Here is a 72,089-nt window from a genome sequence, read left to right as displayed (position 1 = left end):
ACCCACGCCGAGTTTCAGCATTGTAGGATGACCACACCAACTTGCTAGACATCACCTCGGTGCCATCCGAATCTTGGCATCTCAACGCCTAGTGGTATCTTCCATACAGAAAATATTGTTACGCTGCCTTTGGCCCCATTCGCACATCAGTCCGCAACTTAGACATCACCTCGATGCCATCCGGATCTTGGCATCTCAGCGCCTTGTGGTGTCAGTCAGAAAATATTGTTGCGCTGCCTTTGGCCCCATTCGCACATCAGTCCGCTACTGACACCATCTCACAGGCCAATAGGGCGCCCCACGCCGACTTTTACCATTGTACGATGGCCACACCAGTGGCACAACTTGCTAGACATCACCTCGGTGCCATCCGAATCTTGGCATCTCAACGCCTAGTGGTATCTTCCATACAGAAAATCTTGTTACGCTACCTTTGGCCCCATTCGCACATCGGTCCGCAACTTAGACATCACCTCGGTGCCATCCGGATCTTGGCATCTCAGCGCCTTGTGGTGTCTTCTACTCCGAAAATATAGTAGAAAATATTGTTGCGCTGCCTTTGGCCCCATTCACACATCAGTCCGCTACTGACACCATCTCACAGGCCAACAGGGCGCCCCAAGCCGACTTTTACCATTGTACGATGACCACACCAGTGCCACAACTTGCTAGACACCACCTCGGTACCATCCGGATCTTGGCATCTCAGCGCCTTGTGGTGTCTTCAAATCAGAAAATATTGTTGCGCTGCCTTTGGCCCCATTCGCACATCGGTCCGCTACTGACGCCATCTCACAGGCCAACGGGGCGCCCCACGCCGACTTTCAGCATTGTAGGATGGCCACACCAGTGCGGCAACTTACTAGACACCACCTCGGTGCCATCCGGATCTTGGCGCGTTGTGCTGCCTTCGGCCTATTCGCACATCGGTCCGCTACTGACGCAAACTCACAGTCCAACGGGGCGCCCCACGCCGACTTTCAGCATTGTTGGATGGCCACACCAGTGCGGCAACTTACTAGACACCACCTCGGTGCCATCCGGATCTTGGCGCGTTGAGCTGCCTTCGGCCTATTCGCACATCGGTCCGCTACTGACGCCATCTCACAGGCCAACGGGGCGCCCCACGCCGACTTTCAGCATTGTAGGATGGCCACACCAGTGCGGCAACTTACTAGACACCACCTCGGTGCCATCCGGATCTTGGCGCGTTGTGCTGCCTTCGGCCTATTCGCACATCGGTCCGCTACTGACGCAAACTCACAGGCCAACGGGGCGCCCCACGCCGACTTTCAGCATTGTTGGATGGCCACACCAGTGCGGCAACTTACTAGACACCACCTCGGTGCCATCCGGATCTTGGCGCGTTGTGCTGCCTTCGGCCTATTCGCACATCGGTCCGCTACTGACGCAAACTCACAGGCCAACGGGGCGCCCCACGCCGACTTTCAGCATTGTTAGATAGCCACACCAGTGCGGCAACTTACTAGACACCACCTCGGTGCCATCCGGATCTTGGCGCGTTGTGCTGCCTTCGGCCTATTCGCACATCGGTCCGCTACTGACGCAAACTCACAGGCCAACGGGGCGCCCCACGCCGACTTTCAGCATTGTAGGATGGCCACACCAGTGCTGCAACTTGCTGGACACCACCTCGGTGCCATCCGGATCTTGGCGCGTTGTGTTGCCTTCGGCCTATTCGCACATCGGTCCGCTACTGACGCCGCCTCACGTGCCAACGTATTTTCTCCGCATTTTACACCCTATGCCGCATAACAGGTCATGTGACTTGTTTATAAAACTTTTCATTGGTTCATTTTACTTTTGGTTTCCTAATGATGGAAGGCTTGATCATGTGACCTAAAAACAACACTTTTCATAGGATGAAAACTTTTTTTTTTCCCAAACGATGAAAGCCCCACCTTGTTTCTGGATGTTTCAGACTGAAGCTGGCGTCAGCATGAAAGCACCACCATCTCGTAGCTCAGTCGTGGTCATTCCGCGAGCAATCATGGCAGCCGCTCCCCACCAGAAGCCTGCAGGAGTCGGAGCCCCCAAAACTTTTGATGAATTCTCAAGGCGGAGGGGACGCTTTCGAGAATGGGGTCCAAGACCTAGCAGACAAGCGTCCGATTTCCAAGGTGTCCCAGGGCCATTTCAGTGGACCAGGCCCAAAAAGTAAACAGCCTGCCGCCATTTTGAGAGTCCTGTGACAGCCGCCTATCGCTGCACCGCAAGAGTGGGCGCAACTCAGCTGAATTGCGGCTTTTGACACAGTGGACCAAAAACGGACGGAATGGCAACTGAAACGGTAAAGGGGCGCCCCACTACAACAGATGACACTCCACCTGGAGAGGCCCGTTCACGCCGCCTCCCCCGGGGCGCTCCACGCCGTTATTCGGAGCAGCATTGTAGGATACCAAAACCAGTGCGGCAACTTACTGGACATCACCTTGGTGCCATCGTTCTGCTGCCTTGGAACTATTCGCGCAACAGTTTGCTACTGATGACCCACCCCCCGCGACGCCCCATGCCGTTATTTGCTGGGTGGCAACTTACTAGACATCACTTTCGTGTCATCTAGATTTCGGCGCGTTCTGCTGCCTTGGAACTATTCGCACAACAGTTTGCTACTGATGACCCACCCCCCGCGACGCCCCACGCCGGAAATCTGGACGTTGTGCTGCGTTGGGACTATTCGCACAGCCGACCGCTACTTCGTTGTTTTTCCCTAAAAATGTTTATATGTTATTACTATTTTTGTTTTCTTGTATATATTTATAAATTATTAAAGTTTTATAATCTTACTACTTTGTCGGAGTGCTATATATTTTTAATGTGACACATAATTGTAAAAACTTTGATGTACAAACAGTCATCCCTGGAATCTTCCGCTTCAGGCTCGGTCCCCTCCCCAATCACAATACAGGATGGTTTTCAGATAATAGCAACGCTTCTGCTGTGACGGATCTCATCGAGTGTGGGCCTTGATCTACTATAACTCCTTTGAAGAGGGGTGATTCTTTACAGCTGTGGCCATAAACTACATCTGCAGGGCTAGCTGATACCCTAGGACCAGCCTGGACAATCGGACACAGAGGAAAAGGAGTGTCAGAGGGTGCGGTAGTGAATAGGGCGAAAGGGAGGTGTCGGGCGGGCACAGGGTGTGATTCTCAGGGAACAGCAGCGCAGATGGGGGAGGTTTATTACCCATGCATAAGACAGAGAGCGGGGGTGACCACTGCCTGGGGGAGATGCTTGCGAGGGTGGGGAGCCATGCTAAGGATCGACAGCGTGCACAGAGTGGGTCTGGTCAAGGCATCTAAAATGGTTGCCGTGCACGACAAAAGTGTGGCATTTGAAAAAAGACAAGATGGCGCAGACAATGTTTTTCAACACTTCCTGATTTCCTTCGAATCGAACGTTAACAGACGTTGGGGCATATTACCAAAGTTAAGCGATATTTATCCCTAACGATGCTTAGCAACGATTTTTTTACCGTCAGAAATTATCGCAGATAAACCTTGCTATTATCAAGGTTTATCGGAAATACGATAAAAAACGACCGCAATGCATTAATATCGCTGAAAACTCAGCGATATTCATGCATTACCGAGCTAATGCTCTTAGCCATGTTATCCACCTCCCATTGGATAACATGGCTAAGAACTGCTCAGGGCAGGTGGTAGCTTTTGGAGATATTCGCCCTTATCTCGAATATTTCCAAAAGTTGATAATAGGAGATAGCGATGTTAGCGACTGTTTCCAGTCGCTAACATCTTGGCATGCCCACTTTGCATGTCATTAGTGATAAATATCACTCACATGCAAAGTGGGGCCCAAGATGGTCGCTATCTTCTACTAGCCGTCGCTAACTGGTGTTAGCAACAGCTAGGTAATACACATATAATTTTATCTCCGCGAAGCGGAGCGCTGTTACAGATATATATCTTGTTTCTGAACGTTAATTTCTCAAAATGCACTGAAGCACATATATTGAGACCTAGCAAAGGCACATCGGGCTACCAGTCCCTACAATTTTGCCAAGTTTCGTGCAAATCCATTCAGCTGTTCGATCCTACCGAGAGACAAGATGGCGGCCGCTACGGACTGTTTGGAATGTTTACAGACACCGGAGAGCCAATCAGCTTCGCTTCGCAAAGCTCCGTAACGCGAAAAGTACGCGAAGCGGTGCGCTGTTACAGATATATACCTTTTTTTGAACGTTAATTTCTCAAAATCCACTGGAGCACATATATTGAGATCTAGCAAAGGCACATCGGGCTACCAGTCCCTACAATTTTGCCAAGTTTCGTGCAAATCCATTCAGCTGTTCGATTATTATTATTTTTTATTTTTTTTGCCCCGCGGGGCCCTTTTAAAACCTCCACATCAAACCTAGGGGGTGAGCGACAATGTACTATGCCCCCTTATGGTCATTTGCCCCTTCGCTTTGGCCTCCTCTTGTCTCTCGATCCTACCGAGAGACAAGATGGCGGCCGCTACGGACTGTTTGGAATGTTGACAGACGCCGGAGAACCAATCAGCTTCGCTTCACAAAGCTCCGTTGCGCGAAAAGTACGCGTAGCGGAGCGCTGCCCGGTCCGCTGTTACAGATATATATCTTTTTTTAAACGTTAATTTCTCAAAATCCACTGTAGCACATATATTGAGACCTACAAAAGGCACATCGGGCTACCAGTCCCTACAATTTTGCCAAGTTTCGTGCAAATCCATTCAGCCGTTCGGGCTAAAAGTGAGGCCAACCGCCCTATGGAAAACTCAATGTTAAAAACACGTTTTGGGACCCCCCTTTTTTCTCGGCCCCCCCTTGACGAACCCCCCCCAAATTTTCAAGGGCTACTCAGAAACAAAATGTGCCATTTTCCTGAAAATTTCAGCCAATTCCGTCCACAAACGCCAAAGTTATTAGACATAGAATTTTCAAAAATCCCATAGAGAAAAAATCCTAACTATATATACCTACTGGCGACCGCCAGTAGGTAATATATATATATATATATATATATTTATATATATATATATATATATATATATATATATTGAATTACCACCCCAATGTGCATTCATGCTCTGAAAGAGATACGGACAACTTTATGAGCTTGTTGCAAGTGAAGCGCTTTATTTTTCAGTTTTTGGTGCAGTCGATCATGACGCGTTTCGGCCAACGCAGTGGCCTTGGTCACATGATCGTGTTACGTGTTGATGAATCCTTTATTGGATACTATTCTATCATGTGACACCATGACTGCAACTTTAATAGAAATGGACGACAAACTGTGGCACGGGTGATTAAAACTAAAAAAAATATATACATCGTACTAATAGAGAATAGTAGTTGCTGTATCACTTGTAAACAATTATGCATCAAACATGTCAATAAATTCATAAATAACATAAAATATATCACCATCATAAAAGCATATAATACACAAAATGCACAAATGCAGTTATTTCATAGGCTACAATGGTGGATAAAAGCAGTACTAAAATGCATGAAACTATCATACAAAATAGTAAGCAATTGTGTAAGCAATCACCTATTTGCCACTTAAAATTTTCAATAATTAAGTCAATTGAGTAACCCGTGCAAATACTGTGATGTAAACATAGTTATATAAATTTACAAATGATCTCATTGACTTCGAAAAATTAGGATCATTTCTATAGATGTCACATCTAAAGTGCAGTGCTTTAGTGCAAAGTGCAAAAAATAGTGCAAATGTGTTGGGTGTCTAAAGTGTACATATAAAAGGTAAAGGTAAAAAAAGAATACAACTGGCTGCTGAAGGAACTAAGTAAGAAACAATGTATATATACAAATGTTAGATAAATATTGGGGCCATCCTGATGGAAAATGGAACGGCCCGCCAAATGTGCGGCGGTCCCGTGCGGGAGATTAGAATGCACCCGCCACACTGGCGGGTGCATCACGCATTTTTTACATTGCGGCGGGCAGTGCTTTCAGCAGCACCCGCCGCAATGGTAAAAATGCATGTTTTGCATGCACAAAGTGGCAAAGCCGCCATCGAAAGGCTCATTAACACACTCATCATAATATGGATGGTGGTGTCTCACAGACACTGCCACCATCTTGTGATTTTTTTCTGCCCGGTCGACAAGTCGACTGGCGGAAAACCGGCGGACAGTCTTTCCGTCCGCCAGGGTCCCCCCACCATACTAATATGGTGGGGGAAATGGGTGTTAACGCAGCTCCGTGGCACTTACTAGAGGTACCTGTTGGACTAGTTGGCCCCTAGGGGACCTCTGGATTGAAGAGGAATATATTCACCAACCTAAAACGCGCCACAGGGCGTGTTTGCACACATGTCACCTCAAGCCCCGCCCCCTACCTTCACCACTCTGCAAACATGCCCCGTAACATGTTCTAAATTAGGGGATTACGTCCCCTTCCATATTGGCGGTCCCTGGGGGCCAACTAGCACATCAGGAACCTCCAGTATGCACCAGGGGGCTGCGTTGCAGAGGGGTGTAAAAAGAGGCATGGCCTCATTACACCTCTCTGCAACACAGCCCCCTGGTGCGTTTGCAGAGGGGGAACTAATTCTCCTTGCATACTGGGGGGTCCCTGGGGGCCAACTAGCCCACCAGGAACCTCGAGTGTGCGCCAGGGGGCTGCGTTGCAGGGACGTGTAAAGAGGCCACACCCCCTTTTACCCCTCTCTGCAACGCAGCCCCCTGGCGCGTTTGCAGAGGGGGAACTAATTCCCCTTGCATACTGGGGGTCACTGGGGGCCACATAGCCCACCAGGAACCTCCAGTGTGCGCCAGGGGGCTGCGTTGCATAGCGGTGTAAAGAGGCCATGCCCCTTTTTACCCCTCTCTGCAAATGCAGCCCACTGGCGCTTTTTCAGAGGGGGAACTAATTCCCCTTGCATACTGAGGGTCCATGGGGGCCAACTATCCCACCAGGAACCTCCAGTATGCACCAGGGTGCTGCGTTGCAGAGAGGTGTAAAAAGGGGCGTGGCCTCATTAAACCCCTAGTATGCAAGTGGAAGTACTACCACCTCTGCAAACGCGCCAGGGGTTGCATTTGCAGAGAGGTACAGGGAGGGGGTGTGGCCTCCTCCCGATCCCGTTTAAAAAAAATACTTTTAAGAAGGGGGGCCCCCCTTCTTTTTCTTTTTTTTGGGCCCTGGGGAACCCCATCCCCCAGGTCCTGAATCCAATTCTTTTTTTTTTTTACGGGGAAGGGGGCCGCGTGGCCCCCCTCCCCAGGCCAATTCCAGCCCCTGGGACTCCATCCCCCGGGGCATGGCCAACTTTTCTTTTATTTTTAACATGGAGCAAGGCTGCCCCTCCTATGCCCCCTTAAGGCCCCGGGGACCCCCTCCCCCGGGGCTTTTCTTTTATAAAAAGTTTTTGGGAGGAGGGCCGCGTGGCCCCCCTCCCGGGCCACTTCTGGCCCCGGGGACCCCATCCCCCGGGGCCTGGCCTTCCTCGTTGGAGGCCGTGGGGGGGTCCCCAAGCCCCCCACGGTCCCTGCCGGCTCCCCGCATTCTGCGGGAGCCGGCATTTCTTTTCTGCATGGTTAGCAGCTAACATGCTGCTCCCCTTGCAGAAAAGCAATCTGCTTTGATTTTTGAAAGAGAGAGCAGGTTTCCTGCTCTCTCTTTCAAAAATCAAAGCAGTTTGCTACGGTAGGGCGGGAGCCGCGAGGCTCCCACCCTACCATAGCAAACAGCAGTATCCCGGGGGTGGGCACCCTGACACACAGCAGGAGCCGGCCCTGGGGGCCGACGGTCACCAGGGCCATTGAGGGCTCCAGGAGGGGGCCCTGTGGCCTCAGTCCCAACATCTACAAAGCCCTTGGGGGTGGTGGCCCCCGGGGCTGGGGGTCCGTTACGGACCCCCTATTTTACATATTAGTTCCCCGGGGAGCTGGCAGTCCCTGGGGCATGTGGGGGGGCTTGAGTCCCCCCACACAGGTTTATTTTATTTTTATTAAAAAAACGAAGCCCCGGGGTGGCGGTCCCTGGGGCTGCGGGGGGCCATGAGCCGCCCCGCATACTTAGTAACAAAGCCCCGGGGCTCCCACCCTACCATAGCAAACAGCAGTATCCCGGGGGTGGGCACCCCGGGACACTGCAGGAGCCGACCCTGGGGGCCGGCGGTCACCATGGCCATCGAGGGCTCCAGGAGGGGGCCGCATGGCCCCCCTCCCTGTGAACTGAGTTGGTGGGTGCGGTGGTTGGCCTCCACAGTGCTGGTGGGCACACTTGCATTTGTGGTGCCTTCCAATTGACTTATTTCCTTCTCCTTATCCTTATTAACGGTTTCTCCTGCTTCCCTTGCTAACAGCTGGCTGTTTTGTGAATCTGAAGCTATAACTTACAGTAACAATCCCTAAGGTGCATTAAGTAACTAGCTCCATGCAAACCTTATGGCACTGGTCAATTGCCAGACATGCCTTCTAAGTCCTCTAAATAGCTGAATGGGTCCAGGACCCTCATTGAAGGGAATGAGGAATTGCCCAGAACTACAGTGGCAAGTAAAGGTAGCAATGATGACAGTACAAACACCTCCTCAAATTGTCTAACGGGAAACATTGCTGGTGGGTATATAGGTACTTAAAAACACCTTGATTGGTTCTGATGCTATGCAGAGTAATATAAAGGCACTTAACCCCTTCGCTGCAGGGGTAATTCCCCCGCTGTGCTGGGGAAGGGGGACGCGCAGAGCGCCCGCATGCTCATGACGAGCTTGGCTCGTCACTGGTGCACCGGCTCCTGTGGAACGCTCAGCACAGCAGGGGAATTCTCCCCGCACCTGAGCGTTCCACGGCTCATAAGCACCGGAGCACCGGAGCACCGTGCCTCATGATGAGCTCAGCTCATCATGAGCATGGTAAAGGTTAAAGACAAGGTAAAGGAGACTGAACCGACCTCCTTCTTCAGGTCGCATTCTGCTGCTTAAAGGTCTATTTCATCTGAAGAAATCATACCATCTACATCCATGCAACCTCAGATGGGGACGATACCTCCCCTCAAAGCAGTCACCAATAAGCTAATCAAAGTCTTTCGATGTTTCGGCAGATGCAAAATTTGGAACCCACCCGTGAAACAGGCCTGTAAAATAAAATGGCCACTGATGGGCAGTCAGGGAGTCTTACTTGCCTGTGTTCCTACAATAGTGACCCTCTTCAATCCACTCCCATCTCAGGAGCAGGAACAGGAAGAACATAATGAGTGCAATGGGGTATCAGGGGCATTTTATCAAGCAGAGCGTTGAAATTATTGCAGTTTAAGCGGCAGAAAACTGCTGCTAAAGCGGCGATAATGGGCTTGATATTATGCCCTGGAGAATTAAAATAGAAGCCCGTGTTCACACCAGAACATGGGTTTCTATTGGAATTCACAAGGCCATATTATCAAGCCCATTATTGCCGTTTAGCGGCAGTTTTCTGCTGCTAAAACAGCGATAATTTTTAACCCCCTGCTTGATAATATGCCCCTCAGGCTCTAACCAGGATTTTGTTTTCTCAACCACAGACCTACACCGACAGTTCTTATTCCAGATTAATGGTTTGTCTGATGCAGCTATTAAAAAAGATTCTGCGTGAGACAAAATTAGTCAAGCAACAACAGTGGCGAATTAAATCAAAGATTGCTTGGTTAAAATCGAGGCTCAAATGTCACACTTAACAGGTAGGATGGAGGAGATGGGAAAATGGGGTTCCAGCTGCAAGGATAACCTGCCTGAGACCACGGAGCAACCAGTGCAGCTCGAGAAAGAAAGTGCGGCCTTCTGCAATATGCATGATCATACCCGAGACTCTCTGACAACCTGAGAATTACAAGATTGCCTGAAAGTGAAGGGCACAATGTGGGCTCCATTTCCTACACTGAATCATTGTTTAAGATTCATGTTCTTCCAGAATATTTTCAATATTTAACCATGACACGTGCTCACAAAGTTCCCTAGCAAGTGCCTCATAATGCAAAATATCCAAGCACAATATTGATTAATTTTGAACTTTAGAGTCAAGGGGTTAGTGCTAACCAAAGCCATTAGAGAAAAAAACCTTCTCTGTGCAACAAAAATGTTCGTTTTGCTTATTTTCATAACTGTAGCGACTGCCAGCAGGTGCAACACATATCATCACAGTTTTGCTCTGCAGGGACTCAGGCTAGTGTGGTATAGTAGTCTAAAAGTAAAGCTTTTTCCAGCGGTCAATATCATGTATTTGCAAAGATCCAGGAGGCACATATTTTCTTGAATGATTCAAAAACGTTTTGATATGAGTGTTTATGGTAGGTTCATGGTGAGTTCTGCTTTTTGATTAATTTTGATTAAAAGAATCAAATACTGGAATTTTGATATTTACCTAAAAGGTTTCTCCGGGCAATTTTGATTAAAAGAATCAAATACTGGAATGTTGATTTTTACCTAGAATGTTTCTCCAGGGCCAATTTCAGGGTAATAGTCAAATGTGAACTTTGATTATGGTCGATAAGATTAGGATCATCATCTCATAGGTTAAAAGGGCTATGGCTTGAACCATCTGCATGGGCTGGAGAGACCTGGCACTTTGTCTTGGTGCCAGTAGCCTTGCAGTAATGGGTGGGAGCTGAGGGAGGATACCTGGGTGGGTTAACTGCTATAGCACAAGAGTGCGGTGGAGGTTGGGGTGGAGGGTGCAAAGGTTTGTTGGAATATAATAAAGAATGCTCATTAGGAGCAGAATACAAAAATCCAATGCTGGAGATAGTTGTGCAATACTCACTATTGTCATTTCATTATAATGCGCATTTATTTTAGATTATTGGGTGGAAAACACTATAGACACTTGGGAAATATTTAACAGTACAAAACTTTGTACATTTTATAGCCTTCCTTTTTATTCTGAGGTATTTTACGTGCTCTACCATTGTCAATGTGCAAGGGGGTGTTTCAACGAAATATTTTGAAGTATGCTTGATTAATGTTAGCTGATGCTGTTGTTGCTGTTATGAGTGATGAATTTAATTTGTTTTATTTTAATGCTAATGGTATAGCATGGGCAACTGAATCATGAATACTGACTAATCACCTCTAAGTAATACTGCTACAGGAAACACATAATCCCACATCAATTTTTTTTAATTTAAAAGGTGAATGGATTTTAAATGTTTCTCATCTGCCACAGCAGCACATAGAGGAGTGGTGATTGTAATAGCCAAAAGCGTATCTACCAGAGGCGACTCCTCCGCTAAGGAGCATTTCCCCACTGCTCTTTGAGCAGGAAAAGTAAAATGATGATAATGTTGTTATTTTATCATTTTATTTTTCGCCGGTTCAGTTATGGGTTAGGGCAGGCTGGGACTGGAGAGACAGGGGGAAGAGTAGTTTGAACATTATAAGTGCGCATGACTGCTTGGCCAGCCATCTAGGCCTACCAAAGCAGTCATGAGCACTTTGCAAGTCCACCACCAGGCTGCATTACACAGCCTGGTGGGGAACATGCCAGGTCCACAGTTCCCATCTGAGCGCCGATCCATGGCGCTCAGACTAATCACCTTGCATCAGCATTGTGATTGGCTATGGGTAGCCTAGGTGCTTTTCTTGTTTCCAGGACTCCGGGTCAGCGGAAGAGGTAGGTGGCATTTTTAAAAAATTTGTTTTGTATTCCCTCCACCACCCCCTGCCACCTTCACCATCCCCCATTCTCCACTCTCCACCTTCATTCCCTGCCAGCCGCTACTGGTATTTACACAGATATACTTGAGGCAAAATGAAAAGAGGGCAGGTGGTGCCTGGTTAACTGCACTATTGCTTCCACCTGCCTTACCTTAATAAGTCTGTATGACCCGACTGAAGACAATCCAGACACTCTTCATGTTTTTTAATCCACTTATTTGGTATAGAGGGAGATAATCATACATGGATATTTAATTTTTTTACAGAATCTCACCAAAACACAAGACAAAAAACAACTTAAATTCCATGTTGCCAAAGCAATAAGTCAATTCAAGGCAAGATTAAGGCTTGTGGAGCCATGAAAGAGCCAGTTCCCGGATTTGCAGAAATACACCTGTGTCTCTGCTAGATTCCCCTCAGCTACCTGTAGTGTTTTTTCCTGACCACCATCTAAGATAGTTTCTTATCTATTATAATACTATCAAATGGTAATTCAGATCACTCAGCTGTGGAAATGTGAGTTAGGGCATCAACAATGATAGAACTCCTAAAAGTTGGTCGTTTATTAAAACATATTAAGAAAATTAAAGTTGGGTTAACAAATAAAGGCAGAGATTTTTCTTTTTACCAGAACGTCTGACTCTGCCTCCCAGGAAGTGGTCTACCATGCTTTTAAAACTTTTTTATGGATGCTGTTGCTAAGTAAAGACATTGCTATAAGGAAGACCCAGGCTGCATAAAAATTCAATCTCAAAGCAAATGTTGGAAGTGCTTATGAAATAGTTGTACGATGAGACACAAAGGAAAACAGAATGCTTTCTTAACAGACCAGAACCAATTTGTGCAATATTATCATGCTATAAACTATGTAAATAACTCCACATACCAGCAAAAAGTACATGAGAGAAGTAATTATACTGGTAGATTCTTAGCTTGGCATTCCTGTGACGAGGCTGACCAAAACACTATGGGGCTTATTTACAAGCTCCTTGCACTGCCACGGGGTGTCATGTTGCATGACGTGAAGCGATGCAAACTGCTGCATGATATTTTAAAGCACATGTAAAGCCAACCAGGGGTGGCGTAGCAAGGCGCAACGAGGAGAAAAGATTTGATTTTTCCTCGTTTTTTTTCCTCTTTCAATGCGTGCTGCATTGTACAGCACACATTTGAAGAGGAAATCTCCTCAATTCCCTGTTTCTGTGCAGGGTGGTGCCCCTTCCTGGACAAAAAAATCTCCCTATGACACAGGTATCCTTGCACCATGGTGCATATGTACCTGCGCCCGCACATGGCTGCAGTTTGTGCGCCAGAGCAAGGAAAGCGTAGAGATGCGACATGTTGTAAATATGTTACATCCCTATGCTTCAAAACTAAAGCAGCACTGTGAAGCGCAGCAAAATGACTTGCAGCACTGCACTGTGTTAGTTTCTTGTAAATAAGGCCCTATAAGTTTGTTCCGATGCCTGAAATCTGGATCCTTTTTTTTCAACCCAGCACAAATAAATATGAATATTTTGGAACATGTTAAGCAAATGTATAGCCATAATCAACTGGTAGAGTTAAGTCAACTAAATTTGTTTTTGAGACATTATACATTTCTAGGCTAACTCAAGAAGAAGAAGCACTGTTAATAAAACCTTTGACAATGCAAGAATTACATCAAGGGTAGCCAGTCTGCCTGCTGGAAATGCCTTTTGACCTGATTGGTAGTCTGTTCAGTTTTTTAAAATTATATTATAAGAAAATATGTAGACATCTGCTCAGTTTGTTTAATTTTATGTTATCTGGAGGACCTCTTCCCTCATCTTTTAATAGTGGGGTTATTGTACCATTTTTGAAGAAAGGCAAAGACTCCCAGAACCATAAATAATTTCACCCAATTTCTCTTTTAAATACTGACTACAAGATTTTAATGAAATTAATTGTGACTCGATTTAAACCGGTAGTCAGTAAGTTAATAAATAGAGATCGGAATGGGTTCATGGCCGGGCGACAGCACTGTTCAAATACAAATTAATGAATGGAGGCATTGGACATTCTTTCTGTAAAACAGGTACCAGCAATGATTTTTTTTTTACTGACGTCGAAAATGCTTTTAACGTGGTGGCATGGTATACTCTTTTTATATATTAGGGGCATTTGGGTTGCACCCACAAACATATTTATAGAATGTAATAACTACATTGATTGCTAATTCTATTAGAGTTAAAAGAGGGACTAGGCAGGGCTTCCTTTGATCCCTGATTCTATTTACTCTATTGAAAAAGATGCTTGCAATTGTGATTACAAAACATAGTATTATTTGTTCCCCCATGTAAAATACGGCACAAATTAAAGTATATGTGGATGATAAAATGTTGCTTTTAAAACCTGATAAACAATGTGAGGAGAAAGTGCGCAAAATGTATACCTTGTGTCAGGCCCTGGGAGGATACAAGAGTAACAAGTTCAAGACTGAATTATTATTAACTAGCTGTTCTCCCGAAAGCTTGCTGACTGAGCTGTGGAATTGTTACAATCAACATCCAAAGCGCTATGTTGGCATTAAATTCACTAATCAAGTAGAAGATCTTTATGGATTAAATTGTAAACTGTTATTAGCATAAACAGCGGCAGCCGCCATAAAAAAAGGGTGGTGAGGGCCGCGTGGGAGGCTTTGCACGGGGGGATTGAATATAAAAATTAAATTGAAAAATTGACCCTTTGTTGCCCGCCCCTCCATCATCACATCTCCTTGCGCAGCCGCTCCTCTTCCACCTGCTGGTCCCAGCAACCCCTGGGACAGACTTCCTGTCCAAAGATAACCTGCTCAGATCAGGGAGTCTGTGGGGTTTCTCCAGCCCAGCTGATCAATGCAGCTGGGCTGGAGAAAACATAAGTGTGCAAGTTTGTTTTGGTTGGCCTAAAACAGCCGGCCACAACACATATGTACACTTACGAAGTGGAGTGCACGCCGCACTCTTCCTTTCTCCTCCCATACCTGGGCCCACCCCTCCCGACAGCGCTGGGTTAGTGCTGGCAAATGTAAATTAAAACGATGCAAGAACATTGTTCTAATTTACATTTGCTGGCTCTGAGCCAGGAAGTGGGGTGAATTGCTCCTCTGCAATTGCAGAGGAGCCGCCACTGAGCACAAATCAAAGCCCTAACTTTCAAATGGAAGACATTAGCTCTCACGATTCTTGGTAGAGTAGCTCTGATTGAAAGGACAGTTTTTAGGATATTAGATTCATCAAAAATTGAGGGGGGAAGTAGAATAGAGAATAATGCAATCCTCTGGAGGTTTAATGCTCATCCTTAAAGTATTTTCTCCATTAACTATATTTGACCAAGAGGAATTGTTTTTAATCTGCTTCAGAATACTGATTCACATAGCAATGTTAGTGGCTCATTCATTAATATTAAAGAGGTGGAAGACACCATTAATTCCATCTTTCAAGATTTGTACATTAAAATGTTTTGTGTCGGCAAACGTGAAGAATTATATGTGAAATCTGTTGCCGCTAGTTCAAAATGTGTTAAGTTATAGGGCACACATTCAGCTAGGGACAATGATAAACAGCAGACCGTTATAGATGAATTTTGATTTACTTATTTTTATCCTACATATTATTGGGAACTACAGGGTTATAAAAATACTGTTTCACTTGTTTCACTTGGCGCTTTATTAACGGGAGGATTTTAGATTTACTGTAATTACTTCTGCCCTAGTGATGTTGTGTGGTGTGTACCCTTTAATTGATATAGAAAAAGTGCTCTTAATCTTTGCATTTTAGATCTATCACAATAAAAAAGGAAGGATAAAAAATATTCGCCACATTGTCCAATAAATGTAAAAAAAAATATTTGTGCCGAAAAATTAACAAAATGATTATTTCTTGTGTAATGAACCAGCACCTAAAGAAAATACCTGCTAGAGAGTTTTGGTGGTAATTCTGCACCTGAAGAAACTACTATATATGGAGTAGAATCCACAGCTTCATTTCCTTCACAACACTATTTCTGGAATTCTTCATTGTATGTAGTATTCACTTCATACATTTAACATTTCAGTTACCATCGAAGTCTAAAAAAGTCATTTTGTTATTTGGTTCAGCAAATCTATGTAAACAATATAATTAAAAACATGCCTACAAAAGCTTTGTAGTTGGATCCAGCTGGGGATCTTGCAACCACTGCGCAGTGACCATTATGTGACTCTTCAATACCTCAAGGATAACCTAACGTGTGACCTCGAATACTATTTTTCCTGCTAAGACTGCCAGAACTATCAAGATCTTTTGTCAATGCTGGATTATTTTTTCCAGTATTTGGGTTTGCATCCAGCAACTCTGAGAGGTTATAGAGCATTAGAGTGCTGATAAGTGATATACTCCGACTTAAGAAAACACTTAGGGCCAGATTCTGATCTCGTTAGGAAGGCCTCCTGACGTGTGCCAGAACGTGCAAATCCGATTCGGCGCCTATGTTTCCAACCGAGTCCTCACCTGCTCCGAACGAACTAGTTCGATGCGAAGATCTTGTCCGCTTTGACCAAATTGTTTCCAGAACCCAATCCTGTCCGGCCGACACATTCGCAGACAAATCATGCAGCGGAATGGAGCTGGATTCCAACCGAGTGAGTACAATGCACGATTTGGTCAGCTGTATCGCCTCGGTCTCAGCGAGACAAAACAGCTGTTAGAATCGGACTATGAGGGGCTGTAGCAGGTCATGGGGGTGCCCATGGGTGCCCTCGATCCATACATGCAGAGTGTGGTGGTCAACATGGGATGCCGGCCACAGGATGTACGCTTTTCCCCACCCACCCCTTTTGCTATGGTAGCCTGTGTACGTCTCGGTACACTGTCTTCCATAGAGTTCAATGGGAGTCCGAGCAAACCGAGTCCATCAGCATACGGCTGCATCGTACTCCTTTGGTCAGACTGGGGAAAGCCCTCCAGATCAGCATCGTGCAGAGGGATTTCCTAGCGAGGTCGTAATCTGGCCCTAAGTACTGACTTGGTGAATAAAGAGCATCACATTCTGACCTCACCTCTACTAGTATCTGCTCCAAACTGAAGCTTTTGTTCAACTTAAAAATTCTTCCAGGCAGACTGCTGTCCAGTGGATCTGGGGACGTTGACACTTTATTGGATACCACTTGCAACCCTTTTATCACTTCACGGACTTGAGCTGTAGAGGGGCTTCTAAATGGCAATTAAACTTTATTCAGAGGACCTAACCTCGGCCACAGGTCCCAAGTTTGATCCAGCCAAAACTTTGCTACTAAGTGCTATGACTGAGATGTATTTGCACATCTATAAACTTTATAGTGGCACTGAAATTATCAATTTTTCTAGAGCCTTAGCCCTGTTTCTTAACTACTGGTATTGCATATGTTTTTACTATTACGCGATTTTCCAGGTTTGACTTTTTGGTGGCAACTTGTTGCCATATGCTATTTATAAAACACATTTTATAAGTATATTTTTCTATTTCTTGTTTATTCTTCTTGAAATTCCCTCTTCTAAAGTCTTACCCCGAATTCTCATTTACTGGAATTTATGGTGTTTTTGCTATTGCTCCTTTTTCCTGAATGAGGTTTTGGTGGTAACTATTTGATATATTCTCTCTATTTATAAAACATTTTATCAGTACATTTTTCTATTTCATTTCCATTCTCCATGAACTTCCTTTAAGTCCCAAACAGACCTGCCAAATCACATGGTGCCACTATTTGGCACATTATATTGGCTCCTTCAAACCGTCACCAGGTGAGGAGTCAATTAGGAGCCAAAATCACACAGTAGCAGGGGAACAAGAGCAGAGTTAATTTTCCACTCATATTTGAGGCTTTGATCAGCTAATGTCCACTAAGTGGTTTGAAAGCAACCCACCGGCACTAGCCTTAGCCATTTTTTATGGGGGGCGGTGGATGTTTGGTGGGGGAAGGCACAGGTGTCTCTGAGGTATCTCTCGGCATGAGGACCTGCCTCTTCAAGGCCCTTCCCCTCTTCACACAGGGAAATATGTTTTTTAAGTTGGGACTTCTGCCCAAAGCAGAATTATCCCTTAATCTTGTTGTGTCTACTAAGGAGATAGCGACTACTAACACATAGTGTGGGAACTCTGCCTGTGTAAGGTTGAATTTAGTTGTTTTTGAAGCTAGAGTACAGTGCATGGAAACCGTTAATCGTTCTTTCTCTTTATTCTTCATTTCTAGAGTGCTACACTCTAGATTCCTGATCAGGTTGATCAGTGGTGGCCGGTGAGATTTGAAATTGATGGGGTGTAAATGTTCGGGATGAGTTGCACACGGCGAATGAGCACGAGTGAGCCTGACAGTGATAAGCGGGTTCAGGAGGGTTCTTCCCCTGAAAAGTTTTGAAAAAAGAGTGGGCAAATGGTGCATTTTCAAACAAATCGTGACTGACTCCTCCTCATGGTAGCAGGGACACAAATATCATCAGTGCAGCAGGTACAGTGGCATCAGGGCCCTCGGCACATCAAATGTGTTTTTGAACCAAGAAGACAGCTGATGGGAGCCTATTTTTCTGATATGCATTTTGGCACCGTGGGAGGGAGCCGCTACCAAAGACTGTTAAAACTTTGGCACCCTTGATTCAAGGCGCTAACTAGCGGCACCTTCTTTGCACTCAGTGCCAGTCGAGATTTAAAGATTGTTTCAGCCAACTGTCACAGGGTTTTGGACATATTTCCCTTGTGAAATTGGAAGTTTAGGCTGGGGCATAAAAGCTAAACTAGGGAAGAAAATAAAAGTGGGAAATCCTACTCAGAAGTTACCCATAGAGGGGGAAGTGCACTGTTCAGGCCTCTGACCCCTCACCTTACTCCAGAGGGCCGAAGTTCGGACCAAGGAGAGCAGGGCGAATGTGAGGTAATGGACAGAGAGCTGCCGCCAGGGGAACTAGGGCACCAGGTTTGAGTCTGGGTAAATCACTTAATCTCCTCAAACCTAAAAAACACCAATGTGTCCTTGTGTAATGTCACTGGTGTGTTGCAAAGCACTACAATGTCTTCTGGTCAAATTCATGCTACACATTAAGGGCCAGATGTACGACCATTTTTTCATGCGCACACGGGTTTGCGAACCAATTTGCGCACGCAAAAATGGCATGGGGTATGTACAAACCCTATTTTGTGACTCACAATTTTTAGCGACTCGCAAAATATGGTTTTGCGACTCGCTATTAGGAAGGGACGTTCCCTTCCTAATAGCGAGTGCAACCCTATGTACAAATGTTTTGTGAACGCAATTGCGGTTGCAAAACTCACGCAAATTACCACCCTCTACAAGAGGGTGGTAATGGGGTCGCAAAAGGGAAAAGGTCCCCAGGCGACCCCTTCCCATTTGCAAACGCAGGGGAAAATATTTTTTAAGGGCAGGCCCAGGGACCACTGCCTGCCCTTCAAAAAATGAAACAAAAAAGTTTCATTTTCTTTTTTATTTAAATGCTACCCGTTTTCCTTTAAGGGCTGCGTTTTTAAGAAAAACTGCTTTATTTAAAAGCAGTCCCAGACATGGTGGTCTGCTGTGCCCAGCAGGCCACCATACTTGGGAGGGCTTGCCATTCCTAATGAGGTCGCAAATTAAGAGATGCTCATTAATATTAATGAGCCTCTCAATTTGCGACCCCCCATTGGGAATCACTAACAGTGGGAAAAACACTGTTACACACACTAAATTGCGCTTCGCAAATTGCGACTCGCAAAAGAGTTGCAATTTGCGATGCGCAATTTACTTGGTTGAACATCTGTCCCAAAAACTGCAATTTTGCAAATAAAAAGAGAGCTTTTGTGGAGAAGAGCACGAGCGCCTACAAGTGAAACATGGAGCTCTTGGGGTTAGAGCATATCACGGCTGTTGGGTTGTAATATTTCCCCTTCTGGGCCAACTTTGGTTCTTCCTTGGTTACATGTATTAACTGCTTCAGGCTGCATTCATTTTGCACAGACACACATAAACCATTAATTTTTGTGACATGATATTATTTTAGCACACTATGCATATTATTTGTTATTCACTGACTTTTCCTGAGATTTAATATGAACATTTTGCACAAGGTCAAACAACATAATGTATTCTTTTTCATGCGTCTGGTCAGTAACATTGTCCAACGTTTCTAGACATAACACAGTAGCACATCTGCAGGTTTCCTAACACAACAGTTTTTATAATATAAACGTGGTCTCGACCCCTTGGAGGTTAGAGGGGAGAATTCCAGGAGAAAGACAGGTCTTGGAATGGAGGCAGCAGCCTTGCGTAAACAGAGTTTACAGCTACATACAGACCACCTTACTACATACGCCAAGTATGGGGTTTGGCACTAATCCTAGAGATCACAATAGATCCCTGTGCTCACATAAAGAGGGTAGACTAAGATAGATATATTAATTGCCATGGTGGGGCCATTCACAGTTTACGGTATGTTAGTAATGTTAATTACTTTTCTTAGTTGTATATTTTTACTTATCACAGCAAACCTGCTTCAAGCTAGACTACAATGGTTTCAATAAATACATTGTAAACTTTCTTCATGTATTGATAATCTGTTTCCATGATTTCTTAGGGGACTAGAGGTTCATGTTCTAGGTTTGCTGAAATCACCTGTTATTCTGGAACGTTAGGAGGTAAGGTGTGGTATTGTGACCTTGTCAGATTTTGAGCCAACACGTACTGATGTGGTAGTCATACTCAGTCACAACATCCTGACATCCTGTTCTCCCAAGGCACAGTTCTGTTTACAAACAGAATCCCTGCACCAGGGTCAATACATGTCACCAACAGACTCGTTCCAACTGTGAGACGATTGACTTTTCAAAGCCAAAGATGAATTTCATTTAACTTTCTCCCAAGGCCTGAAATTATTCCCACGTCAATACAAGTTAAGGGGGGAAAGTACATTCTCTTAATTCTCTTTTTTAAAGTCTTAATATACGGCCTCTGCTTTCCAAATGTTGGGATGGATGCAGATGTTATGATGGCAGTAATTAACTAAATCATGCCTGCATACCCACAGTGTTCCTCAAGTCCCCGGACAACTGGCATGGCGGGTGCTGCCTGGCACCTGCATACTGCAGCAACTAAAGCAGGGGCCTGTACCTGTGAGGCTTGTGTCAAGCAGAAGGAGACTATTTTAATGCAGAAAACGACCCTAGTGCCACAATTTCCTAATCTGTTCCTTGCATTTTACAAACAGATGTTCACAGTGGGCTGAAGTGCAAGAGAGTTGCCCATTTCAAATCGATGCATAAAGTGAACAAAATGCTTAAACATGGAGCAGATTCGTGGCACTCAGACATGATTCATTCAGACTCAAAAAAAGGCAAGGGAAACAGGCAGAGACTGAGCATCATCAGTCTAACAATACTGATAAGAGTTTGTGCAGGTTATTTTCAGAAGTAATGCAATTTATTTAAACCTGTTTCCTAAGGAGACTGCTGGATTCTTACTTGAACATTTGCTCAGAACTCATGAGCTGCTTCTGGATGTTCATAATGAGAACCTTGTGGCCATGCTTTGTTGTACAGTTCTGCCCAGTCTCCCCCGCATCCTGTGAGCCAATCAAGATGCTTCCCCCTTGCTTTAATCAGATTGAGAGCAGAACAAGGATTGGCTCAGTCAGGGGGAACATCCATTACGATGTGGTTGTTACACCGCACTACCATTATAACGCGGGCAATACAACGCAATTTGTTACCATGACTTGCGCTGGAGGGCGCTCTAGGCTAAGGAATAGTAGATTTACTATTCCAACACCTTCCCTACTGTATGTAGGCTGGTGTTGGAATAGTAAATCTTACTATTCCTAAGTCCAGCACCCTACAGCGCAAGTCGTGGTAACGACTTGCGTTGTAAAGCGCACGTTGTAATGGTAGTGTGGTGTAACAACCGCGTTGTATTGACATACAACCCTCAGTCAGGCGAACCCATTGCTCCTTAGGAGACTAAGGGGCAGTGTCTGTAATTCGCCCGGCTCCTAACATTGCAGGAAGGAGTGGGTTCAAGTGCGCCTGCGGGCTGGTCACAGCAAGGCACCTGTCCAACCCAACTTGCGTACTTCATTCCAACTTCAAGGCCAGAAGTGAGCTAAAGAATGATGCTGGATTCAACCCAGTGTCTGAAAAGTGTCAGCGCTCCGTCCATCATCTCCTGGTGTTTGCTTTGTTCTCCCTAAGTTGGCAGGGTATGCCTGGACGTGGGTCCCTTGCTCACTTTGCCACTGGATTCAAGCTAGCCTGGCTGATGAAGTGTGTTACCCAGAAAACGGTCCCAGTATGTTTGTTTCCAGTTCAGGGAAGACCTGGCTTGGCTGTTCAGGCTGGACTGTTCCCATGAGGGACAGGGTAAAGATTGATTTGCGTATAGCTAGGTCTGAACTGTGGTGGCGAAGGTGGTGGATTCAACCCAGGTCTGTGACTGTGGGTGAGTGTCTGAAAAGTTTCAGCGCTCCGTCCATCATCTCCTTGTGTTTGCCAGCTGTCACCTGAAACTGTGTCAATTAAGCTGCTCCCACCCTTGTCCGCCCTGACACCTGCAGAAAGGCAATCTCACACATGCAAAAATGCAGTGCTTTCGGGTGGCTAAGAAAAAGATAACAGAATCAAAACATTTAGGGGCCGATTATGATGGCGACTGACCTGAGTCCGTCCGCCACCATAGAGAAGGAGGGACCGTCCGCAGGGGCAGCGGCGGTCCCTCCATGCTAATTAGGATGTGACTGCCACCCTGGCGGTCACATCCTGTATTTTTATCATTGCGGCGGGTGCTGCTTGAAGCAGCACCCGCCGCAATGATAAAAATGTAAGTTGTGCATTTGCATGCACAAAGCGGCAGGCCCCTCGCGGTGCCTGCCGCTTTGTGCAGGCAAACGCAGGGGGGTACCATAGGTACCCCCCATGTGCACCCCCCATCCCCCCTTCACCCCTGGGGGCCCGCAGCGGGCCCCCAAACACAAATCCGTATGCCTTTACACGGCGGAAATGCCGCCGTGTAAAGGCATCTTTCTGCAGACATCCTAATATGGCTGGCGGTGTCTAATAGACACCGCCAGCCATGTTAATGCTTTTCCGCCGCGGGCGGAATCCGCCCGCGGCGGAAAAGCGGAGGACAGATAGTAAGACCCACCAGCCATCCTAATATGGCGGTGGGTCTTTCAAGGCTCCGCGGCGGATTTCCCGCATTCTCCGGGCCGGCGGTGGCTTCCGCCGGCCCGGTGGATGCGGTAAATCCGCAATCGTAATAGGCCCCTTAATATGCAACGTCCCCACACCCCAATAAAGAAACCGCCCTGAGGATGATACAAAGGTCATTAAGAATTTCCAGTAATTTTTTGGAAAGCTTCATTTTTAGCGGCTTTGTTGTATGGCAGGATAAAGCTTCAATACACAAATACAGGCTATGCAAGCTTTAAGAATGATTGCTGCTATGCCAAAATAACGTTCATTGTTTTACAAACTATTATTAAAGCAATCAGTCTTTGAATTGTCTCTTATGTTTGTGTTGAAAGCTTGATGCAATATGATGTTTTAGGCAATAGTTTCTTAAGCTGTGTGCTACAAATTGGCAATTTACAGCTTATCAAATAAATTAAACAGGATTTAAAGAGTATTTTCATCTCTACTCACTGATAACTAAGCCATTTTCAGAGCAGCAAGACTGGATATAATTGACTAATGTTGCCTTCACCTGATTAAATCGGCACATACATTTTATCAAACCGAAAAAAACATGTGCCTGGCCAATTAGCCAATAATTTTTTTAAAAAAGCACCACTAAAAAAAACTAATTCAGGCATAGGCATGGTTTTTCTACTGTGTCATATTTTACCTGTGTACGAGTACGTATGTAGCGACTAAAGATATGCATTCAAACTGCTCAAACACCAGTACCATGTGCATATATTCACGGATGAGCAGTCCCGATTTTTCTCTTCGGCATTAATCACCATACTCTGATTAACTGATTTGTGCATTTTGTGGTTTCACAGATGCGCAGGCAGAATGTAATGGGACTGGTCTCCCTGAGCAGATGTCTTTGCTCTTTCACTGCATTCATGATGCCATCCCGTATACCCGTTGTTAAATCCATTGAGTTTTGTTTACTAATAGCATAGCAATCAGTAGAACCCAGTAGATATTTTAAAAAGCATTGAAAAAAGAAAATGGTAAAAATATGACGAACAACATTCGTGAAATTGTGTCTGCAACTCTACAAACAGGTTATGTAGTTTGGGGGTTTCTATTTAACAAGTTGCAGACTTCAAACATGTCTTGTGAGGGTGCACAGCTCGTAGAACACAGGGCTGGGCATAAATCCAACGCAACACACATTCCTCTGCTGTGTACACTAGAAAGAAACTTGTGAATGCTGGAGAAGGAGAACCCACACCCGACTGTACTGATGCCCAGGCAGCACTGGTACTGGTGTGAGAAAGGGCAGCAGAGTACAGAGTAGCGTAAAGGCCTGTAAGCATGGGGACCGGTACTGGTGAAAACCGTTCCCCAGCAGAGGAGTGAAGGGCAGGGTTTTGTTAAGGAGTGTCACTGTCACCCACAGAGTTTCCCAAGGTCGCATGGTGCCAGTAGTATAGCCATTAGACAGAAAAATCTGTCACCTTGTGATAGAAAACTAAAAGTTGGTACAGACATTCGTCTTTGTAATAGTAAATATATAAGGCGAAGACCCCAAGTGTATCTTACCTTTGACATCTTATAGTCTAATCGAAATTCAAACGGCTGACAACTATCAAAAAATTATTTAAAATCTTTAAATTTGCGTCACATTTGCCATAAAGTTCATATTTATACATCATTGCATGTCATGTGCATATCCACGTTGGATCTAGATTATGACATCATAAATATAAATCCAAAATGGCCACTAATAATGATGCCAGGAATAAGTAACACACACTGTAGCAAACATAAACTTATAATTTGCATCATTTGTATCCTTAGAACACATACTATGAACATGTAGATAATGTTTCCATTGTAATTAAAAAATCCCAAACTATATTAAACCCTCATAACATTTCTATAATATGAAACAAAGATGATTTGACTTTGTATACTATCTTACACTTGACAACAGTTTCTACTGCAAAAGTAAATGTCTGTGCATGGAAGGCTCACCTCTGAGCATTTGCATTGATTTCAACTAAATTTTTGCACCGAAAACAAATAGGTTCTTTGCATGTCATAGATGCCTCAGGAATGGGTGTCCGATGTAGTACCATTACTCCATCAATCTGCTTCCAGCTCCAATCATATACATTTGGCAATTATTGTCTGGGCACTAAAGTCTGACCCATACCAGAGAAAAACATTAATTTCTGGACTTTTAAAATACCTTTAACAACTTGAATTCATTAGTAAAGTCGGATATGCCACAAATGTGTCACAAAATGTACTTTTACAAAATGGCCTTTAGCCTGTCTAAAGCCGCTGGAAGCCCATTTGCCTGCGTTTCCTATTATCAAACAGGACCTGAATAGCTCCTGGATTGCACAGTAGTGGCATACACGAGAGTGGCAGAGATTGGAATAGCATACAGTGTATTGGTGTAGAGTGCAGTGGTATACCGTGGAGTGGCGTACAGTGGAGTGGGGTACAGTGCAGTACTGTACAGTGGAATAGTGTACAGTATAGTGCGTACAACGTAGTGTGGTAAAGTAGAGTGTCATAGAGTTGAACAGTGTAGAGTTGAGTGGTGTAAAGTGGAGTGGCATAGAGTGAAGTGGTGTACAGTAGAATGGCACACATTGGAGTGGCAAAGAGTAGATTTGATAGAATGCGGTGTGATAGAGTGTAATAGCATACAATCGAGTCGCGCAGGGTGCAATGGCATAATATAGAGTGGCGCACAGTTGAGTGAGGTACCTTATAGTGGCAAACAGGTGAATAGCTTAGAGTGGAGCGTCATAGATTGGAGTGGCATAGAGTGAAATAGCGTACAGTTCAATGGTGTACACTGGAGTGGCATAGAGTGGAATAGTGTATAGTGGATTGGTGTAGAGTGGAGTTGCAAAGAGTGGAATAGCATATAGTGGAGTGGCATACAGTGGAGTTGTGTACAGTGGAATAGCATAGAGTGGATTCATGTAGTTTGGAGTACTGTACAGTGTAGTGACATTTAGTGGAGTTGTGTGCCAAGAATTAGCATATTATAGAGTAGCATGCAGTGGAATGGTGTAGAGCGGTGTGGCATCGTATGGGATAGCATAAAGTGGCATACAGTAGATTTGTGTACAGCGGAATTGTGTAGAGTGGATTGGTGTACAGTTTAGTGGCATAGATGGGAGTGTCATTCAATGGAGCGGCATACAGTGGAATAGCATACAGTGCAGTGGTGTAAAATGAAGTGTGGTGGAATAGACTGTTGTAGAGTGGTATACCGTAGAGTGGAGTGGTATAGAGTGGACTGGCATAAAGTGGAATGAGGTACTGTGTATTAGCGTGCAGTGAAATAGCATGCACTGCAGTGGTGTAGAGTTAAGTAGCACAAATTGGAGTGGTGTACAGCGTAATAGCATACACTGGAGTGGGGTAAAGTGGAGTGGCATAGAGTGGAACATCCTAGAGTGGAGTCCAGTACAATTGAATAGTGTAAAGCCATGTGGTGCAGAGTGGAGTGAGGAACAGTGTAGTGGCATAGAGTGACACAGCGCAAAGTTGGGTGTCATAGAAATTGTGACTTTATGAACATATTTAGAAACTCTACCAAAGGCTGCCCTCCTTATATCTTCTATATCCGGAGGGCACGCTTTGGCAATTTCTTTTTTACTTTATACTATGGTACTGTAGACACAGGTGTAAGCCCAGAAAAACATATTTAGGTGAGTGAGCACAAGCACTTTATCAGTGTTAAAGTACACAGTGTCCTAAGGTCAACAAAAGCTAATTCAATAAAAAGTGGAGGGTAAAAAGCAGAAGGTATGGTGTTGACCGTACAAAGAGGGCCATGTGCACAACATTCATAGTTGTGACTTGAGTGATTTCATACATGCTCACATCTCTTATCAACCAAACTCAACTAAACTAAGCGATCTGTTAGTCTGTGTGCAAATAAGAATAGGCACATCATCTGGGCAGCTGGGAAGGCAGGAATGGGCACATTTCTTTTAAAATCTAGGTCTAGCATGGCTCTCCCCGGTTTTTGTAAGTGTTTTAGAACACTTTCCTATCATACAGCAACTACTGGGCATATCCTTATCATATGTACAAAGGCTGCCCCTCAATGTGACAGCTGCTACATTTTATTCTAGGACTCTTGCCTGCCCACAGCAGCATTGTATATTTATATATCCTATTTAATTGCTGGAATATTCTTTTAAATGAGAGAACAAAAGCTCACTGAAATACATACAAGCATCTGCCTTAAGGGAGAGTGGCAATTTCGTCCAAAATTCTACTTGTTGACACATATTTATAATTATCTTGTCTGTGTTCTCTTTGAGAGTTCGATCAGGGTCATGTACTACTATTATTCACAAATATCTTATGTCTGTTGTACTCTAGTCTAATCTTAGATTTGGGTAAATAGTGTCTGCATTGTGTGTCCATCGCCTGGGAAAACAAATTGGACTTGTTCAAGTTTGTATGCAACCAAGACTTCAATATCAATTCCTTTTTTTTGTTCTTTTTCGGCATTGAAGCAATGGGGTCTTTTAAGAATATTACGTGCTATTGATGTATTATGATACATTATACGCAACGTCTCCTATTGTAATTCGACATTCTATCAATTACATTCTACATCTTTGTACCAGTGGCTTCACTGCTAAGGCACACAGTATCGGGTATATGGGGCAGGCCTATCTTTCCGTATTCTCCTGGCTTTTGTTTCACTTGTAAGTTTTGTCTCAACAGAGATAATTGACAGAAGTCAGTATGCTCTATAGTCTAGTGGGTTTACCATGGCCCTGGTATCATAACTATACATTCTTCCATTTGGTCTCTGTTAGGCACCCCGGTCTAGTGCTTCATTACACTCCTCATGGAACCTGCCCATTATATCTCATAGACAACAATTCAGCCGTTAGTCCATCTAGGCTCAACGTTTTCCCTTTTCACATATATTTTAAAGTAGCTATCAATTCTTCTCTGCTAAATGGGAAATCTAAGGTTTCTCGCTGATCAGGCACCAGTTGTGGGAGTCTTGCTTTAGTTAAGTATACATACATGTTTTTGTTGTTAGTTTTTGTTATTAGTCTGATTATACATCCTTGCTAGATGATCATAAAATATTTTATTTATCTTACTTGTGTATCTTACCTGGGTTCTCTTTTTTGCTATCTTGCCAATAGCCAGGACACACATTCTTCCCCACTGTCACCTTCCCTGTACAGATTATGCCACTAGGACACGTATGTGAATGTATCCAGCCCCTCACAATGTGCTCTATGTTCTTGCATTTGTTTTGCAGTTGGGTGCAAAAGTTGGACCGTGGACTACTTCCTGCTGTAGAGTTGCTGTTTCTTGTTCAATCTGTCAGTGGACATTTAGTGACACACTCTGTTTGCCCAATGGAGGCATGCTTTACATCTCGCTGCATTGTATCCCATTCCAGGGATCAGATAGAGGCGGTTTCACAGTTTCTGTCAAAATACTTGCTCAGGATAAATGTTATGTATTCCTTAAAGATCACTTCCATCAAAGCTTCTGCCCTTAATCTCCAAGTAGGCATTTTAGGTCCAATATTTTGCCAGAAAAATACTAACCAGCATGAGGCATGAGCAAGGCAGAATCTAGCTGAATAATTTGTGTCCAAATACTGTTCCTCTGTATCTTGTGATACCAATATGTGGTCAATTCTACTGTAAGAACTGTGTGCTGGTAAATAAAAAAAATAGACTCTATTCATAGGCTGGAGCTCCCTTCAAATGTCCATTAGATAAAGGTTTTCTCAAATCATTACCATTAGTCTCCAAGATGAAAGAAAACTCATTTTTCCTTTACTTAATAAAGAATTGGCGCTTTTGAGCAGGAACCTGAACTGCGACAGGACCCTGCTGGTTCGTCTCTATCAGAAGCAGTGCATTTGTGCATTTCTTATTTCCATTTTAAAAGCTGCCAGGAGTGTTCTTGCCAACACGATTGTGGAGGGAATAGAGAGACTGCCTTCTGTGTTTCATCAATTGTGATTTCAGCAGGAGATTGCAGCTTTGTTTCAATTAGGATTTACCAGCTTTCTCATTCAGTGCTTCGCTTTGTGAACGCCTCTCCCCACATACACGCAGCTGGGAATCCTCATTAGGAAGGGGATGCTAATGACACAGTGAAGGTGAAGCTTACGGGCTGAGCAAAAAAACATCGCAAAATATTTGGATGATAGGAAACCTAAGAAGACTATGAGTGAAATGGATCTGGCAATGAAGGAGGCTTTGACTTCTTGCAGGGTTGCATCTGTGCATTATCATATGTGCCATTGAAGGTTGTCTGATGCATCCTTGCTATTGGCTTCAGATTGTTCAAATGAAGGCACCAAATGTACAAATGCCGAGGAGAGGAAGAAAATATAATTGAATATAAATATATAATCAATGGAATATTATGCCAGAAGAGGGAATTTACAGTCCTTCTGGCATTACCTTGTCCCAGAAACCCTAAGATTCATCTGGTACCAGGATTGCTGTGATACTGTAGCAGGCTAGGGCCATGGTGATCAGTGTTAGGAATTTTTAATGAAGGAGTTCAGGGTGCAATATTTTACTTACAGCGTTTAATATACTAGCTCTAAACCCCAATTAATGGTGTGGATCTGCACATATGTTTTTTTTAATGGATAGAAGATTATTTATTTGACATGTTTAACCAAAGGCGATTTATATCATGTGAAAAATCAACTACAGTATAAAAGAGGGAAAACATTGGGGACCAAATTAATAAATAAACACCTGCAGTAAGACACAAGGCAAACCAATATATTTTTTATTTTAGTTTTTAGTAGTGGTGGTCAGAACTTAAGGAGTTTCACTCCACGGAACTCTATGAAGTTACATAAAAATGGAGTCCCGCATGCGAGTGGAAACTGGTGCATCGCGCTGCTTGTGCTGATGTTTAGTACCAGGAGTTTCCATTGTGCTACAAAATCAGCCCGAACTGCACCATGTGGTGCACAAGAAGGCGCTGCTTCTTTGCTACTCATCAAGAAGATTTTTAACTCAAACAGCAGCTTTATGACCACAAACATGCTTGACTGCCCATGACCGGCCGCATTGATAAAATCTCGCCAGGTGCTGTTCTACCACCTAAAAATCACTCTAGGGAATGAAAATTCTCAGTTACGCTTGCTAATTTAATGTTGACAAGCCACGTGCAAGAAAAAACACTGCCACCAGGAAGTTGGCAGAGTTGTGTCGGAACTCTGCATTACAAGTGTAACACAGAGTGGGCAAAATTCCACGAACTCCACCGGAGGAACGGAATTTATTGCCCACCTCTAGTTTTTAGGATCACTTATTAAAGAAGAATAAAGACTGGCCCAGATGTATGAAGGCATTTAGCATTTCTTAACTTGCCGAATTGCTATTTCGGCCCGTTAAGAAATGCTAAATGGCCTTTTTAGATGTACAAAGGGCCACAACCAGTCGCAATTTGCGATTTCTACACTGTAGAAATCGCAAATTGTGACTTCAATTTAGGAATTGCAAATTAGGATTACCTATTTGCGATCCCTAAAGCACGTGCATTTCCTAAGTGCGAATTGTGCACTTAGGAAATGCAATTACCATTGTGTTCAAATCAATAGTAACCATGTGCAAAATAAAAAAATGCATTCCTTTTTTTCTCTTGTATTGTGATATGAAGCGCACATATGCCCCAAGGGCAAATGTACACTTACATGTGCACTAGGAAATTCAGAGTGCCTCCAGGGGGCCTTAAGCCTAGAGGAATCCTTGGCTTTGCATTTCTTAAATTGTGATTTCCTATTTGGAAATCACAATTTAGGAAATGCAAACTATTTCCTATTTCGGCAATAGATGGGAATGCTATAACATTTCCTATTTGTTATTCCCTAATGTGATTCCTAATCTACAGGAATTTTCTATTTGGGAATTTCCAATTTTGTACATATCCTTTTGCATTTCTTAAATAGCGATTCCTACGGAGTCGCTATTTAAGAAGTGCAAACTGGAACCTTAGTACATCTAGCCTATACAGCCTTAGAAGGACTGATTTAAAAAAAATGTAACAACATACAGTGTTGATCGAATTGTGAGAGTCCCTTAGGCAGTTGATATCCTCCTGAAATTATTACCACCTTTGGCAAATATTTATGTGTTGACATTAGCTCACTAGAATATATTCAAAATATTCCATCCATCCACCAGAAGTGCAGATTGAGTTTATCAATCAATTGTACCTTTATTTAAAAATCTAATATGTTCAGTATGTACTGTTGATAACCTCATAAAGTGAGAATGTTTCCCAGAGCAGAGTAGGTCTCTGTTCTCAGAGGGAAGGACTTAGCATTAGATCGAGCATGACATTTTCAAGTAAATATATATATATAGCCTATTCACAGATAAAGACCTGCCCTTGTGCAAGTGTAGAGTTGCCCATATTACAAATGGTGGCATTACACAAAAGGTTCATGTTGGGGCTTATCTGAAAGTAGCCAGTATGCCACCAGTATACACTATAGCTTATTAACTTTATGTAATTACTTTTGTATTCTCTAGAGTGTAACCATTAACTGACTCATACTGCATCATGAATTTTATTAACCGCTCCCAATCACTTATGTCACTAGACTACAGAGTCCAATAGGGACCATATGGGGTCCTGTGCTATATAATACAAAAGACACGACGTCTCTCCCTTTGTTAAATAAAAAATTCAAATAAAAAATTCAAATAAAACATATACACATGATAGTTTCTCTGTCATCAAGGTGTTCCAATCACTCTTCCAGATCTCGTGGTGTGAGGTGGAGGAGACACAGGAGAAACAACTGCAGCAGGCACTGGTGAGCTGTCCACTGAGGCAGTCTCTCTGATGACAAAATTTGAGGCAAATGCTTGAAATGTGAAGAATCCCTCATAATGGACATTCCGGGACTGTGAGCAGTCAACATGTGTCACTTTCGAGTTACAACTTGCAATGGATTAGCATTGAATGGAGCATCAGATTTGCATTCCCACCTCTGCTTGACATGAACACAATCTCCTTTCTAAAATCGTAATGTCCCAAGCCCATCAACGCTTGTCTTCAGAAGACTTTATTCTAGTCTTGTGAGATGAATCAGTGAGTCAAACTTTCTTGACATCAATTGTTCTTTCACTGATCCACTGGGGCAGCTTGGTGCCCATGGTTTCCCTGAACATCATGGTGGCCAGACTTTCCCCAGTTATAGAAAGAGGGGTAGATCTGTAGACACAAAGAGTAGAATGAAGAACTGACTTGAGCTCAAATCCCTCTAGTGCAGCACGCTGAACAGCCTTCTTAAGTGTGCTCATAAAACGTTCAACAATGCATTTAGCTTGTGGCGATATAGGTGTACTTTTCTGATGGTTTATATTCAAATGAGTAAGAAAGTATTTGAATTCCTGACCATTGAATGGAGGGCCACTGCCAGATTTTAGAATGGATGGAACACCCCAGGTTGCAAATATGCCTTCTAGTCTTTCAATTACTCGATCTGAGTGATTGACCAAAAGTCTTCCACCAGAGGAAACTGAGAGTACTCATCTATTATTACCAGGTGGTAATGACCATTTCAAAGGGTCCAAAGAAGTGAACTGCAATTTTCTCCCAGATGTATTTTGGAAGATCCAACATGTTCAAAAGATGCTGTGTTGTTTTGGTAGATAACCAATTACACAAATGACAAACCTTGATCTCTTTCTCAACTCGCGCATCAAGATGAGGGAACCAAACCCTGTCATGGAGGGCTCACTTTGTGGTGACAATTCCACTATATCACAATGTGCCACTTCAATGACATGATGTTGTAAGCTTTCAGGAATTACAATTTTTGACCTTCAAAAGATAATCACTTCTTAGGTAACTGACAGTTCATCACGCACATTTATACATTTTTGCTATTCACCGTCATTTTCAAGCGGTTGAGAATGTGTTCTTCAAGATTGATGCATAATAATGACTTTGAGGATGAGCATATTCCTATCTGTGTTGGTGGCAGCACTTATTTGCTCCACTGACGCAGCTGCAGGAGTGCTGGATCTTATAATGAAGTTAACGTAGACCTCGGCCACTTTAGGAGAGGTGCCCTAACACTGTTGGGACACTCAAGAAAAGTAGTTGGCAGGGTTACGATCTTTTCCCGGACTGTGCACAATAGTGTAGACATACTTTTGCCGTTGCAGTCTCCACCTCTCAATGCAAGGGGGCATTTTGGCCTTTGGATTACAAAAAATAGTGAGCAGTGCTTGATGATCAGTAAAGTGTTTTCCATATAGGAACAAATGAAAGCGTTCTGAAGCTCACACAGCAGCTAGGCTCTTTTTCTCAGGTTGTGAATAAGCTCATTCAGTCTGTGGCCAACTTTGTCCAGCATAAGCTACAATACTCCTTTGTGCATTAGCATGTCCTCTATGTTGAAGAAGAATCACATCCAAACTCATCAACAACAGTCTCTGTATGTAACTCTGGATCAAGCTAGGACATTTCAGTGGTATTTTCAGTTGCATATTTAATTGTCTTGAAACTGTGATCAGACTCCCACGACCACTGAAATGAAACATTCTGTTTTGTTAACTCTCTCAATGGGGTACTCACAGTGGCAAAGTCACAGATGTACCTTGAACAGTACCTGGCCAAGAAAGAACACTGCATGGTTATATATTGCAGAGCCGAGGAAAATGACAAAGCCTGAAACTTGTCTGGATCTGGAGTCATTCCTCCATCTGAGAAAATACACCCAAAGTATTTTAGGCTAGTTTTGTGAAATCCATTATTTTCAGCATTTAATGTAAGATGTGCATCGGCCAGTAGATGTCACACTTGTGTAAGGGCTCTCTCATGTTCCTTTCTTGTGACCCCCAAATAATAGTATATCATCAATGTAATTGTAAGCATGCGCAAAGGCTTTATAATGGGACAAATTACATCTTGGAAAAGTTTGGAGGTGGAAGACACTCCGAAACTCAATCTTTTTTATCCAAACAAACCAACGTGAAAAAGTAGTAATGTAACTGCAATTTATTTTATTCCAGTTCAAACTTATGAGATCCTTTGTTCAGATCCAGGTGTGACAAGACTTTTGAAAAATTTAACTGGATAATCTTATCAGCAATGCGCCGACCTAGGTGTCGTTCTCTTTTCATAGTCTTGTTTGCTTGACACATGTCTACACACATTTACAAAGACCATCCACTGTCCTTCTTAGGTACCACCAATATTGGTGACACCTACGGTGTAGGACCAGTAGAGCTCTCAATTATATCATGTTTTAACAAAGTCTCAATTTCTTTTTCAACAACCTCTTGGAAAAGAAATGCAATTCGACAATATCATTGAGCAACAGGACAAATGTCCTCATTAAAGTGGAGCTGCACCATCATTTTCTTAGGTTTCCCTAATCCATGTAACAATGACAAAAACTGATTCAATATCATGATGAGCAATAACATTGTAGTTCACAGAAATTAGTCTCATGTCAGCAGCACTGCTAAAGCTGAGCAAACATGCCCTCAGTGAAGCACCTTGAAGGACCTGAATTGAAGCTTGTACCTTTGTCTTTTTGTGTTTCATGGTTGCCATGAAAACAACTTGATTTTGTAATCGCTTCAAGGCTGCTGACGTATATACCTTGGTTTAGTTGGTGTAAGACGGGGAACTGGCGACAGTTCGTGGTACTTTTCGACTGTTATGACATTTATCAACGCACCACTGTCTATGACAAATGGTTTATAGCAACCATTAACCTTCAATTTTATTTTGGGCCAATGTACAAATGAATTTCGTGATTTCACTTGTCGATCCTTTCCTGACTTGTATCCTTCTTTGCTAGAATCCAAACCTACATGCGCATGTCTTTCAGTAGTCAGCATTGATATCGCACACCCATCTTTTTCACTGTTGCTCACAGTGGGCCTCTTTTAGTTTCTACCTGCCTGCCTCAATTGATGTTGCTGTTTACTTCAGTGGGCATGATTGGAATGCTTCTAGAACTATTACAAAATAGTTTTCTTTCCTTCAGCCTTTACATTTCTGTCCAATGGCAGGACATTTAACTTCATGTGGAAAGGAAAATCTACATCGAAAACACAACTTCTCTTTTTTCGGAGACATCATTTTTTGGCCTTCTACCTTGTGCTTTTTTTTGCTTTTTATACTCTACTCCGATTTACTCTGGGCTCCTCAGGCCTCAATTTTAGTGGCTTGTTTGTTAACACATTCTTTGGCTCTGGCCTCCATGTGCTCTTTCTCTCAGCACTGGGTGTCTGAAGTAGTCGGACAGGCAACCAACTATGATTCTGAGACAAATGGCTTCTTCCTCATTGTATTCATTGTACCTACAGTGTGTGATGAGCAATCCAAGTCTTTCAACAAATTCATCCATTTGTTCACTATCTTTCTGTCTCTCCTGATTGAAGATGTGAACTTTCTGCATCAGATTGAATTTGTTGTTCAACACTTCTTGAATTTGACTGTATGAAGTTTCTTCTCCTCTTGGTATTTACTTTATTCACCTGCTACGTTTTTGAGATATTTGATGATATTTTTTTCATCTTCTTCTTCAAGTGCATCAATAAAATCATCGAAAGCTTCAATCCAGACGGTCCATCTAGTGCCAATATTCTGCTTCTTGGAAACATCGAAAACTGACAGCAGTTTTTGGAAGGAGGCAGCACTTCATCAGGGGCTCTCTTCGCAGCTCACTTTAATTGATATTTTATGTGAAAAATACACTTTTTTCAAAGGTCGAGTTGTCGGTCATGGTGGATGAAATCATGAGAGTAGAGCCACAATTGTTTGGAGCCTAAGTCCAATATACTCCTCTCAGTAGGAAAAGGGAAATGTGGGACAGGATAGTCCCAATGAATGCTATAGGTAGCACCCTGTGGGAGAAGTTGCATTCCCTGGCCTCCAAACAACAACTGGGCACCCAGAAGACTTGTGGTGGTCCTCCTAGTGCTTCATTACAAATTTTTCACTGGGAGCCCAGAAGACTTGTGGTGGTCCTCCCAGTGCTTCCTTAAAAATGTTTCACTGAGAAGGGAAGGACTTGTCCATCCTGAATTCCGAGGGTTTGACAGGAATAGCGGGGGGAGTGGAGTCCAGTAAGTTACACCTCACTTACTGTCACAACATTTCAATGTCCTATATGCTCTCGACTCAGCATTTGCTATTGTATTGTCTATCTACTTTCCTAACATGCAATGCGAAAGCATCAGAGATGTTTGATTGTTAGTGCCAATGTTTATTTTTGCATATACAGTCACATGTATCAATTTTCATTACATGCCACATGTTAGAACGTTGTTTGTAAGTGTATTTCTATTAAATTATAATCCCCGGACCAATGATATGTGTCAATATGTAAATGTATGGTCCAGCCCGACTGCATTTTGGCAATAGGTATGTTACACTAACCATTTGTCAAATGTAGAAAAGTAGAGAATATAATTACTTCAATTACCATGAGACCATGTTTCTGTAACAGAAAACAAGATGCAATAGTGGTTTTGCCCATTATCATCTGTCTGACATTTTACGACTGATGTTCCCTTCTCATGAAGTTCACCATTTGTCATGTTTTGGGAAGTAGAGATTGAAATGACTACAACTACTATGAGGCCCTGTTTCTGTAAAAGAAAACAAGATGCTATTGTGATTTTGCCCATTCTCACTTGCCTGACATGTTACATACAACTGATGCTAATTTCTCATGGACTGAGCTATCTATATACAATGCTCTAATCAGAGACATGTTTGCCTATTTAGCTTTATGTTGCCATGGTCTCCTCAACTAAAACTATTGATGGCATGATGGCACATGAGTCACCATACCAAGGGTGCACCTTCAATATTTGTAAGGCATTAAGGTAACCCATCTGATAGGAAGTGGCAGGTGCCCCATTGAATCTGCACTACTCACAATATGATTAATGCTACATATAATGCCAAGTTGTATGTTGGCTTGCATTATACACAACTAGGCCTTTGAATGGTCAAACACACATGTTACTTCACCAATGTGTTGGCTTAAATTTTTGTGACATGTCATATTCATTCCTTAATCCAAAATGAAACATATCAGAACATCTGATAAACAGCTCAAATATAGTACATGTATTGAAAATTTCCTAATGTCTTGTTAACAAGTTCAATACCACGGAAATATATCACAATAGTGATCTCTAGCTATTTTGTTTTTCCTTGGTCTCTACTTAATGTGACACAAAAAAATTGGATGTAGATACCACACTTACATCAATAACAATGGTCTCTATTTCAGGTCGATCTGGCACAGCATCTGGGCAGAGCTTGGCCACCGAACAGACTCACACTCCAGTCTCGGATGAAGCCCTCAGTGACGACAACACTCCTGGACATGTGGATGTCGATGACGGTCCTAGCACATCTGGTCATCCTGGGCAGACGGCAACAGTGAATCTCACTGTGCCCACACCAACAGCTCAACCCCCAGCTGCAACACCTCAGCCAACCCCAGTCCCCCCAACCTGTGTACCTAGCACAGTCACTACCATCTTGTGCCTCCTGCTTCTGGATTCTGAGGTGAGAATCACCAGTGGGAGAGGGCCCATGGGTCATGGGCAGATGCCTATTGGGATAAGGGTCGTGGGAGGGGTACTGTGGACCTGCTGAGTGAGACCACGGGGCCCACTCAAACCCATGCCACCATCGACCAAGTTTTGGGAGTCTACCATGAGCCCTAAGACATGATGGGCCAGGTATTGATTGAAATCTGGGAGATAAATCAGCTGCATAGGGACATACACCAGGAGCTGGCCACCCACAGCACAAACATGGTCCTGCTCATTGGGGTGTGGCAGGGCATCAACACAAGCCTGTGCAGGGCTTTTCCACCACCTCCTACCATTTCCTGTGGTCCAACTACATCCAAGCCATCTACAATCGGTGGCATCCACAGGAAGGGATACCATGCCAGAGGAACACATGCCTGCAGACACCTCTGTCCCTGCAGCAACGGATCCCACCCATGGTGGCAAGCGGGGACATCCATGAAAAAATCCAGGAGGTGCAGATGGCAAGGCACCCATCCCCACCAGAAAAAAAACTTAATTTCTGATGGGAGTAGTATTTTGTACTTTGACTACTTTTTTTTGGTATATTTGTTTTTGTGTAACGCACCTCTTCACCTTTACCACTTTAATAAATAAATAAGTAACAAACTCATTATCTTCTGTAGTAAATATCACATCTAGCAACGTACATGTACTCCCATTTGAAATTTACAATGCCAAAACAAGCCACTTGTGTAAGCAAGGATCTGTTGCATATACGCAATGTTCAGCTCAGGATCACAACCATGTCACATCAACACATTCATTCAAGTGTCTTGTCTCACAATATCTTTATTCCATTGTTCCAACCATTGGCTGGCATGTGAGAAACGTAGAAAATTAAATATGACTCAAATATTCTTTGATTATATTTTCAGATGCAGACCTCAACAACACGGAAGGAGGGGATACATCCGACAAGTTCCTATAGTATAGGCAAAATAAAATGTGTCTATGTCATCAGCTAGAGCCGTATAGCCTTACCTCATAAAAGGAATCCCACATAATTTAAGCAAATAAACAGATCCTTGGAAGTTCCCAAAATGAGTTTTCTGAGCCAATATTAGCCCCTGATTGCTTTTAAATGGACTACATTTGGATTAATGACTTAGGTAACCCCCGGGATTGATACTTCTTTCCATTGATCCACATTGTCAATATGTGACTTTTACTAATGACAGGCCCCTTACTCCCACAGATGTGTTGTCTCGTTTTCCATAAGACATGCTTGCACTGTACAGGCTATTGCACCTGTGAAGCATTAACAGTGCAGATAGTTGGTTACTTCTGAAGTGACTTTGATATGTTAATCACCAGCTTTGTTACATTTAACCAATCAAATAAGACATACAATGGTATGTTGAATGTCATCCCTTTAACAATTTTCCAGTAAAAAACGGGTTATGCGTAAACACGAAAAAATCGAAGGTGATGGCACTAAATCAAAAATCAAAAAAGCAAGTATTCCAATGGTCTCTTCAGAACAACAAAATGGAAATAGTTCAAGAATACAAGTATTTGGGCATAATTTTTTATTCAAACAGCTCCTTTAAGCGACAAGAAACAGCAATAAGGAACAGAGGGATTTCACTGGCCATTGCATTAAAAAGCATCAAAAACAAAATAACGGGCCCAAACTTAACCCCCTTGCTAGACTTACTTCGTGCGAAATTGCTGCCGTCAATAACATATGGTAGTGAATGTATGAGAGGGAAGGATGAGCTCATCTTAGACAACGTGGTCAGCAAAACATTGTGAATACTATTCACGCTCCCTCCATACACCTCCCCAGCACAGCTAAGGCTCGAGTTTGGCCTACAGAAGCAGCAAATTGCACGTAAAGGCGCATACGTAAAATCCTGGTACAAAGTAAAGAACGCTGAAACAGACTCCCTGAATGCTCATCTCTGGAAAGAGATGGAAACAAACAAGGACTCCCCAGCAATGGTGTACCTCCAAGCAGTCATTAACTCCCTTGTGCTAAAAGATCTTTGGGCCTCGAGTTGTACACACAATTGCTTCAAGCGCCTTGTCAACAAATCTGTGAAAACAATATCGTTGGAAGAGGACAAAGCAGCACTAACCAAGAGGTCCCATGGGTGGTTTGTGATTCAAGGCTACACCAGCGCCTCACCACAGCCATATCTCAGCACCGGCTTTTCAAGGAAGGCGAAGGAAGACTTTTTACGGTTGAGGATGGAGGTAATACCATCCAAAGTACATCTCCCCCCTTGGATGCGACTGGACTGTAATCCTAAGTGTAGGCTCTGTGACAACGCAAAGGAGGACGTCCTGCACCTGCTGTGTAGCTGTAAAACTCTAGATAGTGCCCGAAAAAACCTACTAACACAGCTCTGGAATCAAAGACGTGTGCGCACTTGCAGACAAGCTCTGCTGATGAGCTTCAAGGGAGAAGACATTCAACTAGCCTGCAGGCTAGTGCGCTTAATGAAAATAGTCAACACGGCCCTAAACCCAGAGGCCAGTAACTAAACTTGAATTATTGTGATTTGTTTTTGCATTCTAAGACCATTTTCTTCTGATAACTAAATCACTACTGATCGCGAAGGACCTTTTCTATTAACGGACAGTACTGTACTAGCTACACGGCTTCTTTTTTTTATTTTTCTAAAAGTGTTTTTAATTGCTTTGCAAAATCGTTACATTTATATTCCTGCTTCCTTCTTGTTTTTTATTGAGTAATTGCAAAGATTTTAATTAATCATGCAATAAAGATTATTATAATTATTAATATTATTAAGACATGCAATGGTATGTTGAATGTCATCCCTTTAACAATTTTCCAGTAAAAAACATTTCAGTTACATTTTTTTTAGTAACGTTTTGGATTGTATAATTTTCGTAGGTTGAGTTACGAATAAAGTGTCAGTGAAGGATAATCCATGTGACATTGTTTTGACTTCTACCACTTATTTTCTGTTATTTTAGTTATTTGACATACTAACATGACCCCCACCTTTTACGGAGGATTGACACCTTAGGATGACCTTTGTTCTTTTTCTGTTGCTTGTTTCATTGACTTTTAAACAAGTCTCCTGGCTGTCACGGTAGTTTGACACTGTAAAATGACTCAGATTTTGCTGAAAAATACTGTAATTTTAATGTGTTTCATCATCCCTTATACACATTTCAGGTGCATGAACATTATCGGTTTGTCTTCTGCTTTACCATATAAGTAGATTCTAGCAGTTTTTGCATGATGGTTTACACTTTGGGTTTACAAGACGTAGTCACAACCTTTTCAGATGGCCACCACATCAGAACGTCATGTTAGTCCTATCTTTAGGGTTCACACCCGGTAGTTACACTCTTTTAAGATGGACACCACTTCAGAACTTTACGTTAGTCATATGTTCAGGTTTCGTATAGCTAGTAGGATTTAAGTTACACGTTGTTTGGCATGAGAGTCAGGACTGGTTGAAGCGCTTGAACACGTCTTCACAGATCAGATTACGATCGTTATTGTGTTTTTTTAGCGTACTTGACACTACTGAGATTTAAATTTGGAATGATTGGCTTTACGATCACAGCATGTTGCATTGCTTTTTTACATTGCTGCACATGAGTTTAATGGGAGGTTTTTAGTACACAGTATTTCAGTCATGGGACAACAAAAAATACATTGGGTCACAGGTGTCAAACTTCACGCTATAGTACATTACACCACGAATGTTGCATTTGGTCTTTCTTCCACATTTCTGGTTTTCTGGCAAGTGGGGATTGGTAGGTTGGTAGGTTTCACGTCGATCACTCAGATTGTTGATGTCATGGAGAAGAATCTTTCACATGGAGGAGCTGGGTTTAATCGAAGTTTGAAAATTATTTGCTAATACTGCATGACTTATTGTTTTCTGTCTTTTACGTTTCACCTTGAATGTGCGATTTTCCCCCTTTGGTAACATTTGGTGTATATGAATGGTTTTTTATCCTCAGGGATGAGGGCATGAGCGTGACTTCCACCCCTTGGTATGAGGTGGCTATCACATTTTATGATGGTTACAGGAAGACTAACAATGACGCTTGGCCAGTTGGTCAGCATTCGTTTTAGACCTGCATGTACATATTTTACTGCAGATTTGGTATCCTATGACGAAGAGCTACTTTAGCCTGAAATGCATTGGCATAGGATGAATTTGATTTGCCTTTAGAGAGCATGGTTTGGAGATATACTCTATTCAAAGTTTGGAAAGATAGAAGAATATCTAACACAACATTGGATGTTCAATCAATAAAATTATCCATTTTTCTGGGACGTTTGGGCTTTGCAATAAAGGGATACTCCCCAAATGGGAAATGCGGCATCAGATTTTAATTCTTTACACTTCTTGATCAGAGAGCAATACCCTGTTGCAAACCACAACCTGAGGAAGACTATAAGTGTTTTGAATAATTTGGAGTGCGTGATCCATTTAATTTGGAATCCCTGTAACAGTGCCATCTATGGCAAAAGGTGTGTCCTGTGATGGTAGTAAAAACCACAAAAACTCAATCGGAGGTAGTATGATAGCCCATTAAGTAGTCGACATGTCTACACATCCTTAGAGAGGAATCTCTCAGTGACACACATGTCAGTCCTTTTATTGTGACATAAGTCTTAGAATGTAGTCTATACTATGGTACCAACCTGTATGGAATGTATGCATCAAGTCAATGGACCTGACTGTATAGGTGTGTGAACAGTCATAGACAAGTAGTTTCTCCTTCATAAGGTCACAATGGTGTGCTGTGTTTCATAGTAGCTCACATCACAGTACATGTAGGATGGCCTTGGGCTCCACGGTGTTAGTGGGCTGGCTTAGTCAGTGTAGGTCAATACCGGGGTTGAAGATAGTAAGCAGATGATTACAAAAGTGTGTGTTCATGTATTTGTAGTGTTTAGCATGTGAGAATTACACATGGAGTGTGTTAACTATTCATTAATGCCTGTGCTAGGTGTATACAAAATGTGTGCCAACCAAACAGATATCCTAAAACCAGCAGTTATAATCTGTTTCTTCATCTATTACATCCACACAGATCAATGCCTTTCAGAAGCAAGCCATCACCTGGAAGGTGCGGAGCCTGAGAGTCTATCCCCAGCGCAGCATCCATTGCATGAAAAGGTGCGAGGCACTGGACCCAGAATATCACAGAGGATCAGCTAGGGATTCCTCCCAATACTGCCCTGAGTGAGGAGGCTATTGATCTCCCGAGAAACATCTCTGTAGGTAAGACAGCAGTTTTGAATGCCTTTCAGGGGAAAGGCAGCCATCTGCAACATTTGGTGGCCTACCTGGAAGGCATCCACAGTGCTGTGTCTGGCTTACAGAGATCTATTCAGGCTCATGCTACTCCCTCATTGAAGACCAAATTTCCACCCCAGCTCGTGCCTTCCCCATCCAAATTCACTATTTCAATGCTTGACCGAAGCACACTGACAGATTCACACGCACACACTTTAAGAGCTCCAAGCAGCACACAGAAACAGATGCTCCAGAAAACACACAAACACCCTAACCACTCACCCGACACTAACCCGCCACCCACCACCACCCCCAACATAACCCCAGACACCACACAGTCATCCCAAGGCCCATCCCCAACAGCCAGCATTACTCCAGACACCACACCCGCACACACAGATCATTCAACCACACTCAGCATTACCCTAGACACCACACCCACACCCACAGACCATTCAACCACACTCAGCATTACCCTAGACACCACACCCACACCCACACCCACAGACCTAACAACCACTGTCAGCATTACCCCCAAACACCACACCAGCACCACCAGACCCATCCACCACCCCCAGCTTTACCTCAGACACCACAGCCACACCATAAGACCCATCCACCATCCCCAGCATTACCCCAGACACCACCTGCACCACAGGACCCATCCACCACCCCCAGCGATACCTCAGACACCACACCCACACCACCAGACCCACCAACTTCCCCAGCATTTCCCCAGACATCGCATCCGCATTAGACCCATCCACCACCCCCAGCATTGTCCCCAAACACCACACCCACACCACCAGACACATCAATTATCCCCAACATTGCCCCAGACACCGCACCCACAGATGACCTATCCACAACACCCAGCATACCCAGCATGTCCACATCAAACACACACACCCACACAACAGACACCAACAAAACACAAACCTGATACATCTGACACACAGACACCTGCACCAACAACACATCCACTCCCATCTGACACTTCCACTCCTTCTGCCTCCCAACCCCTACTCTGTTCTGAGCATCCTGCCTATGAAAGCATGCTATTTGCCCATGCCCTTACCCCTGTCAAACCAGACCCTCCTCCCAAAGCCAAAAAACCTCTTCCACACCCCAACCCATCCCTTCCACATCCCAATCCACCCCTGAAAAACCTGATCTCCCCACCACTAAACCCAGCTGTACCCCAAAGTAGCCAAAAACCCTCCCAAACCAAAGTCACCTCTTCCAAAGTCAGGACCATTCCTCCTAAAACCAAACTCACCACTTCCAATATAGACCACACACCTCCCAAGTGACACCATTGAGGTGCCTTATCTGTCCATAGATGCCCCTTCCTGCTGAGGTTTCCCCGGTAGAATCATGAAATACAGGTTTAGTGGCACTGCATCGTGTTGGACCACACATTGTGTTAATGGACTTGCCATTGGTCTTTGCTTTACTCCATGTGTTTATTTTTGACAAATAAAAAAGGTTGCTTGTTTCAGTACACATTAGTCCTACCATTACTTGTTTAACTATGTAATGTTAATGGACACCTTGGGATGTCCGACTACAGTTATGCTTGTTTCACCCTGATTGATGATCCATTTGAAGTAGTTAATATGATCTGGAATCAGTGCTGGAGTCACAGAGGACAAAGAAAAATGTTTAATGGATGGCTATGTGGGACAAATTCCAATTGGGGCTGACATTGCATTGTGTGTTATTTCATATGGTAAGTATTTCAACTTGGCTTGGCCAATGTCAACATCATTTAGCTTGCACTTCTGCATATGATGTAGGTTGGTTATTTTTTTTTGATGTGTGCAAGTTAGATAGCTGTTTATTCACACAGGGAGGGTGGTAATTTTTCATACTTTTATAATGCATTTAAATGAACATGTTTCTGTTTTCGTGTGAGTACCTTACACCTACTGTATCTAAATGTTTGACAAATGTTGTTACTTCTGAGTTTGCTTTTATGACCTGCATGTACACATTTCCCACATACGCATGGCACATGGTTATGCTATTGGTTGTCCCTGATATACTTCGATCCACTATGTACATCTGTGTACATAGAGGGTTTGAGGCATGTGCAAAATGGACTGTGCCCAGGCCCACAGCCTTTCAGGGGTCCCCCTGGTAGAGTTATACCTATTCTGCAGAGAGTCTGTACATTGTGACCTTTGAATGCTTCTCTCACTGATTATTTGGAATCCCATTTACATGGCATTACATTTTAATGTGGGACATGTGTGACAGTCCATTACAGAGATTTAGCAGAGAAAGTGTTTTGCAGTCTCATGACACATCCATAAAAAGGTATCTTTGATATCACAACAGGACCTAGCATGTGAGCAATGTAAGGATGTCACAGAGAACAACAGGTGTGATATTGATGAGGACGTGATGTTGTGTGACACAATTTAATGCACACATCACTATCCCTGATTATGAGATGTGAACATGTCGTCTTTTTTAGAGTGTGCTTGTGCAGTTTCAGTGATCAGGCCAAAGAGGTCATCATAGAGCTGTAATTGTATCATATATTGAAAACAATTTTGGACAGGTGCCCACAAAATATGTTTGACCCAGGTACCCCTTGCCAGGTCCATGGAGGGGCATCTATTTGCCGATGAGTTAATGGAAACAGGTAGGAATATAAATTACCATTGGTTGCATCCATGATGGTGTTGGTTTTGGACATCATGAAGCATTAACAGCCACGGCCACATGTATGATCTGCTCCATGGTGACACAAGATGGGTGAAGCTGGGTACATGTGAGTTTCAGTATAATGTCCCTCCCTTTCTGCCGGCTCAGATGTGGTTGTTGGACCACCACAGTCATATTGTTGGGAAGGCACATCGTAATTGGGCCGGCAGTAACACTGGCGGGCCACCCTATAACAGACGCATTGGTCTACTTGACACCACGATCAAGATGTCCTGGCGGCGGGACCATGGCAGTCTTTCATCTATGTAACCGCATGCGTTGTAATAGGGTGATCGGACCACCAAAGGTGCAGTGGCGATTCAGACACTGTTTCTACGTTGGCACCATGACTGCCAAACTAGTAATCCGGCCTTACGTGAGAATGGCTTTTCTAAAACAGTCACAAACACACACATATCAAGTCACCTACCTTTCCCAACTGCTACAGAGCTTCATGTTGACACCAGTCCCAACACATAAGGTTACAGGTGCTTGGGATGGAAGGACGCTATTGCACCTTCTTTGGCAATGGCATCGTCCCTTACAAAATGGGGAGAAATGTAGCTCTGTCCTTCCATTGCAGCAGAAAAAAGCCAGATTAGAGAAACACAGGTACTTTACCCTTGATGTAGTATGTTGATTCGGCCATATTTAATCCCAGCTGTTCCTATTGGATATGTGATTGAGGGATGAGTGCAACCATGTTATGCCATTTACCTACAAAGCCCTATTAAATGTAAAAACAAGAGCAAGTTAATTTGGTATATGAATGTATGAGACAATATGCATCTTTTGAAAAACACCACGGCTGAACCTTTTGTATATATAACACCGGCACCTAATGTGGTCAAATAAATTGAGCCAACAGATACTAGATGCCAGCAATCATTATAATCAGCTTGATAGGTGTTTGAGTGAGTGTGTGATGATGAAATAATGCTGATCACATCCTGATACAGAAGCACAACAAATAATATAAAAAGGTTATAATGCATTTTTAATTAGAGTTCAGGAGGCTGGGTGTGTTTGGGGCTCTCAGTTTAGCCACGGTTCTGGCCTCAGTTGTGAACATACAGTACTGAGCCTGTCATTACCATGGATTGGCAAGATAGAGGCCGGAAAGGACATGTAGACCTGAGTTCTGGCCTCCACCCAGTAAAATCCACAGCTATCCTGTGCTCCCGCAGCCATTCATCTGCATTCCTGGACGCAATTGGGCCACCTTTATTCTGCTGGCTAGCGTGGGAATCTTGCACGCATGTGGAGGGGCAGCAGCCGGGCCGAAGCTGTGGTGTTTTTCCTGGCAGTGTCAGCACATGCAGAAGTCCCCAGAAGGAGTAGGCGAGTGCTGACGTCTATGCGGGTACCGGATTTCCTGCCTGCAGGGTGCTGAGCTGGACAGGGCTTTCTGACCCGATCACCTTGGGGCCTGAGAGCGAGGGATGTTTAATAGGCCTAGCGGGGCCTTGATTACTGGCCTTGGCCCATCCATCCTTTGCAGCCTATGTGGTAGACACCCACCGATCGACTCTACAGTGAAACTCCCAGCAGCTGAGGCTCACGCAGAGGACCCAGAAGCTGTGGAAGAGTCCGGTGGCCACACAAGCCCAGATTGCTTGCTGTTGGGACTTTTCGCGAGGCAAGCCTGCTAGGCCGATCCAGAAGCCCTAAGGCCTAAATTCGGTGTTGGCGCATTGGGCCTTCCAGGCCCTCACTGGGTGCTTGAGCCCAGCGGGTGACCTAATTTCGTGGCACGGATCTGCCTGCCCTGAGCGGCCTCCCCCTTCCCTCAACTGGATCCCAGCACGAGCTCAAGATCAGCCTGGGGAACCAGCATGCCACCCTCACCCCCACCACAGGGCCTTCTACTCCTAAGGCTATATAACCACATCGGGGATTTCTCCAGGTCCCAGACCACCCCAATGAGTGCAGCAGCACCCTGAAGGCCTGGCTGAAGGATGGCAAGAAGATCATGCTCTGTAAATATGTAATATATAACTGTCCAACCCTAATCGCTTCTTAAAATGTAATCTTGGGTAAATTTGCAACTTGTATATATGTAACCACTAGTGTCCGTGGTAATCTTATGTATTTACTACCATTCTTTGGTAAATTTACAGTTTATCTGTTTGTATCTTTTCTTGAGTGAATTTGCAACTTTTTTATATAAACCTCTAATTACTGGTATCTGTAGTAGACTTTTGTACTTACTTCCATTCTTATGTGAATGTAGAGCTTTGTCTGTTTGTAACTTTTATGTAACTCATGTACTCTGAAGTTCCTTATGTAATGTAACTGACCCTTTTGTAAAGCGCTCTGACAGCTTCGGCTAAAGTTTGCGCTATACAAAATCGCATTAAATAAATATAGTCCATGAGCAAAATCATGCTTGTTCGTCGTGCATGCCTGTATTTATAAAGAATCAATAAGGAATGCATTAGAGCATCAACCAGCAACCCTTGAATTGAACCTAACAATACTAAAAAGTATGCAATAATGATGTACCTCAATATGTGTGCGACTACAGGGGGTGACCCCACATGCCGATGTGGTGAAACAAATCCAAATGAGGGCAGGTCAGGATACCCAAGTGTGGTCACCACTCTTTTAGCGTGTTTTCTGTGGTTATTGTGTGCAGGTTACACATGCCATGTTTGGGTTTCTACAGTAGACACAACACAGTGCTGTAAAAATAAATTCAAATGCCATTTTAATAAAAATACGTTTTTATTATTAATGTATTTCTATCATCGTGTCTACTTCACAGGTAATCAACTGTTCCACCAATACAGGTATCAATGCCTTATGTGTCTACTCCGTTGCATTAGAATTTTAGGAGTTTGGGTACTTTCACTAGCCCTAAGGAAGGCCGACAGCCCATTTAGTTATTAGATATGTACGAAACGTAGAACATATTCAAAATGTATGTATGAAGCATTGTTTTAAAGAAACCTCTGACCACTCATGTTTTACTCATGACCAGGCTACCCTAAAAAACATGAAGGCATATTTTGAGTATACCTTTGGATATTTCTATAAAATACCAGGATTCCAGCTCATAGCAAGAATTATTTTTATAACGAACTCCTATCAGCGGATGGGGAGAAAAGAGCGACGATGAAGCATGTCTCAAAGGGCAGGGGTGAGGTGACTTCTCTCAGTTTCTTTTGATGCTTGTGGGTGACCAGGAGACCAACAAGCGAGTATCTGGACAGGAACCCACATATATTTTGTATTTAAATATTACAAGCATCTCCTAATTAGAAACAAAAACATGTAGTGGCCTTTCATGCAGAGGAACGCGCCTCCTTAAGTATTATAAATAATCCATCTTCCCTAGTGTAAGACCATCTAACGTTGTGCCCTTTCTGTATCTTGATGTTTGCATTCCACGGAGGTCTGTTGACTGCACACCTCCCTCAGCACTCATGTGTTTATGATAACATCGTAAACCCGTCCCTAATGTGCACAGCACACAGGTAATAAGAGGGCATCCCACCTCCAGCCATGTGCAGAAGTTTTTTGTCTGGGACATGGAAGCGTCCTGATGCTGACCCGCACTGTTACCTTTCCCAGCACTGAAGAGAAAGGCCATTCCCCTCCAGCTGTCATGCTTCTGCAGTTGTGCGGGTTCATAGCAAGCAGAGTAATCCATTAGATAAACACAGGCCCGTATATGAAATGTAACCTCTTCAGTGGAGATCGTTCAAACTTGCAAATTCTGTCACCAATTTGTATACAAGTGACTATGTTTAGTTTGCGTTGAAAGACATTGTTGAAGGTTATATAACTTTTGAGACATTTGCTTTTAAATTATGTTCTTATAAGAGGTTCTAAACATTAATCTACCATTCAATGAACATGCCAACAGCTTTGTTGGGCTGCAGGGTCATACCTCAGTTAGTATATGCTGGTAAATCTTCCTGGAATGCTGACTAAAATTCGCACTGTTTAAGTGAGCCCAGAATAGGTTTCTTTTGTGTTTCACTCCGAAACACTTTCTTGGTGGATCCAAACCAAGAATGTTGTCCTAATGCTGCTATGCCTCAACCCAGGGTATTTCTGTGATGTACTGTACAAACTAGAACAATGGGGCCAAAGGAGATCTGATCCAAAATGTTGGCTTTCTAACATGTTAGATTTACAGGAAGTTAAACAAAGAGTTTGAGTAGCTGTAAAGTAAATGTTACTACATGTTGCTGAGGTTATTGCTGATACACGTTTGTTTATGCATTTTGTTGATGGGTTATAATCTCAGAAAATAATAGGAGAAACGTAGTTTTCACCTTTCGAGTACTCAGTGAACTTTGTAGCCGTTCTCGAAATTGAAAACCATCTTGACTGCTAAAAAGAAGTAAATACCTGCCATCACCCTGGGGAGTGAACCCTGAGTGAACTTCAACTGCAGCCAGAGACCCAAAGCAGACTCGTGACCTGAAAAGAAGTTATTTTTGCCAAGCCAGGTAGCTCGGGAAATATGAATTCCTATGAGGTCCTCAGGTCATAGTGTAGCTGGAAAACCCAGTAGAAGCTACGAAATGAGGCTGATCCCATCTGAATGTTGAAAGGCTTAGCTGTGCCTTTCATGATGTTCTCTGAATACAGTAGGTGTAGTGATGTATTTTAATTATTGATTCGCTTTCTGGTATTGGAGCTTGGTATCAGAGCCTTCTGGTTGTGTTTGAAAACCAATGAAAGAAAAACAAAAATTTAAAACAAATTACAAACTTTGGGTTTCATCAGAAAATTGTAGAAAAGCACTGATATTAATCAGACAAAGAATAAGTGCCGTATTACGACTTTGGCAGTCTTCGGCTTGGGCAGTCACCGCCACAGTCCCAGGATGACTGTCTGTAGGATTACAAGTCCAATTCTGGGCAGGCGGTGCTGCGGAAGTCTCACAGCGGCCATATGAAAGGCTCATAAGAGAGCCTACACAGCATACGGCTGCCATGACAGTGCCGACTGATAGTCCATGCACGGTGTGGCATGGACCTTGCACTTGTGGAGGGGGCATATCATGTGTCAACTGCACCCACTCCCATGGGCAGTTTTGCCCGGGGGCCCTGTTTGGGGCCCCCTCCTTGCCCTTCTGTCAGCTTTTTCATGGTGGGATCACCGCCATAAAAAGGCTTGAGGAAGGACAATTCGAAATACAGACGGTGGTGCCTGGATCTGCACTGCCTTCATTCCTCCCTACTTCACGCACAGCGGGAACCAGGATCTTTTGTAATACGGTTGATGGACCGTGCTAGTCGGATTGCCACCAAGAGTAAGGCAGTCCCAATATCTCCGTACTCGTAATAAGGCCAGTAACCTTTTCATCCTACCCGCACCAGACTATCCAGTCCATGCACCTGCCAGCTGAACTATGGAGCCTGACGACCCATCAAGCTCCTTAAAACCACAACAGTAGAACAAACTGAGAGGCAGAGTCAATCATTTGCTGGCAGGAGGCATCATCAAGTCAAGTGTAGGACACATGGGCTAATACTTACCATGTCTTACCAAGGAAAGCGTAAAGAGCTACCAGTTATGAAGCATGATATTAACTTTAAAGAACTTTTTGACAGTGTCTGGAGTATTTGAATGAATGTGTCATAGATATAAAGGCAGCAGACTTAGGGGGCAAGCACCCCTATGTGCTTAGTGGTAATATGCAGTTCACATAGCTAGGTGGTCAGGAGACAGTACAGCAGGAAACAAAAGATTTCTTGAAAGTGAGCAGGTCTCACTATTAGGTAACCTGGACTAAGGCTGAAGGCTTACTGTTAAAAAGTGTTCAATAAAAGAGAGGACTCATTCTGAAAAAAAAATATTACATCAGTATACAGAGTATTGAAAATTACCATCATCTGTGTGGTATTTCCCAGATTTTTGCCTTCACTAAATTATTTTTGCTGACTTTAGTGCTCTGTGTACATTACTCTTCCTAACCAGTGGTAAAGTGGTTGTGCTGTCCCTCCCAAATCTTTTAAAATTGGTATGCATGTGAATGATACCTTTCATTTACTTATACACCTGAAGTAAATTGTAATGCATGTACCCAGGGCCTGCATATTAAATGTTACTAGTGGGTTACAGTATTCATTGTGCCACTCACTAAAGTAGTCCTGTAAAATATGTCTCAGGCCTGCCGTTGCAGTCAGTGTGTGCAGTTATAATACTGCCATTTCAACCTGGCCAAATAAACCTTTTGCCAGATTTAAACCTTCCTCTTTTTTACCCCTAAAGTAGGCCCTTAGCTCATAGGGCAGGGTGGATGGTATTTGAAAAGTAGGACACGTGACTTTGAGTTTTACATGTCCTGGCAGTGAAACCTCCCCAAAGTCCCTTTTCACTATGGCAAGGCCAGCCTCCTATATTCTAATACTGGGTTCCCTTATTACATTTAATAATTGACACATTCAGTATGGGAGCAGCTAAGAAAATACCTCTTCTGCTCATTTTAATGGTAATTTTCCTCTTTGATAGAGTTGAAATTTAAATTACTATTTTGAAAATGCCACTTTTCGAAAGTTGCCATTTTCCTTCCTAACCTAATTGTGCCTTTCTGCCAGTGTCCAGGGTCACACAATTGTTAATGGCTCTTCTGTGGTGTTATGTGTATTCCTTCCAGACAGTGGACAAAAGTGCTGTGGGTGAGAGAAAGGGTGCTCCTCTCCTGAGCAGGGCGTTGTCCTCAGCCCCTTTCTAAGTTTGGAAGGGTAGTCTGAGGTCTGTACGCAGTCTCTTCCTGACTTCAGAAGAAGCCTATACTGTCACTCTCAAATGCAGCTCACACTTGGGCCTGCCTGCCCTTTGTTTCACCGGACAGACTGGAGCCGTATACAGGAGAAAGGAAAGAACTGACATGAATCCGTTTTAGGATTAGACAAACAAGCATCACCACCCACAGGCTGGCACTAGGTAAAAGAGTGGCACCCCCAGTGCCTGAAATGTATACGCTCCAGGACCTGAGACGATTCAGAAGAAGAACTTCCCTGCTCTCTAAAAAAGGAAGATTGGTCCTCCTTGCCTTCATCCCAGGACCCCAGAAGTTACACCAATAGTCAGGTGGCTGACCTCCTAGTGTGAGCTGCAAGGATAGAACAAGTTATCAGAGTCTTCACTTGTTTTCTAGCTCACGAGCCCCAAAGGAACCTAGCCTGGTCCCAATGGTGGCTTTTAAATACATTTACTACTTTTTGATTGATTATTCACATAATCTGAGTGTACATTACTACTAAAAAAGCAGCAATAGTGAATAGAGCACCACAAAGGGGCAGCAGTGGTACTACAACACACTTCCATTGGAAATAGTTCAGATTGGCAACTAAAATAAAACCCACAGGAAATAATGTTGAAAAAATGTAAATATTTAAAATAGTTTTAAGTACAAAAATAATATAAATTAATGATAAAAAATAAATAAAATAGGACATATGTATTAAATGCCCAGCACTGGTATTGCAATACCCTTCCATAGGCAATAATTGAGTTAGGGAACTAAAATAAAACCCCACAGGAAATAATGTTTATTACATTTTATTATTTAAAATAGTTTTAAAATATTATAACTGGAAATTAATTTGAAGAAAATAGATATAAATAGAACCTATTTAGTATTATTAAGTAATAAAAATATCTCAAAACCCTAGTTTGAAATTAACTATTAATGTAACAATATTTTTATTATAATTCTATAAACATTCATTTTAAATAATGTAATACATCAATTTATATTATTATTGCATACATTATTTTTTCTTTAGGTGGGGAGTTATTTTTTAATTTAAACTTTAATTCAACATTTTGCCTTTTATTACAGATTTATTTAGAAGTTAATTAAATAGTGCCATAGCAGTATAATTATTTTGTTCTACAGTTAAAATACATATATAAAACAAAATTACATTAATACTTAGCATAACATATTTTTATATTTATTTTCAAGTAAAATAAACATTTTAGTTGTTCCCTATATTTCACCATGCAGAGATCTCCGCCGATACTGTGAAGTCTCTCTATGGTGATATAACAGAAATGTAAAACAATTATGAAGTTAGTATCTAGGAGGAGCAGCTGAACTAAGACTAGCTCCACTTAGATTAATATCTGAGAGATTACAAAACAACAAGTTCAGCCAAACAAATACATTTGTATAGCGTCACACTGTCACCTTTAGGGGTATCTGTGTGGTTAGAGTGTCTGATCACAAAGTCTATTCATATTCTCAGGGCCATCCATCAGAGGGATGGCAATACTCTCAGGCCAGAAGATTTTTCATGACCTGTGCCTGCTCTGCAAAATGTATTTACAAATTTTCAAGAAAGCCTATTCTGTTTAATTTTTGATGAGACAGCTAAACATTAGTTGGTGCTAGATGCTGTAGCTGTTATTTTTCTTGTCCTCTCGAATTTTTAACTAAAAATAATTCTTTGTTTTATGTAGTGCCCTGCATAATATTTTTGACCATGGCCCAGACTAAAAACCTGATAATTCTGGATATTCTAGAGACATCAGGGTGTCCCACACAGTAACCTTTCCTCCTGCTGTGGAGTCATATCTTTCAAGAAGTCAGAGTGTAGGAAATATAGATACTGGCTTGCTAATTGTCCAGAAGATCTCCGTGATTTCCTTAAGCTCATGACGCCAACAACAAACGACCTTAGGGAGAACTTTGTTGAGTGTTGATGAGACACTTTTTGATGAATTATCACCATAGTGAAAGTAGAATTTCTTTCTAAATGGGTACACATAAAACTGAAGGCCTAATTATGACTAAGGGGGTCGCACGGTGGTAGTGTGAGCACTGCCGCACCAGCAATCTGACCGCCCTATTACGAGTTTGGCGATCGGACCGCCAAAGGACCGATGCAACTGCCGGGGATCCATGATTTCTTGGCGGGTTTCAGCGGTGTGCCTTTGGTGCCGCTGCGGCACTGCCAAGCATATCACAAGTTTACTCAAATCCACGCTTTTTGTGGCGGTGAGTCAATCATAAAAAGGGTGGCAGTAAGGAAACAAAGCCCATTAGTCCCCCCTGTTGCCTCAAGGCTTGGGGATGCATGCAGGAGGGCACGTGGTATGACCACCTGTGTGCATGCACCCCTTGTTCCTGCATAGCATGGACTTCACAGTCCATGCCATGCAGGAACAGGCTTTTTCACTTCCATTGTGGTGCCTTTCTGATAGGCACGACTGTGGGACCACCAAAGGATTGCCTGCCAGACCTGGGGAAAACTTAATCGAGCTGCGGCCAGCAGTCAGGTTTGGTATTGTGGGAGCGAGGAGCCAGCGTGGCAGCCCACTCCCACAGCGCCAAACTCGTAATCAGGCCCTAAGCACTTCTCAGAGTAATATGCCCTTTAAAATGATTGACAGTTGCTACACAGAGATGGTATGAAATGCTGGGACACAGAGGATAAATAAATTCTCTTTACAAAATCCCAGTCACATAAATGAATAGATGCATAACCTATTATGGATCTTGAGTTCACTAAGCTTTATATGTGAGGTTGACCTAGTGCATTGTGATTGCAAGCACATGATATTGTTTTTATTTGATCATAAGAAAATGTTGTGGAATGATGAAAGTGATGACACCATCAACTTTAAAAAAAGATGATTCAGATTGGGCATGCTGAAAAAGAAATACTGATGACGTTTTAAAATGTGGTGCCGTTCTAATTAATGTTTAAGCTCGGGATATGTTTGTGCTTCAGTAAAGAAAATACATCCAGTGAAGTGATTCATTCAATTTCACAAAAGTGTAACCATTTTCCCTTGCAATAGAGTCTAAAACAATTATGGCTTATATGTAGTAATTCACTTGTCAACATTGTAATGAGTCCTACAATTTACAGACCAATACGGAGATCCATTTGGCAATTTAGCAATACAGATGATACATAGAAGTCAATGGGAGTCCAATCAAATCGTATCTGGAAGCATCGGGATGCATCATATTCGGTCGATCGGACTCTACCGATCCGAGTCAGTCGGAAACCATTTCCTAACCGATTTAATTAGTAAGATTTCATAACCGCATCGTAATTGGGCCCTATGTGGTATAAAATTATTTTGTAGAACTTGATAGAGCAACTCTATGATCCTTTACTGGAAAAATGTATAGCAAAACCAAAATTAAACTTGCCATGGATCTATGTAATTATTCTCAAACACACATTGGGGAAGTTGATTTATTCTGCACAGTATATTAATATGGGTATTGTACCAAACATTCCCTTCTGTCCTACCTGTTCTTTCCTAGTGCTATCATAAGGTAAGAAATGAGTTGACTTCAATGACTTAGTGCTGGCTGCCACTTGTCTCTGCAGTAGCTGGGCCGGAGGCAGTGACAAAATCGTTTAAGAGTACAGGACGTTCTTTCGAAGTGCCTAGGGCCTTATTTATAAGGTTTTGACATAGGACAGCACTGCAAGGAATCTTGCTGCCCTGCCCTACTTCAAAACAAAAGGGCAGGAATGTGACGTATCTATGTAATACAGCACATTCCTCTCCCCGGGCACCTGCGCACAATGAGCTACCATGTGCCAATGCAGGCACCCTTGCACCACGGTGCAAGGGTGCCTGCATTGCAGGGCTGATTGATTTTGTGCAGGAAGGGAGAGCTTCTTGCTCAAAATCAATCACAAGAGGCAAATTTCCTTTTTCTATGTGTGCTGCAAAATGCAGAACACATAGAAAAAGGAAAGGAGGAAGAGAAATAAAAACATTTCTCCTCGTTACACCTCCTTAACACAACCCCTGGGTATTATTAAATAAAATTACTATGAAATTTAAAAAGTAACATTACTTACAAACATTACTTTTGAAGTTGAAATTTATTAAAAATGAATATTCTTATAAACAATATTTTAGACACAATATTTTGTAGTTTGTATTGTAAGTAAAGACCACAATATGTTTGAAAACGATATGTTTGACACAATGTTTTTGTAGTGAGTAACAAAGAGAGAGTGACAAGAGTAAGGGCTCGCTTTACTTCCCTATCGAATATAACAAACAATGACAGGGAGCCTGCAACCAGCATTCTAAATCTAATGCCTGAGTTACAATGGAGGAGGTTTCAGGTCAAGACCTCGGATATGGGTGATCATTATTAACTCTTATTGCATCCATTTGTGTTTTTAATGTTACATAAGGCCCTCATTATTGAACACTGCCTTAAGTGGTGGGTGACTTTAAGGTTATTTTACCCTCTTGACCCCTGTGAAACCAAAAACCTGCTCTGCAGTAACTCAGACATCATAGCATACCGCGGTGCATTAGGTGTCTCAGGTGGGAATCCTATGATGAAGCATGTCACTAACTAGTGTCAGTGGATGAGTGTTCTTTTAAAAAAACCTAAAGGGTTTCCCAATTTTTGTGAGTGATGGGCACCACAGGATTTCGAACAGCAGTCTACAATATTTGTGTATTCCAATATTTTTCCACTCAATATATTGGGGGATAATTAGATAAATACAAACTCATTTGTAGCAGAGCAGGTGAAATACTAAGAACTGGGCCTCCACTTAAGGGAGTCAGCATCTGCCTTTTTGCGTTGCCACGAAAGCTTACTCCCATGTTCGGAGGTGGGTGAAGCTCTACAAAAGATAGCAGTAGAGATCCCACTTCTTCCATCCTCTACATGCTGGCAGTACCCCACCTGGGGACTCTCTCAGCGCAAAGGACACTGGGGATCTGCCCCTCAAACCCAGTATGCCCACATTTGGTACATCGGGCATTGAAATCTTCAAAGTTCATTGCCTAGGATAGTAACTCAACAACGGTGCACCTCAGCAGCCACGAGAAGGTGGTCCTTCACTCTCTACACCAACACCTGGGCCACCATGGAGGAATGATGATGCTGAAGATTTTCTTGCACAGGCTCTTCTTCCGGGAAGAAAACCATTTCGGTATAGCTTTTGGTTGCCTGTCTACTAAAGGAGCCTCTTGACTCATGGACTAGAGAACGGTCACAAGTGAAAGCGTACAATGTACCCTGGTGTGAGTAAATTGACCACTCGCAGATTGACTAGTTGACTTCGCACTACAAAAAAAACATTACCCCGCATACTAAAAGACAACATTAGTTAACAAGCGTTTAACTGGACTTGGAATGATAATTTGACTCAAAGGAAACCAAACTCCACAACGCTCCCACGCCCTTTAATAAGAATCTCCCAAGTGCTTCCCTATATGTCTTTCCATCACATGCCTGTCGGCGCAATTGTTATCTGAAATCAGACCTGCTGAAATACAACTTGAGCTGAGCAAACATGGAGACATTTAATAAGGCAAATTACAAACAGAAATTCTGAGAGTGCCGCTGAACATGTGACTAGGAGTGATAGCACATACAGTAACAGCAAAAAAACGTAGCCCTTGTTGCCCATACCCAGACAGCTATAAGCTCTGGGAAATACTTCAGAACATTTTCCCACAGCGAGAAAAAAGAAATACATTTTCTCCAATGCCTTTTTTGCTGCAATTCACACACAAGGTTGGGTTTGACTGCGTCTGCGAGGGAGCATACTTTATCCTGTGGCTGCTCTGTAAAAAACGAAATATATACTTATGAGCTGAGAGATGTATCCTCGAATAAACACTCATCATTCTATCAATAACATTGTGTTCTTGAGAACAGTGCAAGGATATATATTCTAGCAGGCCATAAATACAATTCCAATAACAGTACAAATCCTTCATTGAGGAATAATGTACCAAGGGGACGTTGGACGGCGTGAAGTTTATTCTGCAAAGGGGCCATTAAGCAGGTTCTGATCTCGTAAACACTGGCGCTTGCTTAGAAGTGAGTGATCACCAGCAGAAGGGAATATATATTTTCAGAGCATGTCAAACAAGTCATTTGTGATATTGGATTTCTTCAGACAACATTCATGTTTGTTATGAAAATACATAGCGCAGCAAAACAGGAATGCTCTTTCGGTTTCCTAATTGAACATGATAAACACTGGAAACATCGACTAAATGTACATTCTCAGAAACTCAAAATCGCTGATTCAACATTTTTGTCGTGTTGTCCTTTTTCTAAATATAAGAGGCTCGGCTTTTCCACCATGGACCATTTGCAACAATAATTGTGATTATCTTCTTTGCATCGCAAATCACTGGTTTGACGAGGGAGCCATCCATTTCCCCGTGCTTGTTATGGACTGGGAAACTGCGGTACACGTGTGTGAAATAAATAGCTTGAGGCGCATCATTAAATTGAGCAATGGTTTTCCTGGTGACAGGTGGGAATGGGGCGAAATATTGACATTCATAACATGCAGCTGGGCGAGAAACAATTCTAAGCGCCTGTTCTATATATACAGCAACATCTTGCTATGCTTACAGAGTTACTAAACTGTCATTGGAAAGTTGCCTGATATTATTTTCACAAAAACATTTTAAACTAAATGTTGAACATGAATAGGGATTCCTACTGCAATGCATCAAAACTTTGTGACCTCATCGAGGTCACATGCCAATCCCTGGATATCCTGCGATCCATTTTTAAAGTCGTAGTTGAGCTGAAGACCGTGATGGACACACAACAAACGCCTGCCTGCCTAAAATAAATCAAGTTAAAAGTAAAATAAAGAAACTGGTAAAGGAGCTTAAGAAACAATGTACAATGTTTTCTTAGCGATTATTGTGGTCCCAGGGAAGCAAATCTGTCCTTTTCTTTTTCCATCATTTCATCTCAAAACATCAACCCACTTAGAATACCATGGAGTTCCCAAGTTAGCAACACTGTGTTACACTTTCCATCACAATACAACAAGAAGGTATAGGAGGGTCCGAGGGAAAGTTTAACGACCTCACAGGTATTTACCCCCAGTACAACAGCCACAAGAACAAAAGTACCTGTCAGTCGGATAACGCCGAGGTGCTCAGAAAAAGTACTGGAGGAAGGAATGCACAGAAGAAACAATACAACAACCAGATAAATCAAAAACTAATTTGACCATCAACATTTGCTGATTGAAGTCCTATCAGACCAACCAAACAAGGCGGGGCCTCATCATGTAGGACACTCAGGCCATGGTCAGTCTACAGATGCCCAGATGTAAATTGGCGATGTATGACTGAGTCACGGTCTGGACACCGCAAAAGTTAATATAGAAATGGTACTGATAGGTGCAGTGCAAACAAAAAATACATAAGAATAGTGCAGTGGCTAAAATGGCTGTCAAGGCAAACAAAGACCTTTATTAGTGCCTGCCTGGACGTCAGATTAAAAATAGTGTAATGACAGCGTAAAATAATCACTGTCCTGCTTGCTTGGTGGAAAACAAAAATAAGGCCAACATGTTTCTGCCGTATTGTGTCAGTACACCGGCATTCGTCAGGGCCAAGCTATCAAATGCTACTGCAGATCACACTACCTAATGTGTAGAAACAATCATAAATGTAAATAAACTAAGAGTGGTCGGACACGACCATCCTACCGCATCTTCTAAATTTTGGCAGTGGATGCGAATGGTCTTCCCTATGGTGAAAGAGTGAGAAAAAAACAAACGTCAATTGTATGAACACGTAGATTAATCACATAGGCTCTAAGTACCACGTATTATTACAGTGCATCTCCAGCAATCATTCCAGCAACCTACGGCCGATCAAGCATAAACTTATGATGATCATTCTAGTGGCGCGCGAAAAACATCACCACAAGCTACTACTGTGTAGAATTACATAATCAGTGAAAAAATTATTTAGCACTTACCCATTACTGTGGGAAGTACGCCTCACCTCACCCGGCAACTGCTCGGAAAGACAAGGCCCCGCTCTAGACGTGTAAACAAAGACAGTTCCTAGGTCAGATCACTGTCAATGTTGTAGTACTCTGTACTGTCTACCTAACCCAATAATTTTCTGAATTGTCCAAACAAGGGATCCCGCCACGAGAGAGAAAAGTGGCCACATTAAGATGAGTCATTTAGGCAAAAGTCCCAATGAATCAAGCCACAAATCTAGTGACTACAGCCACAATCCCTAGTGAGACACATCCACCTGCAGAGTGTATAAACTCTATGAATATAGATAAAGGTTTAGCTGTAGATATAGTAATAACAGTCAGGTATACCTCCACTAGGGGATGTGCAACCCATAAGGATATATAAGTTGTTTTAGTTGTGAAAAAACGAAAACAAGGGAAAAATGAGCAGTATAGCTCCTCCACCCTTTCAGTATATCTCAAGTCAAGCCATACTCAGGCACACATAGCCAAAGTCAGCGGAGTGCGCTAGAAATACCTGTTAGGTCACACGCACTCACTCACAACTAACCTGTCCGTCGGTACCTCACGGCGGGTTCACGAGCCGAAGGGGAGGCACCGACGGACAGTTCAGGGCCAGTATATGTACCGGCGCTAACCGTTGTAATGCAGGGCAGCTGGACGGCGTCCCGCTGTAAACGCGCCTGTGTGTAAACAAGACACTACCCTGCGCATGCGCGTCTGTGAGGCCGGTGATGGCGCGCATGCATGGAAGCTTCAGTCATGATCGCCTCCTGCGCCACTACCCCTGCCGCACTCCGTCTCAGGACCGCGCATGCGCACACCACAGAAACTAGGAACGCTGTCTCTGCCCCGGATTCACCGGGCATCAAAGGCTCACGAGAGCCAGTCAAGCAAGCGCGACCTGGCTGTTGCAGTTCAAATCATGATGTGATAAGAGTGATAAATCACCCCCAGTGTACCCTCCACGACATAGAGGACCAACATGGTAATCCATAGCTCACAGAGCATCAAACAAGGAGGAACAAGAGGACAATCGTCCTGAGTCAGTCGCCTATAATTATTGGGTGCTACAGTGTGACTGCTCAATTTGTAGAAGACCAAAGCTAAAGTGAGTAACTAAATATACACAATCTACCTGTGTATAGATCAGTGTACCTCATCATTAATGGATATACCCCGATCAGTAAGTGGGAACCCATGCTAAGCAGAGTCACACCAGGCAGACCTCCTCCCCAGTAGACTCAAAGGGTAGCAGACGAGTCAAAGGAGCCTACCTGGGAAAAATCTGATGGCCAGACTCATCAAAGAAGGGGGGGGATGGTATAGTGGTTATATGCCCCAGGAAAGGAGTCTGTATGTATCTATTTGACCCTAGAGAAGTACAGTACGCTATACAACCCCAGAGGTGTTGACAACTCATGCATGAGTGCACAATACTAACGGGGACAGTTACCAATAAGCAGGTATACCATAGACACTTGGTCCCAATGTTGGAAAGTACCCGCTCAACTCCCGAGGGGGGTAATTGATGTAGTGGTTATATGCCCCAGAAAAGGAGTCTAATTGTATCTATTTGACCCTAGAGAAGTACAGTACGCTATACAACCCCATAGGTGCTGACAACTCATACATGAGTGCACAGCACTAACGGGGACAGTTACCAATTAGCAGGTTTACCATTGACACTTAGGTCCCAATGTTGGAAGGTACCCGCTCAGTTCCCGAGGGGGGTGATTAAGGAGTATCGCAATGGCAAATAGTGCAAAGCCAGGTCATGGGTGCACAAGTGAGTGCTATCAGATGGAAATCCACGGGATGTTGTCATTCAAGCCACTCACGTCCGTTTTCAACTTGAAAATCCAGCGCTGCTCTTTAACAAATAAAAAGTGTGAGACATCGGTGATGTGTGGTGGAATATACGGCTGTTCGAGAACTACCCAAAACAACTCCTCGGCCTTGTGTTTAGCCTCTAGGAAATGGTTGGTGAGGCCCGTAGACTGTTTCTTACAGCGGATCGTGCTTTTGTGCTCGCTGATTCGAGCCTTGATGGGTCTTGTTGTGTGGCCCACATACTGTTTCTTGCATGGACAAGAGATTAAATAGATGAGTTTGTCCGAATTGCAATTCGTATGTTTTGTGAGCCTCCACGGTCTCGTGGTCCCGATGTCCACTGTTAGGGTCTTGCGTGTCTGTGGACAGGCCGCACAGTTGCCGCATGGATAATGGCCTTGTACAGGTATGGTGTTCCACAATGTGTTCGTACTTTGTTGAAGTTCTCTCCGTGGTCGAGTGTGGACCAAACTATCTCGGATCGATGGTCCTCTCTTGAATGCAAACAGGGGTCGGGGTATGGTGCCACACCCTGTGTTCAAGATCTTCCAGTGTCTGAGTATGGTTTTTTTTACTGCATTGGACGATGTAGTAAAGGTCTGTACCATGGTCATACAGTCTCTGGTACCCTCAGACCTCCTGTGTTGGAGCAGAGCCTCACGGTTGTTGTTAAAAGCTCTCTTGTGAGCCCTGCGTATTAGATGATTCGGGTAGTGCCGATCCCTTAGATTGGATGCTAATTCAGCCGCATGGTGTTCATATAGAGGGTTCGAAGAACAATTCCTTCTAACCCTAAGGAATTGGCCAACAGGCAAGTTCTCGCGCAAAGATTGCGGATGGAAGCTATGAAATGACAATAGCGAGTTCCGTGCCATGGGTTTTTTGTAGAGTTCACTTCGTAGACCTCCCTCGGCTGGAAAGATATGTAGGTCCAGGTAAGCCAATCTGTCTTTACTGCTCTCCATGGTGAAATTAAGGAACTGATTCCTTGTATTCAACCAGGCGTGAAAAGATACCAAATCGGCAGCAGACCCCTTCCATATGACGAGAATGTCGTCAATGTAACGTTTCCACAGTCCTACCTGGTGGAAGAAGGGGTTACTGTGGTTCAACACATGGTCCTGCTCAAATTGGTGCATGTAAAGATTTGCCAGGCTCGGTGCGAAGACACTCCCCATTGACGTGCCTGACACCTGGAGGTAGAGATCGTTCTGGTACTGGAAGAAATTCTCCATCATGGCGATCCTGGCACACTCCATGATAAAGGAAACCGGTGTTATCGTGTCTAGTTGTTTAGCATCCAGGATGGTTCTGATGCAGTCAAGAGTTTCCTGTTGGGGAATCGACGTATACAGCGACTCGACGTCAAAGCTGACCAGTAGGTCGGTCTCTGCGTCGAACTCTATAGCTGTAAGTAGTCTCAGGACGTCCCCAGTATCCTGTAGGTAGGTAGGGGTCTCTTTCACTATCGGCTTCAAGAAGACATCTACAAAGGTGGAAAGTGGCTCGAGTAGTGAGCCTATCCCCGAGATGATGGGTCGTCCAGGCGGTGGTCTCTGGGTCTTGTGTATCTTCGGTAGACAGTAAAAGTAAGGAGTGACCGGATGTGCTGTTACTAGGTATCTCGCCTCCTGAGGAGTGATCCAACCCTCTGATACTCCTTCTTCTACAAGACTCTTGATGTCATTCGAGACTCTCTGCGTGGGGTCTTGTTGAAGGCGCCGATAGGCTCTGGTGTCACTCAGTTGTCTTTCGCATTCTGCCTGATAGGTGGTGGTGTCTTGTAGCACGATCGCGCCACCCTTATCCGCAGGTTTGATGGTAATGATATGTCCCTTACCATCAAACCTGCGGATAAGGGTGGCGCGATCGTGCTACAAGACACCACCACCTATCAGGCAGAATGCGAAAGACAACTGAGTGACACCAGAGCCTATCGGCGCCTTCAACAAGACCCCACGCAGAGAGTCTCGAATGACATCAAGAGTCTTGTAGAAGAAGGAGTATCAGAGGGTTGGATCACTCCTCAGGAGGCGAGATACCTAGTAACAGCACATCCGGTCACTCCTTACTTTTACTGTCTACCGAAGATACACAAGACCCAGAGACCACCGCCTGGACGACCCATCATCTCGGGGATAGGCTCACTACTCGAGCCACTTTCCACCTTTGTAGATGTCTTCTTGAAGCCGATAGTGAAAGAGACCCCTACCTACCTACAGGATACTGGGGACGTCCTGAGACTACTTACAGCTATAGAGTTCGACGCAGAGACCGACCTACTGGTCAGCTTTGACGTCGAGTCGCTGTATACGTCGATTCCCCAACAGGAAACTCTTGACTGCATCAGAACCATCCTGGATGCTAAACAACTAGACACGATAACACCGGTTTCCTTTATCATGGAGTGTGCCAGGATCGCCATGATGGAGAATTTCTTCCAGTACCAGAACGATCTCTACCTCCAGGTGTCAGGCACGTCAATGGGGAGTGTCTTCGCACCGAGCCTGGCAAATCTTTACATGCACCAATTTGAGCAGGACCATGTGTTGAACCACAGTAACCCCTTCTTCCACCAGGTAGGACTGTGGAAACGTTACATTGACGACATTCTCGTCATATGGAAGGGGTCTGCTGCCGATTTGGTATCTTTTCACGCCTGGTTGAATACAAGGAATCAGTTCCTTAATTTCACCATGGAGAGCAGTAAAGACAGATTGGCTTACCTGGACCTACATATCTTTCCAGCCGAGGGAGGTCTACGAAGTGAACTCTACAAAAAACCCATGGCACGGAACTCGCTATTGTCATTTCATAGCTTCCATCCGCAATCTTTGCGCGAGAACTTGCCTGTTGGCCAATTCCTTAGGGTTAGAAGGAATTGTTCTTCGAACCCTCTATATGAACACCATGCGGCTGAATTAGCATCCAATCTAAGGGATCGGCACTACCCGAATCATCTAGTACGCAGGGCTCACAAGAGAGCTTTTAACAACAACCGTGAGGCTCTGCTCCAACACAGGAGGTCTGAGGGTACCAGAGACTGTATGACCATGGTACAGACCTTTACTACATCGTCCAATGCAGTAAAAAAAACCATACTCAGACACTGGAAGATCTTGAACACAGGGTGTGGCACCATACCCTGACCCCTGTTTGCATTCAAGAGAGGACCATCGATCCGAGATAGTTTGGTCCACACTCGACCACGGAGAGAACTTCAACAAAGTACGAACACATTGTGGAACACCATACCTGTACAAGGCCATTATCCATGCGGCAACTGTGCGGCCTGTCCACAGACACGCAAGACCCTAACAGTGGACATCGGGACCACGAGACCGTGGAGGCTCACAAAACATACGAATTGCAATTCGGACAAACTCATCTATTTAATCTCTTGTCCATGCAAGAAACAGTATGTGGGCCACACAACAAGACCCATCAAGGCTCGAATCAGCGAGCACAAAAGCACGATCCGCTGTAAGAAACAGTCTACGGGCCTCACCAACCATTTCCTAGAGGCTAAACACAAGGCCGAGGAGTTGTTTTGGGTAGTTCTCGAACAGCCGTATATTCCACCACACATCACCGATGTCTCACACTTTTTATTTGTTAAAGAGCAGCGCTGGATTTTCAAGTTGAAAACGGACGTGAGTGGCTTGAATGACAACATCCCGTGGATTTCCATCTGATAGCACTCACTTGTGCACCCATGACCTGGCTTTGCACTATTTGCCATTGCGATACTCCTTAATCACCCCCCTCGGGAACTGAGCGGGTACCTTCCAACATTGGGACCTAAGTGTCAATGGTAAACCTGCTAATTGGTAACTGTCCCCGTTAGTGCTGTGCACTCATGTATGAGTTGTCAGCACCTATGGGGTTGTATAGCGTACTGTACTTCTCTAGGGTCAAATAGATACAATTAGACTCCTTTTCTGGGGCATATAACCACTACATCAATTACCCCCCTCGGGAGTTGAGCGGGTACTTTCCAACATTGGGACCTAAGTGTCTATGGTATACCTGCTTATTGGTAACTGTCCCCGTTAGTATTGTGCACTCATGCATGAGTTGTCAACACCTCTGGGGTTGTATAGCGTACTGTACTTCTCTAGGGTCAAATAGATACATACAGACTCCTTTCCTGGGGCATATAACCACTATACCATCCCCCCCCTTCTTTGATGAGTCTGGCCATCAGATTTTTCCCAGGTAGGCTCCTTTGACTCGTCTGCTACCCTTTGAGTCTACTGGGGAGGAGGTCTGCCTGGTGTGACTCTGCTTAGCATGGGTTCCCACTTACTGATCGGGGTATATCCATTAATGATGAGGTACACTGATCTATACACAGGTAGATTGTGTATATTTAGTTACTCACTTTAGCTTTGGTCTTCTACAAATTGAGCAGTCACACTGTAGCACCCAATAATTATAGGCGACTGACTCAGGACGATTGTCCTCTTGTTCCTCCTTGTTTGATGCTCTGTGAGCTATGGATTACCATGTTGGTCCTCTATGTCGTGGAGGGTACACTGGGGGTGATTTATCACTCTTATCACATCATGATTTGAACTGCAACAGCCAGGTCGCGCTTGCTTGACTGGCTCTCGTGAGCCTTTGATGCCCGGTGAATCCGGGGCAGAGACAGCGTTCCTAGTTTCTGTGGTGTGCGCATGCGCGGTCCTGAGACGGAGTGCGGCAGGGGTAGTGGCGCAGGAGGCGATCATGACTGAAGCTTCCACGCATGCGCGCCATCACCGGCCTCACAGACGCGCATGCGCAGGGTAGTGTCTTGTTTACACACAGGCGCGTTTACAGCGGGACGCCGTCCAGCTGCCCTGCATTACAACGGTTAGCGCCGGTACATATACTGGCCCTGAACTGTCCGTCGGTGCCTCCCCTTCGGCTCGTGAACCCGCCGTGAGGTACCGACGGACAGGTTAGTTGTGAGTGAGTGCGTGTGACCTAACAGGTATTTCTAGCGCACTCCGCTGACTTTGGCTATGTGTGCCTGAGTATGGCTTGACTTGAGATATACTGAAAGGGTTGAGGAGCTATACTGCTCATTTTTCCCTTGTTTTCGTTTTTTCACAACTAAAACAACTTATATATCCTTATGGGTTGCACATCCCCTAGTGGAGGTATACCTGACTGTTATTACTATATCTACAGCTAAACCTTTATCTATATTCATAGAGTTTATACACTCTGCAGGTGGATGTGTCTCACTAGGGATTGTGGCTGTAGTCACTAGATTTGTGGCTTGATTCATTGGGACTTTTGCCTAAATGACTCATCTTAATGTGGCCACTTTTCTCTCTCGTGGCGGGATCCCTTGTTTGGACAATTCAGAAAATTATTGGGTTAGGTAGACAGTACAGAGTACTACAACATTGACAGTGATCTGACCTAGGAACTGTCTTTGTTTACACGTCTAGAGCGGGGCCTTGTCTTTCCGAGCAGTTGCCGGGTGAGGTGAGGCGTACTTCCCACAGTAATGGGTAAGTGCTAAATAATTTTTTCACTGATTATGTAATTCTACACAGTAGTAGCTTGTGGTGATGTTTTTCGCGCGCCACTAGAATGATCATCATAAGTTTATGCTTGATCGGCCGTAGGTTGCTGGAATGATTGCTGGAGATGCACTGTAATAATACGTGGTACTTAGAGCCTATGTGATTAATCTACGTGTTCATACAATTGACGTTTGTTTTTTTCTCACTCTTTCACCATAGGGAAGACCATTCGCATCCACTGCCAAAATTTAGAAGATGCGGTAGGATGGTCGTGTCCGACCACTCTTAGTTTATTTACATTTATGATTGTTTCTACACATTAGGTAGTGTGATCTGCAGTAGCATTTGATAGCTTGGCCCTGACGAATGCCGGTGTACTGACACAATACGGCAGAAACATGTTGGCCTTATTTTTGTTTTCCACCAAGCAAGCAGGACAGTGATTATTTTACGCTGTCATTACACTATTTTTAATCTGACGTCCAGGCAGGCACTAATAAAGGTCTTTGTTTGCCTTGACAGCCATTTTAGCCACTGCACTATTCTTATGTATTTTTTGTTTGCACTGCACCTATCAGTACCATTTCTATATTAACTTTTGCGGTGTCCAGACCGTGACTCAGTCATACATCGCCAATTTACATCTGGGCATCTGTAGACTGACCATGGCCTGAGTGTCCTACATGATGAGGCCCCGCCTTGTTTGGTTGGTCTGATAGGACTTCAATCAGCAAATGTTGATGGTCAAATTAGTTTTTGATTTATCTGGTTGTTGTATTGTTTCTTCTGTGCATTCCTTCCTCCAGTACTTTTTCTGAGCACCTCGGCGTTATCCGACTGACAGGTACTTTTGTTCTTGACACTTTCCATCACTACATATTGATAACAATGTATGACCCCAAAGAAAGAAACACGTGTATCTGGTGCATTGATAACCAGGAAATCAATTAGACTGAATAAAAGAATTACTGCCATACAGTCTAATCATGTTCTTCCACAGAGGTCACACTACTCACGGAACAAACACATAAATATTCCACAAGGAAAACAGTCCTATGTATTTGGAAAGAAGTGAACGCGGATGCAATTTGTATGCAATTACTAATAAAGGCCTCAAGAACTTCCGGTCCATCTCCCTGCTCCCCTTCCCGGCGAAGGTCATCGAGAAAATCGCCAACATGCAGCTGACCCACCACCTCGATGACAACAGCATCCTAGACCCATCCCAGTCGGGATTCAGACGCAACCACAGCACTGAGACTGCCCTTATCGCCACCACTGACGACATCAGGTGCCAGCTAGACAACGGCAAAACCTCAGCCCATATCCTCCTGGACCTGTCAGCCGCTTTGGACGCGGTCTGCCACCTCACACTACGAACAAGCCTCTAAGAAGCCGGAATCCAGAAGAAGGCCCTGGACTGGACCACGTCCTTCCTCTCCGGCAGAACCCAGAGAGTCCGCCTCCCGCCCTTCCGATCTGAAGCCACTGACATCATCTGCGGCGTACCCCAGGGCTCATCCCTCAACCCGACCCTGTTCAATGTCTACATGGCCCCCCTCGCACAAGTAGCCTGCCAGCACAACCTGAACATCATCTCCTATCCTGACGACACCCAGCTCATCCTCTTCCTCACCAAGGACCCACACACCGCCGAAACCAACCTCCACGTGGGAATGAAGGCCGTCGCCGAGTGAATGAGGAGCAGCTGTCTGTAACTGAACTAGGACAAGACGGAGGTCCTCATCCTAGGTTCCACCCACTCTGCTTGGGACAACTCCTGGTGGCCGACCGCACTGGAAGCAGCTCCAACACCCACGAACCACGCACGCAACCTAGGATCAATCAATCACTGCATTTCTAAAGCGCGCTACATACCCGTGAGGATCTCAAGGCGCTGGGGGGGGGCTGCTAATGATCGAAGAGCCAGGTCTTGAGGAGTCTTCTGAAGGTCAGCAGGTCCTGGGTCTGTCGTAGGCTGGTAGGGAGAGCGTTCCAGGTCTTGGCGGTGAGGTAGGAGAAGGATCTGCCGCCGGCGGTGGTTTTCCGGATACGAGGAACTGAGGCGAGGGCGAAGCTGGCAGAGCGGAGGATGCGGGTGGGCATGTGGAAGCTGAGTCGGTCATTGAGGTATGTAGGTCCGGTGTTGTGTAGCGCTTTGTGTGCATGGATGAGGAGTTTGAAGGTGATCCTCTTGTTTACGGGGAGCCAGAGTAGGCCTCTCAGATGGGGTGTGATGTGGCTGCGTCGGGGGATGACGAGGATCAGTCGTGCCAAGGCGTTCTGAATTTGTTGTAGTCATCTCAGGAGCTTGGTTTTTGTTCCTGAGTAGAGGGTGTTTCCGTTGTCGAGTCTACTGGTGACGAGGGCCTGGGTGACAGTTTTTCCCGTGTCGGGGGATCCATTTGAAGATCCTGTGGAGCATTCCGAGGGTGTTGAAGCATGACGCGGAGATGGCGTTGACTTGCTTGGTCATGGAGAGTGCGGAATCGAGGATGACCCCCAGGTTGCGTGCGTGGTCGGTGAGTTCCAGGGCAGTGCCTAGCGATGTGGGCCACCAGGAGTCTTCCCAGGCTGATGGGGTAGGTCCGAGGATGAGGACCTCCATCTTGTCTGAGTTCAGCTTCAGTCTGCTGTACTTCATCCAGTCAGCGACGGCCTTCATTCCTTTGTGAAGTTTGGCTTTGGCGGTGTGGGGGTATTCGGTGAGGGAGATGATCAGCTGGGTGTCATCGGCGTAGGAGATGATGTTGAGGTTATGTTGTCGTGCGACGTGGGCGAGCGGTGCCATGTAGATATTGAACAGCGTCAGTCTGAGGGAGGATCCCTGAGGGACGCCGCAGATGATCTCGGTGGGTTTGGAGCAGAAGGGTGGGAGGCAGACGCTCTGGGTTCTGCCGGAGAGGAAGGATGTGGTCCAGGCCAGGGCCTTCTCTTGGATTCCGGCGTCATGGAGGCGTGCTGCTAAGGTGCGGTGGCAGACCGTGTCGAAGGCTGCTGATAGCTCCAGGAGGATGAGGGCGGCAGTTTCTTCCTTGTCCATCAGGATCCTGATGTTGTCGGTGGCGGCGATGAGGGCGGTCTCGGTGCTGTGGTTGCTGCGAAAACCGATTGAGAAGGGTCCAGGATGTTGTTATCTTCGAGGTAGCGGGTTAGCTGTTTGTTGACAATCTTCTCTGTCACTTTTGCCCGGAACGGGAGCAGGGAGATGGGCCGGAAGTTCTTGAGGTCCTTGGGGTCCGCCTTGGGTTTCTTCAGTGGGGCGTTGATCTCGGCGTGCTTCCAGCTTTCTGGGAAGGTTGCTGTCTCGAAGGAGATGTTGATTGCTTTCCGGGTGCGATGGTTGTGCTGGCCTTGTTGAAAACGTGGTGAGGGCAGTGGTCGGATGGGGATCCGGAGTGGATGGAGTTCATGGTTTTGATGGTGTCTTCGTCGCTGACGGTGGGTCAGGCGGTCAGGCGGCTGGTGCGGGTGGAGGTCGCAGGGGTGGTGGTCTCGGTGGTGGGTGCGGGTGTGTCGTGGATGTCGGTGATCTTGCGGTGAAAGCAGGTGGCCAGGGAGTCGCATAGGTCCTGTGATGGTGGAATGTCGTTGGTGTTGGAGCTGGGGTTGGAGAGTTCTTTCACGATGCTGAAGAGCTCTTTGGTGTTGTGTGCGTTGTTGTCTAGGCGGTCCTCTTGGTGGTCCTGATGAGTTGGTGGTGTCTGTGGGTGGCGTTCTTGTGGGCTGTGTGGCTGTCTGGTGTTCGGTCGTGGAGCCATTTTTCGGCGAGTGGTCTCAGGGCTAGGGTGGTTGTCAGTTGGTCCTCGGTGTCCTTGCCTCAGCAGCAGCGTGGCAACTGTTGGGCATGGTGGTGTGTGGTGGGTTTCTTGATGGTGAAGTGGACGCATCTGTGGTCGGTCCAGTGGGGTTCGGTGGTGTGGTTGAAGGAGAAGTGGGGGCTTGCAGAGAAGATGGGGTCCAGCGTGTGTCTGGAAGCATGGGTGGGGGTCATCACGAGCTGTTTGAGTCCGAGGTTGGCAACATTGTCAATCAGGGCGGTGGAGTTGGCATTGTTGTTGTTCTCGAGGTGGAAGTTAAGGTCCCCGAGGAGGATGTAGTCCGTGGAGGCGAGGGCGTGGGTGCTGATGAGGTCGGCGATGGTGTCGTTGAACTGTGGTCGTGGTCCGGGTGGTCTGTAGACGAGTATTCCTCTGAGGGTCGTGTTGGGGTTGGTGTGGATCTGGAAGTGCATGTATTCGGCAGTGGTGAGGGTGTTGTCGGTGTTGGTCGAGACTCTGAGGGTGTCTTTCTGGACGATGGCGATTCCCCCTCCAACTCCGTTGAGGCGGTCTCTGCGGGAGATCGTGTAGCCTTGTGGGAATGGCCATGGCGATGTCTGGCGCTGAGGTGGCGTTCAGCCAGGTCTCCGTCAGGAAAGCGACGTCGGGGGCGGTAGAATCTAGGAGGTCCCAAAGTTCGATGGCGTGCTTGCGAGTGGAGTGGGTGTTGAGGAGGATGCATCTGAGGTGGTTGGGTTCTGTGGATGGTGGTTTGGCGGGCTGGATGCTGGTGAAGCTACAGTTCCAGCAGGTGAAGGGCCCTTGGTTGTACTTTGAATGAAATTAAATGAAAATGCGTTTTATAGAGCG

This window comes from Lissotriton helveticus, chromosome 4_1 (assembly GCF_964261635.1).
Source record: "Lissotriton helveticus chromosome 4_1, aLisHel1.1, whole genome shotgun sequence".
In the NCBI taxonomy this organism is placed as follows: domain Eukaryota; kingdom Metazoa; phylum Chordata; class Amphibia; order Caudata; family Salamandridae; genus Lissotriton; species Lissotriton helveticus.
The sequence above is the reverse complement of the archived record's forward strand: the minus strand, read 5'-3'. Positions refer to the sequence as shown.